Source organism: Marmota monax, unplaced genomic scaffold (assembly GCF_021218885.2).
Source record: "Marmota monax isolate L192 unplaced genomic scaffold, Marmota_monax_Labrador192_F-V1.1 WCK01_AAM20220418_F8-fsc00177, whole genome shotgun sequence".
NCBI lineage: Eukaryota > Metazoa > Chordata > Mammalia > Rodentia > Sciuridae > Marmota > Marmota monax.
Window position 1 is genome coordinate 121,079 of NW_026694922.1, and position 61,196 is coordinate 182,274.

General features: G+C 45.9%; 1 protein-coding gene across 3 annotated transcripts; it reads left to right on the top strand.

Moving 5' to 3' along the window:
- Nucleotides 1-1,214: 1,214 nt before the first annotated feature.
- Nucleotides 1,215-44,144, top strand: Ascc2 (activating signal cointegrator 1 complex subunit 2). Of its 3 annotated transcripts, XM_046427284.1 has the most exons (20): nucleotides 1,215-1,318; nucleotides 6,536-6,633; nucleotides 13,004-13,162; nucleotides 13,525-13,695; nucleotides 15,074-15,203; nucleotides 20,152-20,219; nucleotides 21,439-21,549; nucleotides 22,660-22,772; nucleotides 27,372-27,446; nucleotides 28,313-28,420; nucleotides 28,647-28,715; nucleotides 28,931-29,005; nucleotides 30,591-30,783; nucleotides 32,325-32,539; nucleotides 33,492-33,611; nucleotides 39,589-39,682; nucleotides 39,756-39,877; nucleotides 40,416-40,518; nucleotides 41,995-42,074; nucleotides 43,616-44,144. In XM_046427284.1, the coding sequence occupies exons 2-20, from the start codon at nucleotides 6,553-6,555 to the stop codon at nucleotides 43,785-43,787; spliced, it is 2,259 nt and encodes a 752-aa protein (XP_046283240.1). In that variant the 5' UTR covers nucleotides 1,215-1,318; nucleotides 6,536-6,552; the 3' UTR covers nucleotides 43,788-44,144. The 3 variants fall into 3 exon arrangements, with proteins under 3 accessions (XP_046283240.1, XP_046283241.1, XP_046283243.1); XM_046427285.1 differs by lacking the exon at nucleotides 13,004-13,162; XM_046427287.2 differs by lacking the exon at nucleotides 6,536-6,633 and having other exon boundaries at nucleotides 1,259-1,318.
- Nucleotides 44,145-61,196: the final 17,052 nt, after the last annotated feature.

Here is a 61,196-nt window from a genome sequence, read left to right on the forward strand (position 1 = left end):
ATCTGGCTCAGATCCATATTTAATTGAGTGTCCAGATAAGATTACAGTTCTGGCTTACACCCTGGTTGCAGCTTTATTGGAGACCTGGATGCAGAGGAACCAGTTAAGCCATATTCAGATTCCTGACCCACAGAAAATGTGAGCTAATAAGTATGTGTTGTTCTAAGCTGCAAAGGTTATGGACTTTATTGTGAAGCAATATATAATTATCAACCCCCCCTTTTTATAGCTCATATCCCCTACTTCCTTAGTGATCTCATTTATCACATTGTCTCAAAGCTATTGGTTTTCTTGCATTGTAAGCTCCTTGAGTACAGGCACTGGACTGAGCATTTCTTGGAGTCCTAGGAGAGACAGTGGGGGCTGGCACTAGGAGAGTATTGGGTAATATTTCACACTCCCTAACACTGGGTTTTGTGCTCCATTAGGGGCTTCCATAACATCCTAATGATAATGGAGATGATTGTTTTTGAACCACTACTGTGTGCAAGGCACTGAAATAAAGCCAGGGATGAGTATTTTTAACTAGCTTTTCTTGATAATTCTGATCAATATCTAGGCTTGGGCACCATTAACCCTACATATACCTCAGATATTCTATGGAAAAATTGCATTTGGCTCTTAAGAGGCGCTTCTGATTTAAAACCAAGCCAAACAAACTATTTTGTATTGCATACATACTGAAAGGTGCACAAATCTTAGTGTACAATTTGATGAATTTTCTAACCCGTCTATGCAACCAACACCAAGATGAAGATAGGGAACATCCCCGCCTTGCTTGTGGGCTGAGTTCACCAGCCTGAGGGGACAACCATAACCCCATCCCCACTCATTAGTTGTACCTGTTCTAGAACTTCCTATAAATAAAAGCGCAGTCTGTACTTAGGGCATGCCATTTTTCGCTGAACATCATGTTTATGCTTTTGACTTGTTTTAACTTCTCTTCTGCATTAAGTTTGTAAAACGGTGATGGAGGAGATGGAAAGCCCGGGGTTTTGAGAAGCCGTTAGGGATACCTTACTTGGATTTTCCAAGAGATGAATTCACGTAACCCGGCATCGGCTGACCAGAAGGGGGCAGGGGGCGTGGCTTCCACTAGGCCCCCCTCCTAGAAGAGGCGGAGTTTCAAGTACGAGGGCGAGGTCCCGGGCTTGGCCTCCCCGCGGCAGTTAGCGCCGGGGGCGGGGCCAGGCCAGGGCTTCCTGTCTGCGCCTGCGGAATAGCCGTTTGACCCCGGAAGTGCGGGAGCTCCGAGAGCTGTCACTGAGATCCGCGGCGGCGGCGGCGGCGGCACAACGCCGGTAGTGGAGCCGGCGAGGTGAGTTCCTGGCTGTGCCGTGCCGGATGCGGGGCCTGGGGCTCGGGAGGAACTGCAGCCGCACTTTGGCGGCTTTGGCATCCCCTGTCTTTGGCCTCCACCGCGGGGCCGAGGCTTCAGCCGCCCCAGGGAACGTGAGCCCCACCTGGGATCGTGAGCCGCCCGCTGAGGCTAGTCAGCTAGAGTCAGGAGCCCCGGGTTTGAGACTTGGCTCCAGAATGACCTTGGAGCCGTAGTTTCCACGTCCCGCGTTCGGGACTTTAGTTTCTTTGGAGTTCATTCATTCATACAGTAAATACTTGTTGAGCGCCTCCTAAGTGCCAGGCAAAGAGTAGGCAATCAGGACTTCTGCCCTCAATGGAGCTTGCAGTCTAGTAAGTAGAGACAGCCAATGACAAGTAAATACACAATATAATCAAAGATATAACAGTAACTGGGAGACTGACTACTTTAGATGAGCGATCTAAGAAGGTTTCTGAGAAGAGTAATGTTAAATTGAGACTAGAAGAGTGATGGCAGTGAGAGAAATTGAGGCAACAATATCCCTGTGTATGCCTGAATTCCATATTGGAATTCCCAGCTCCCTTCCTAAAGAAAGCCCTTTCCTAACTTTTTTGGCTTCCGTTGCCCTGCCTACATAAAGGATACAGTGATGGGCACAGACACAGTCATTATCATTGTCTCTTGTCCTTTGGGAAGTAAGTTTAATCTTTGCTTAGTTAATTTATACCCATACTTTAGATGAAAACTTAAATACTCCTTGACATCCTCCTTCCCTCAAGTCCATTTCTCCATATTAAATGCTTTTTGAGCCTTCTTTATATAGTATGCTATTAGTTTTTATTTGTATGGTTCTTGGATTTATATCCATCATTCCCATAAAGACTAAAGCTCTCTGAAGGGCAGAATCAGGGCTGTTGTTTGTGAACCTTAGTATTCTCTGGGTATTGGTGCCTACTTTATCGTAGATACTGAAAAGTCTCTGAATGGGTAAGATGAATAATACGTTAGTATTTGTTCTCAGGTAGTTCATAGGTCTTTCCTGCCAGCAGGTTATCATCATCTCTTTTGATTATGTCTCTTCCCTACTTAAGTGACTTCTCACTGCTTCACATAAAAGGCAAATTTTTAGCATGACATTCGAGACTCTTTTTAAACTGACTCTGTATTCCCTATCTGACTGTTCTCTCCTCACTTCTGTCATCTTCTCCTTGACCTTGCATTTTCAGCAACACCAGATGCCTCCCTCTTTCTTCAAAGCCATACTTTTTATGGCTCCGAGTTTTTGTTCATTTTTATTCTCTGTTTGGAATGCCCAACTTTTCTTCCTGACCTTCAACATCCAGGTTATAGATTACCTTCTCTGGGACTTTCTTTTTCTTTTGAGCTCCAGTTTTGGTGATTTCCTGTTATAGCTCCATCATTGAATGATAGTCATTTATAAGCCCAGAATACAGGATGCCTTCAGTCAGTGTTTGCTAAATAAATGAAGAAGCCCAAAGTGCTCTGTCTGTGGTTGGGACTTGAATGATAACAACAACTAAACTTGATGGGGTGCTTATTATGTACCAGGGATTGTATTGAACACTTAGCATTAATCATTTCTCACAGCAACCCTAAAAGATCAGCTCCTGTTATTATTCCAATATTATAGATGAGAAAATCAAGGGTTAGAGAAATTAAAAGAACTGTCTTGAAGTTACAACATATGTGAGAACACATGGAGCCAGGCTTGGACCCAGGTTCTAGGAATATAGAGCTGTTTTCAATTACCACCCCAGCCTTACCCTAAATTGCTCTTGGCAGATACTGGTTTGTAGGAGTGAATTTCTTTTGAAAGCAGGCGCTGTCTCTTCCTGTCTAGGCCTGGACACTGGGTCCTAGAATTTAAATGGTGGAGAGCTGCCTCCCATTATGACTCTTTCCCCACCTTCAGCCTCCACCCCTAACACTCCCACTACCCTCTCTGGTAGGTGAGCCTGGAAATAATTAGACTTGTGAATCATTTAGACTTTTGCACTGGTTTGAAACCATTAGAGTTTCCTCTTTTTTCTTTCTTTTTTTGTTTTTGCAGTATTGAGGATTGAACCCAAAGGCTCACACATGCTAGGCAAGTGTTCTACTATTGAACTATATCCCCACCCCACCCCCTTTTTTTTGAAACAGGGTATTGCTGAGTTTCCCAAGCAGGTCTTGAACTTCCTACCCTCCTGCTCAGCCTCCTGAGTGGCGGGGATCATAGGTGCGTACCACTGCATCTGGATCCCACTAGTTTTTCTAACTGCCCTTTCAGCATCACTAGAGGTTAGGAAAAAAGGATATATTTTGGCATGCTGGGTACAAGAACCCTAAATGCCAAGGCAAAAGAACTGGCATCAAATTCAACTTGGCCACTTATATATTTGCCTTGTGTAAATCAGGATGCTCTTTGGACATCTGAGCATAGTAATTCTTGTGATCCTTATTTGGGTTGTTACGAGAGGCTAGTAAGTTAGTAACTTGATTAGAAGTAGCATACATAGCTAGATACAGTGGCATGTCCTGGTAGTCCCAGCTACTCAGTAGGCTAAGGCAGGAAGATCACTGGAGCCTAGGAGTTTGGGGCCAGCCTGGGAAATACAGAAAGACCTTGTCTCTTAAAACAAATAAACAAAAAAACCAGACCAGAACTAAGGTTCCTGTGTACCTACCTGCTTACATCTCGTTCCCTGTTACGCTGTTTTTTCTGCATGCTTCTTCCCTGGCTAGTCTCCACTACTGACACTACTAAAGTTCTCCTGATTTTTTTTTTTTTTTGCAGTGATGGGGATGGGGGTCAAACCCAGAGCCTTTCTCATGTTAGGCAAGTGCTTTACCACTGAGCACCACCTATATTCCCTCTCCTGATTCTTTAGCCTTTCCTCTGGAAATGCTTTCCTGTCCCCCACCCCATCCCTAAGTTCCACTAGACACTACACAGCATAGTGTATACAGCATAGTATACCAAATGGTTAAGAGCTACCCTGCCTTACCACCTGCTCACTGTGAGACTATGAGTAGGTTTCTTATCTTCTCTGAGCCTCTATTTCTTCACTGATAAAAGGAGGATAATAATAGAGGCCATACAGTTCATAAAGTCTTTGAAGGTCAGAGTGGCTACCAGGCATGGAGGCACTTGCCTATAATCCTAGCAATCCCAGTGACTTGGAAGGCTGAGGAGGAGGATCACAAGCCAGCCTCAGCAACTTAGTGAGACCTGTTTCAAAATTAAAAATAAAAAGGACGGGGGATGTATCTCAGTTGTAAAATATACCCGGGTTCAATCCCTAGTACCAAACCAAAGTTTATACACACACACACACACACACACACCCCACACACGATATATATATATATATATATATATATATATATATATATGCACACATACACACACGTTTATATGTATAAAGATACATACGTGTTTATATTCATACACATAAAATAGAATTATCCTTGGAGTAGCAAACATTAATATATGTAAAGCATGGTAACATAAGTAAAGAAAAGCCCTTAGAAGAGCACTCATTATCTAAAAAACATATTGTTTGGGCTAAGGATGTGGCTCAAGCGGTAGCACGCTCACCTGGCATGCATGCAGCCCGGGTTCGATCCTCAGCACCACATACAAACAAAGATGTTGTGTCCACCGAAAACTAAAAAAATAAATAAATAAAATTTCTCTCTCTTTAAAAACAAACAAACAAACAAAAAAAAATGTTTATTTTTTAGTTGTAGTTGGACACAATACCTTTATTTTTTACTCTTTTATATGTGGTGCTAAGAATTGAACCCGGGCCTCGCATGTGTGAGGCAAGCGCTCTACCTATGAGCCACAACCCCAGCCCCCATATTGCTATTCTTATTAGTCTGTCTTTGTTATTACCAGCGCACGGCCTAACATCTGAGATATAGGACATCTGGTAAAATATGGCAGATCACACCCCTCAGTTTGTCTGAGGGCTCAAGCAGTGATGATTTCCTCCTCTCAACCTTGACTGATCTTTGTGTCTTTTTTTTTTTTTTTTTTTGATACTGGGGATTCAGCTACATCCCCAACCTTTTTAATTTTGTGACAGGGTCTCACTTAATTACTTACAGTCTCGCTAAATTGCTGAGGCTGGCCTTAAACTGGTGAGCCTTCTGACTCAGCGTTCTGAGCTGCTGGGATTATAGGTGTGCACCACCATGCCAGGCTCTTTGTGTCACTTGAGGCCCCAGGCTGGCCTTTTAATGCACATGTCTTTTGAGGGACCTTAGTCACTGCTATTCCATGATTTAGCCAACAAGTATGTCCCTCTTATGGGTCAGGCTAAGCTTATAGTAAAAAGAACATTGGATGGGAAGACAAGAGTCCTGGGATCTGACACTCCATGGATTCTTGTTTTGTTTTGTGCTGAGGGTTGCACCCAGGACCTTATATATGCTAAGCACATGTCCTACCACTGAGCTACACTCTCAGCTCCAGGTCCCTGGCTTTGAGGCCCCTTTAGGCCTCTGTGAAGAGAAACTTGTGATGACAGGTTTCTCTGAATTTTTTCTCCCTCCTTTATCCTTCTGTTCATCGTGACTTTCCCTGAAGCCTAGAGAGGTAAAATCTTAACACCCTGTACAAGCAAGAAAAGGCTCATGGTTCTTAAAAGAACTAAGATCTTAACTCTTAAAAGACTTATGATCCAGTGAGAGTTATACGAAGAGTGTCCTCATAGTTAATCATTCATCAAACATTTGATGAGGTTACATCTGTTCCAGGCCTGTTCTGGCCACAGGAAAGGTATCAAGAGAAGAGCTCCAGGCAGTGTCTTCACAGAGGTCATAGGCTACTGAGCAGAGCTGGAGCTATTAATACAGATAATCTAGGGGACTGGTGGTAGGTGGGTGGTAGTAGTGCTTGCCTAACATGCACAAGGTCCTGAGTTCAGTCCCCAGAAAGAAGGAAGGATGGTAATCTAGGTATTTTTAGCCAGTACTTCTCAAAGGGGGCAGGAGTCACCTGGGAAGTATTTGCCTTCACAGTTGGGAACTACTGCTTTAGACAGGGAAAAGGTCACTTTGTCTGGATCAGGAGGCCCTCATAGGAGCAACATAGAAGGCCAGGGGTGGATGCTTTTTGACTGGCTGTGGGATCAGCCCTGGAACAGGCCTTGTTCCCAGGAGTTTGTGTGTCTGCTCTCTTCTTCCCATCCATATTCCTTTCAGGAGGGTCACGCAGCACAATGCCAGCTTTGCCCCTGGACCAACTCCAGATCACTCACAAGGACCCGAAGACAGGAAAACCAAGGACTTCACCAGCGCTGGTGAGCCGGTGCCTTGAGGCCGTTCAGCCTGATACTATCAATCTTGCAATTTCAGAAGCAAAAAGTAAATTCCTTTCTTATCTGTTGCAAGAATGACCTGAGGGCCATGGTCAGTAATTCAGTAGTTAAGAAACTACTAGGCCCTTTCAGGCCCAGTGTAGAAGTTTCCTTCCAAGCAGCAGCCAGAATTTGAGTAGTAGTTTCCATGTCATCACCCCAATTCCTCCCTCCCACCCAAAGCATTTAATTTCCAATCAGTCCAATGGCAATTCTGACTCAGCCCAAGCTGGGCTAGAAATGGATCTGGCTCCAAGCCAGGTTTGGGGATTTGATCCTGTGGGAGTGGTTGGGTGTCAGGCTGGCCACATTTTGGTGGGAATGCTGATTTCAGTGGTTGGGCCAGTCTTTTATCTTACCTGGGATAAGAAGCACCACGTACAGAGACTCCAGAAGGGCTTGTGAGACTGAAAACTAAGGAGGCTGTGAACCTGTTGATTCCCAGCTGCAGAGAGAGATTAAAACTGCAGAGAGATGCCAGGCTACTGAAGAAGGAGATAGTCACAGGGACTGGAGTTCCTGTACTCACTTGTTGATTTCCCAAGCATATGAGCTTACTTAAATAAGGTGGGAGGAAGTATTTTCCAGGGACTTGCGTAAAGTTGTGGGAAACACAACTTAAGTGTTTTATTTCCTGCTGTCTGGATAGCTTCTTATTACTTCCTAAACAGTCTCTGATAGTAGTAGTTAACATTCATTGCATACTGCTCTGGGCCAAACCAATCCAAACACTTCACCTGGATTATCTCATTTAAGCCACATCACAGCCCTGTGAGTGGATATTTTGATAGTCCCCATTTTATAGATGAGGAAATTGAGAGTTCAGGATCACAAAACTAGAAAATTAGAAGAACCAGGATGGGAACCCAGCTTGGCTGGTCCCAGAACCCCATGCCCTTAATCTCTCTGTTATATGGTCTCTTGTTTCTTTTCCATGACCTTGTTATATAGGGAGTATATTTATCAGAAAAATCTAGAACTGTGCTGTTCAGAATGGTAGCCACTCAAGAGGAAGTTATCACCACCTGTAGTTATTGAACACTTGTAATGTTGCTATTGTTACAAATGTGGACTGAAGAACTGGAATTTTGGGGGGTGTGTAGGGGTGGGTACCAGGGATTAAACTCAGGAGCACTCAACCACTGAGCCACATCCCCAGCCCTGTTTGTATTTTATTTAGAGACAGTGTCACTGAGTTGCTTAGCTCTTCATTTTTTGCTTTGAATTGGCTTTGAACTCGCGATCATCCTGTCTCAGCCTCCGAGCTGCTGAGATTACAGGAGTGCACCATTGCACCCGGCAAGAACTGGATTTTTAATTAATAAGTTTAAATGGATATTTATTAAATTAAATTAATTTATTAATTTAATAAATTTAAGTGGCCTACTGCATAGGCCAGCCAGATATGAAGATTATGCAGTTCCAATGTCACAGAAAGTTCTGTTGGACTGTGTTGGTGGAGACTGGCTCCTTGGGTGGTTGGGTCTGATTTACTACCTCCATTCTTCCTATGTACTTAATGAATACTTAGGCTGTTACCTGAGGGATCCAGAGAGCAGGGGCCTGTTCCCTTTGCTCTACTCTTGGCTTCTCAGTGCTAGGTGCATATTAGGCTCTCAGAAAACAGTCAGTAAATGAAAGCCAGACCTAATGCCAGGTGCTGGAGCTACAAAGAGAAAGGATATAGTCCCTGCCCTTGTGGGGTGTATGGCCTAGGAGAGAAACAGACCAGTAGCTTTTTGACAGGGTGATCAGAGTTGTGATAGAAGGAAGGCCAGGCTGTGACATGAGTCAAAACCTACGGCTGTTTCTCTAGATCAGTGGGGTGGTGGTGGTGACAGAAGGTCTTAGGGTAACAGGAGGGCACATGCAGCCAGAGAAGACTTCCTGGAGGAAGGAATTTAGCACTGGTCATTGAAGGACAAATAAGCACTAGCTGGGCAGAGCAGTGGCAGAAGGGAGGACCTGGCTGGAGGACTCAAGTCTGCAATGCCAGAGTGCTGAGAGACCCTGACTCTTACACCAACCACTAGTCACTGTAAGTGGCAGCAGTACAGCAGAGCGAATGAGCACAGGCTTTGCATTAATCTCACACATATTTGGTATATTACTTAACCTCTCTAAGCCAGGATCCAAAAAGAGTAATAATAGGCCAAACTTTGTGGGGTGGCTATGAGAACTAATTGAAACATCTGTGAATTAGCACTGTACATGGAACCTGGCACACACAATAAATTGCAGTTATGGTGGTGATGACAATAGCAACATTGAATGGGGAGAAGAGGGATGAATAGAGAAGGACAGCTGCCTGGTTGAGGAAGGATCTCTTTGGTCATACTGAAGAATGTTATTCTACAGGCACAGGAAGCTACTAAAGAATTGTCTTGAGATATGTTCCTGCCCTATTTTGTCTCTTAAGTCTCAAGTTGGGAACAGAAGACCCCAAGCAGGATGGTAGGTAGAACCAGCATTTATTGAGTAGCTACCATTCGAATAGCAAATACTTGAAGACCCACAAGACATAGTCTGGGGCCAGAATGGGTGACTGGGCTCCTGAAGACAAGTCTCATACAATAAGAACATTTGGAAAACAGTGCAAAAGGGTTCCTTACAAGATACATGAAAGTCTGATGGGCAGCAGATTTTCTTATAGCTTCACAGAGCAGATAGGACCTAAGCCAGGCTCATTGAAAGGTGGGATGGACTTGGGTAGGAGAGGGCGCAACTGCTGCTCCCCTCTCTGAAATCTTCCTTCATTACCTACAAGGAAAAAAAAGAAGTCCCTGCTCTTGAGCTTGGTATTCAAGGACCTTCAAAGACTTTGGCAAGATCTGGTCATTTGTAACCTCCATTTATTCCTTTGCCCAACAAGAAAATGTATATAGAAAGTCCACTCATTAGCAGACACTGTTCTAGGAACTGGGGATGCTAAGGTGGGAAAAGCTCTTGACTGCCCCCAAGACCTATAGCTAGTGGGGGGTCACAGTTGAGAAGTTAGGCACTCCTTTTTATGTAATTTTATTGACGTATCATTGAAGGACAGTAAACTTTACATATTTAAATTATACAACTTGATTGAATTTGACATGGTATATACCCACAAAACCATCACCACAATCAAGGCAATGAACATTTCTACCTTCCCCAAAAGTCTCCTTTTGGGCTGGGGTTGTGGCTCAGTGGTAGAGTGCTTGCCTCACACGGATGAAGCACTGGGTTCAATCCTCAGCACCGCATATAAATACATAAATAAAATAAAGGTCCTGGGGCTGGGGTTGTGGCTCAGCGGTAGAGCACTCACTTCACACGTGTGGGTCCCTGGGTTCCATCCTCAACACCACATAAAAGTAAATAAAGTTATTGTGTCCAACTACAATTAAAATATTTGAAAAATAAAATAAAGGTTCACTAACAACTAAAAACAAAAGTCTCCTTGTGCCCTTCTCTAGTCTGTGTCTTCTTCTCTCCCTGTCCCCAACAAATGCTATTCTGAAAGCACTCGTGATGCTGTTCAACAAGTGTCACAGGTAAGCACAGAGTGCAGGTGTGGGGAATTGTAGGGAGCTCAGGTGAACTGTTCCAACCAGGGTGTGTGTCAGAGAGGCTTCCTGGAGAAGGTGAACTGGGGTCAGAAGGACAAGCAGTTAAACTTGGGTAGCACATGGGTTCCATAGATTGTTTAGTACATCTACAGCATAAGCTTTGTTTCAAATTCTGCCTCAATTGCCTCCTTAATCCAATGACCTTGGGAAAGTTCCTGAACCTTACTGGGTCTTTGTTTCCTCCTCTGTAAAATGGGGTGAATACCATCTCCCTTTTGACTGGTTGTAGATTAAAAGAAGTGGGCTATGGGACATGCCTACTCAGCAACCAGCACAGGATAGGTCCTCAGTATGGTGGCTTTCATTATTATGGTTCCAGCATTCTCCAAATTCATATCCCAACACCCAGTGCAATCTCTGCACTTTAAAAAATAATTTTATTTATTTTTATGTGGTGCTGAGGATTGAACCCACAGCCTCGCATGTGCCAGGCAAGCACTCTCCCACTGAACCACAACCCCAGCCCAATCTCTGCACTTTTTTTTTTAGGAGAGAATTTCTTAATATTTATTTTTTTAGTTTTCGGTGGACACAACATCTTTATTTTATTTTTATGTGGTACTGAGGATCGAACCCAGCAACTCGTGCTTGCCAGGTGAGTGCGCTACTGCTTGAGCCACATCCCCAGCCCCCCAATCTCTGCACTTTTTATGGCCCATTTTTCCAAATTTTTTTTTAGTTGTAGTTGGACATCATACCTTTTTTTTAGAATTTTTTTTAGTTGTTGATAGACCTTTATTTTATTTGTTTATATACTGTGCTGGGAATCGAACCCAGTGCCTCACATATGCAAGGCAAGTGCGCTACTGCCAAGCCACAGCTCCAGCCTGACACAGTACCTTTTTATTTTTTTTAAATTTGTTTTTATGTTGTGCTGAGGATTGAACCCAGCACCTCACACATGCAAGATAAGCGCTCTACCACTGAGCTACAACCCCAGCCCTTATGACCCATTTTTATGCCTCCATAAAAAAATGTAATTTCTTCCACCTAAAAGTCCTTTACCTCCTCTCATCTAAGGCTCAGCTCATATGTTACCTGCCTAGGAAGCCATCCCTTGTCCTCTAGGCACCATTAATTCCCTTCTGTGTTCCCTGTGTTCTCTGTCAGGTTTGAGCGGTCGCTTCCTCTGTTCAGTGCTCCCTTGGTAGCTTAGATATGCTTCTTTCCCAGTGTGGGCCCTATGAGCACCTGGATTCTTTTATTCACATGCGCCCTCACCTGGTCCAGTGGGAGCCCAGTAAATGTTAGTAGGATTGCAGGGAAGGTAGAATCGCAAGGGTGTGTGTGTGTGTGTGTGTGTGTTGGGGAAATGAGTAGCCTGGCCTGAGAGGTAAAGTGTCAATGAATATAGGAGGAGGGAAGCTTGGAAGCCAAGGAAACAAATTTAGGCTCCAGATAGTTGTTTTGAATGTGTTACCATCAATAGACTTCCCTTTTCAACAGATTTGTAGTTGGGACCCCAAAGACTTTCCCAAAGATTTCAGAGGAGTCTGATCCATTAGTCTCAATTGTTCCATACCCTCTGGACCAATAGCCACAGAGTGGGGGGGCTGTTATTGATAACAACTGAGGTGTTGCCTGGCCTGCCTTCTATTACCATTTCCCCTGGAGAAAGTCACCCTTATGTAGATGGGGTGAAAACTGAGCCTATCTTCTTTATGATGAACAAAGTGAGGTTTGTTCATGGCATGGTAAGGCCTGAAGGAGAGAACTTGTGACTCTAAGCTGAGACCTGCAGCTACTTGATTAGAATCTTTGCTTCAAAAAAAAAAAATAGTGAGATTTGTTTTTTCTGGTTATTAAAAAAAAAAAAAGTGCTATGTACAGTATGATGTTATTTGTTTCAGAAAGAAGAAACAGACCCAAACAGCATATGGCTGTATTTTAAAAATATATATTTATTTTTTAGTTGTAGTTGGATACAGTACCTTTATTTATCTATTTTTATGTGGTGCTGAGGATCCACGTGCTAGGAGAGCACTCTACCTCTGAGCCACAACTCCAGTCCTCATATGACTATATTTTAATGTAAACACCTAGAAAAGATCTGCCAAGACACCCAGTGAATGGTGTGACTCACCTTCTCTATAGCATTGTTTTGCTCCTTTTTTTTTTTTCTTTTTCAGTGCTGGGTTCATGCACACACTTTACCGCTGAGTTATACCCCAGGGCATGTTGTAATTTTTTGAAAGAAAAGACACTCTTGTTTCACTTGTATAATTAAAAATTAATTTATAAAATAATACAAGTTCATTGTTTAAAAATTGGAAAATATATTCAAGTCACAATCCCCTCTTTTCCAGCCTGGAGAGAGGCAAAGTGTCAATGTGGGTTACTGTATTAGCTTTGGGATTTCATTGCCCTAACTTTGTTTTTTAAACTCTGTACCAGTGTACAAACATGTGTACTTAAAATAACCCCCAAACTGATTATATTGAAGAGTTTTGTGTCCTGCTTTCTTTTCCCCTAACCTTTCCCCAGGCCCCATGGCATTAAATACTCTCCCAAAACATGGTTTTTAACAACCGTCTCGTGTTCCCTGGATACAACCATGCCCCCTTTGTTAGATACACTTGGTTCTTTATGCTTAAAAGCTCCTTGGAGGGTCACTGGTTGGAACAGCCAAGTGTTGTCATTGCTGTGGGTTGGCAAATGGGCCCTCGCTGACTAACCTCTGCCACGTTAACACGTGGTTTTTGGATCCGTAGCACCCCGAGCAGAAGGCAGACCGGTATTTTGTGTTATACAAACCGCCCCCTAAAGACAACATTCCTGCCCTAGTGGAGGAGTACCTGGAACGCGCCACCTTCGTAGCCAATGACCTCGACTGGCTCCTGGCCTTGCCTCACGATAAATTCTGGTGCCAGGTAACATTCTATCAAAATTAATGCTAAGACAAAGCCCATGACATGTCGTTGGTTGGTTGCTGTGGTTTTTCTTCCCCCAGGAGGTGCTTTTTTGTCTACTTCTTACACTGGATTCTTAACAGCAAATTGTGGTTTGGAGTGCTCATCTCGTATCACAATCTTAGTGATGTTTACACACCTTCCAGAGTGTCATTTTTAGAAACTTGTGTTTATCCCTCAGCTCATTCGTACCTCCTTGGTCCCCTGGGGTTGGAGTGTTTGCAGTAGGCAAGAGCTGATGGGCCATGAGCCCCAGCTCAGTCCACCTGTGAGCCCTTCAGCCTCAGGGATAAATCCTTTCTCTCCCCTGTCCCCTGATTTAGGTTATCTTTGATGAGACCCTGCAAAAGTGCCTGGACTCCTACCTGCGTTATGTCCCCAGAAAGTTTGATGAGTGGGTGGCCCCCACCCCTGAGGTTGCTGATATGCAGAAGCACCTACATCGAAGCGTTTTCCTCACCTTCCTTCGCATGTCCACTCACAAGGAATCCAAAGTAAGCCTCTGATCCCATGACAGGTCACCGTCCAACACCCGACACCTCTGTGTGGACTCTCTGCCCCTGAGAAGCAAGGCTCTTAGAAGCATCAAGTTTCCTCTTTGTCTTCCCTCTGCCTTTATTCTATGCCACCTCTATTATCCTCTTAATTCACCAGGCCATCTGCATTACACCAAGTGTTTTCATCAGTAGGACCCGAGGGCCCTTAGCCAGGTGACGTGTGCCTGCCTTTACTTGTGCGTCAGAGGGTAAAGTCATTAATTCTGACTTTTTAAAGGAACTTGTATGCCCTTTCAAAAGATCATTGCTGAAAAAAAAAGTCATTACTGGGTTGGGAACATGGTTCAATAGGAGAGCACTTGTCCAGCATGCACAAGGACCTGGGTTCCATCCTCAGCACTATGAAAAAAAAAAAAAAAAAGATCTTTCTTTGTTTTAAGAACTTTGTAGTATGGAAATTTTCAAATATATACATATATTTATATAAAATTTTCACATACAATGAATTCCATGTACTCCTCTCCTAGCTTTAACAATTTCTAACATTTTGTCCATCTTGTATTTTTTTTAACACCTTTATTTCACTTGTTTATTTTTGTATGTGATGCTGAGGATCGAACCCAGGGTCTCGCATGTGCAAGGCGAGCGCTCTACCGCTGAGCCACAACCCCAGCCCCCATCTTGTATTTTTTAAAATATTTATTTTTTAGTTGTAGGTGGACACACAATATCTTTATTTCATTTTTATGTGGTGCCGAGGATCAAACCCAGTACCTCACTTGTGCTAGGCGAGTGCTCTACCACTGAGCCACAACCTCCCCCCCTCCATCTTGTATTTTATCTCTCCAGAGTTTTCTTTTTTTTTTTCCCCTGGAATATTTTTATGAAATCTAAGATATCATGCTGGTTTACTAGTAAGTGTTCAGAACAAATCCTCCATGTCTGTTTCAGAGTATGTTGTGACTTCTTTCCCCTGACTTAGGTTATCCCCCAAACTGGGGATTGAACCCAGGGCTTCTCTACCACTGAGCTATATTCCCAGCCCTTTTTGCTTTTATTTTGAAGCAGGGTTTCACTAATTTGCTGAGGCTAGCCTTGAACTTATGATCTTCCTGTCTTAGCCTCCCCATTTACTGGGATTATAGGTGTGCTCTACCACGTGCAGCTGTGTTTGCTTCTTTTTACGTTAAAATGGAGGATGACTTGTGCTGGGTCTGCTCAGACATGGATGTCCATCCACCATGTGGGCAGATCATCATTGATTGGCCAGTCCCCAGCTGAAGGGCCTGAGGTTTTTTTCTCATGAGTTTGCTGTAACTGTACAATGTGTTAACATATAGTCTCCATTCTTTCTCTCTTTTATCCTTTCCCTTAGGATCACTTCTTTTCCCCCTCTGTGTTTGGAGAAATCCTCTATAACAACTTCCTCTTTGATATCCCAAAGATCCTGGACCTCTGTGTGCTCTTTGGAAAAGGCAACTCACTGTTGCTCCAGAAGATGATAGGTAAGTAGGATGCAGGGCCTGGGGGGATGCCCAGAGAAGGCCCCATGAGTCAAATCAGAGGTCACAAAGGTTGGTGCTTAGGTAGGACAAGGGATTTGAGACAGTAGGAATAGGTAGTACTGGAAAATACTTGACAGATATATTTGAGTGGTAACTCTGAAAGAAGTGGCTACGTGGTAGTGGTTAGATAGTAGAGACCAAAAAAAAAAAAAAAGTGTGTGCCAGACAGTTCCTCAGGGATCTGGGAGTCTTAGAGAAAGGCCAGGTGTCAAACAATCACAGGAATGGGGAAGTTTACTTTGGCAGTGAGAGTCAGAATAGCAGTGATAGCTAACCTTCATTTGCACATGGCCGGGCCGCTTGCATGCTGAGCACACCAGCAGCCTTCAGACCAGTGCTGTCATCTTCCCTGCTTACAGAAGAAACTGAAGTTAGACTGTAAGGAATTGCCTGAGAGCACAGAACTAATTAGTAGCCATGCTGGGACATGTGGCCATGGAGACCTGCCCCTCAAGTTCTTGTTCTTTCTGTTGCTTGCTTCAGGGATGATGGATGGGGCTACCTCAAAAATGGCACAATTTGCAATATTGCTGAGAGAAGATGGGGACAGAGTTCCCATCTTTTGGTTTGAAAAAGGAACAAATGTTAGCAGTTGGATTCTGTCAGGTGGCAGTGGGCTGAAGGTTCAATCAGAAATGGAAGCGTTGGTGGGATGACAGAGGGAGTGTCCCAGTGGATTCCTCTTTGATTGCAGCCTACGTACAGTGTTGGGCTTGGCACAGAGAAGTGTGCATCTGGACATCCCTGTCAGCCCTCCTCACCCTGAGATTGTAGGACACAGAACAATTTTCTAAATATCTTTTTACAAAATTGAGTTATCCCTTGTGATGGTCTCCCTCATTTCATTTTCCCACCCTCCCTCCTTTTCTCCTACTTCCTCCTTTCCTTTTTTTCTTTTCCTTCTAATAATTAAGGTATGTTAGTGTAGAAAATTTTGGAAGGAGATAAAGCATAAAAAAAAAAAAGGGAAACAGTTACCAAATTACTGCAAGACAACTATTTTTTTTCCTTCCAGTCTTGTTTTTTTTTTTTTTTTTTTTTTTGTAATACTGGGGATTGAACCCAGGGCCTTGTACACGCAAAGCAAGCACTCTCCCAACTGAGCTATATCCCCAGTTCTGACTCTCTATTTTTTCAGAAGACATATTATATCATTACATACATGAAATTTATATCCAGCCATTTCATTGGAATACCTTTGGTTTCTTAACTGATCATTAGTTATTCCCACCCCCCCCCCCGAAAGACCTGTAATAATTTTACTGTAGACTGAGAGGATGGGTGAGTGAACAACAGTAGGTGTGACTAGTTAGGAAAACAATTACTAGTTTGGTTAGAGTTAAGCGTTCCAGGAGAGTAATAGCAGGAGATAGGAGGGAGAAGCCAGCACCATTTGGCAGGGCTCCATGCCAAGCTTCAGCAATGGAAGAGCAGTATTGCTAAGTGACTAAGATGGCCCGCCCCAGAGTTGAACTGTTCAGTTCTCATCCCAGCTGTAGTCTTGGTTCGGTCCACTTAACCAAGTCAATGAGCCACTGGAAGCCTCAGTTTTCTCATCTGGAGAAAGGGAAAACTGATACCTTCCTCATAAAGTGGTCATGGAAATTAAATAGAAGGGTAAGTATGAGTCACATGTGTAGCACAGTGACTGGCAAGAACTTGGTGAGTGAGTTCTTATTGTGATGAGACCATGAAGCCTCCAGGAGCTTGGAGCAAGGCAAGGAGCCATCTGGTGACAAGATTAATCTGGGAGAATACAAGTGGGATGGGTGGAGACCGGGGGCCTCATAGGAGGCAGGTGCATCAGCTGATTGGCTACTGGAGCAGGAAAGCACCTCCGGGAGGCAGATTAAAGTAGGGCTCAGTGAGGTCACTGGAAAGAAAAGTCTTAACAGTTCTAGAGAAAAATATGTTGATTGCAGAAGAAGGACTTTTAAGAGGTGGTGGTGGGGGGCCTGGGTTATAAGTAGAAGCAAAGTCATCGTAGGGGTAAGATGGCTGTGAATCTAGGGGGAGATGTCATGGTGGGGGTGAATCAAGAAAGTTCTGCCTGCTGCTGGGATCACCAGTCTTTCAATTGTTTTTGTTTGTTTGTTTGTTTGTTTTTGATACTGGGGATTGCACTCAGGGGCACTCAACCAGTGAGCCATATCTCTAGCCCTATTTTTGTATTTTATTTAGAAACAGGGTTTCACTGAGTTGCTTAGCAACTCACTTTTGCTGAGGCTGGCTTTGAACTTGTGATTCGGCTGGCTTTGAACTCGTGATTCTCCTGCCTCAGCCTCCTGAGCTGCTGGAATTATAGGCGTGTGCCACTGTACCTGGCCAGTCTTTCAGATTTTGTAGAATTTTTTTGGTACTGGGGGATTGATCCCAGGGTCCCTCTACCATTGATCTGTATCCCCAACCCTATTTTGTATTTTATGTATAGACAGAGTCTCACTGAGTTGCTTAGCACTTCTCTGCTGCTGAGGCGGGCTTTGAACCCACAATCCTCCTCTTTCAGCCTCCCGAGCTGCTGGGAATACAGGCGTGAACCACCACATCTGGTTCTCACACTCTTTCTTGCACACGTATGCACACACGTGGCAGCTGTCTTTTCAACCTTTGAACAGAAGGCACAAGAAGCAGCCTCCAGTTTTAGTACCACAGAAATTCTTGAGCAAGGCAATTACTCCTAAGAGGATTGATAAGGGAGAGAAGGCAAGAGAATGGGAACTTGATGATTATCATAAGGGCACAAACCCAGTCCTTACCCTGCCCCCCCCCTTTTTTTTTAACTTTGAGGCTGGCATTGTGAAACAGCAAGTGTAATTTTGAACACAGGGCCTTTCAGTTAGTCTCTTGAGGCTGCTTTGTACACCAGGAGTTAACTGGGTCTTGGCCCTTTCATGGACTGCACTGATCTGCTTGGCAGAATCTCTCATTCCCCCTGGGTTTCTGAACTGCTTTCACCTGAGAAGAGGCAGTTCAAAGCCTGTCATTGCAGACCCCTACCTTTTTATTATTTCTTTAAGAGATCAAAAATGAGAGAGATTTTCACTGTCATCGGAATCAGATAAAGGAGTGGAAAGGGACTCAGATGCTGCAAGAAAATTTGAGTGAATTTTCTTTTTTTGGTGTTGGAGATTTAACACAGAGGCACTTTACCACTAAGCTACATCTCTCGTCCTTCTTAAAAATTTTTAAAAATTTCAGACACAATCTCACTGATTTGCTGAGGCTAACCTTGAACTTGTGATCCTCCCATCTTAGCCTCCTGAGTTGCTGGGATTACAAGTGTGTGCCACCACTTTAGGTAATTTGAGTGATCTTAATGCTTGAAAAACATCACTGTTTCTCAGGCTTTAGCACTGGCAGGCTTATGAGAGAGTGTCTTCCCCGCGCCAGGTGGTCAGAATGCCATGGAGAACACTGTGTGGCCCTAGGGGTTGTGGGAGGAGACTTTTCCTGTTGCCTGTCTCTTGTTGTGTCAGGAGGCAATGCCTGGAGGTGAGGACACCTGCTTTATAGTAGAATTAGTTCTGAAGGGCATTCCAGGGAAAGGGAGGGGACAGAGCTTGTTGTCTGAGTGGGGATGGAGTGTGGGAAGGCTGCAATGCAGGGCATGGAGAGAGGATGGCCCAGGATGCCAGCAGGGTGCCAGAGCTCACAGGGTCTTTTATGCCATGGTCAGGAGTTCAAACTTGACCTTGACCATCAGAACAGGAGCATTTTCAAGGAAGATCAGAGGTTGTTGGGTGTTAGCTCAGGTATTTCTTACCTGTCTGGAGGAGGAGGGCAGGTATAGATGGTCTAGGGGCACCTTCAGAGGTTGAGGGATCGGCGCCCATCTGAAGGTGGGAGGCTCTGAGCAAGCCCAGGCTGGTAAAACTCAACATTTTTGAATCAAAGAACAATGTAGCATCCAGGAAAGTGTTGTCAGAAAGTCCAGCTACCTAGTGACTTCCTTAATCATCCAGCCCCATCTGGCCTTTGATCTTTTTCATTTTTGGATACTCTGAGATCAAGGTTATCAATAAGGAAACCATGGACAGACCTGCCCAGAGACAGAACATCTGACCACAGCCTTAAATGTGAGGCTTACAGTGAGATGAAGAACCCTGGCCTCTTAAGGGCATTGGCATTTCTTATCATCTTGTCCTCATCTATCTGTCTTCTCCTCCCTTTCTCCCTCCTTCACCATTTGGGCAGTGGAACACTCGGTTTCTGTTCCAGTGGCCATATGCTCTAACCTACGCATGCACAGCAGCAGCAGTTGGAGAATAGTAAACACTTGGAGATGAGCTCCATCTTACAGGAACAACCACAAATGTGCACTAAGTCCACCTCCAGGTCCTTCCCAGGCCTCTTGCTTTGGAGTAGGATGGATTGGGATGGTAGAATATTCAAAAGCAAAAGGTAAGAGAATTTCCAGAGAAATTTCTCCCTGCAGTCTGCTCACATTTTGCAGGTGTGGCCTGGCAAGAACTGGATTGTTGCATTCAGGTTTTTTGAGCAAGGAGATCATATTTCCTAATTTTCCTGGATGACTGCCCACTTCCAAAGCCCATGCTGTCATATGCAGCATGGTGCCTAAGTATGATCACTCCCTGGGGATAGCAGGGTGAGCTGGTTTGATCAGAGCAGCTCTTTTAAAAACATAATTCGCTAGACAGTGGTACTTAAAGGGTTAAATTATACTGATCAACGTCTCTCTCCAAACTTGGGGAAGTCACTAGTCTGAGCCAAACCTCAGTGTAGCAGGGCTTGAGGCCAGGACTCATCTTAGGTCATAGCCACAGAGAGGCTTAGGAAAAGGGAGAAAGGTCACAGAACATGCTTGCAACATAGCCTCTCCATTCCTTCCTACCTTTCCCCACTCCTTACCTTTCTCTTTTCTTTCCAGGAAACATCTTTACTCAGCAGCCAAGTTATTATAATGACCTGGATGAAACCATGCCCACTATCCTTCAGGTACCAGCTCTCAGTCCTAGCTAGGGGAAGTGAATTGAGGAGACAGACCCCCTCCCTACTCGATGGTGTTCTTTGGCTTTTTTGGAAGAGCCAGGGAAAAATGTTTATTCCCAGCATCCCTCTCTAGACCCATCTCCCCAGATGGTCTCTTTGTCTTACCCCTGACCACACCCCTTCAAATTCTCCCTTTCCCTTTCTTTTTTTTTTTTTATATTTATTTTTTAGTTGTAGTTGGACACAATACCTTTATTTTATTTGTTTATATATGGTACTGAGGATCGAACCCAGGGCCTCGCATGTGCTAGGCGAGTGCTCTACCACTGAGCCACAACCCCAGCCCCCTTTCCTCTTCTTAACAGGACTGATATCTAAGAGCTGTCTGATCCTCATATAAAACGAGCTTGGTTTGCATTCTGTGTTGTTTGCCAACAGCCATATGACTCTAAGGATATCCCTCTAAGCGACCTATGCTTCTCAAACAAGAGCTTTAAAGTTACAAAATCATTTCATGAAAAAATAGTGCTCTTTATAGAAAATGTGGGATATGTTAAAAATCAGAAATAAGAATATTACTATTCCCCATAATTCTACAACCAAGAAATGCCTGCCATTCTCAATAACCCTGAGAATAGTCACATGCTAACCTGTTAAAGCCAGCATTGTCACTTCAATATTTGCCTGATTTTACAGTGGTCTCTGTTTTCCCCCTCACTATTGATTTGTATTTTATTTCAAAATGGCTCTCATAAATATCCATCTTCAAGGGATCCAAAAATCCATTATTTATTGCTGACGGTATATCAAAAATTCCTTATCATATACTTGCCCAGCCTATCCAGTCACATCATATCTGCAGAATTGTCAGGGCTTCACATACCATGTTGGTTGGTTGTTTGTTTTGTGTGCTGGGGGTCAAACCCAGGGCCTCACTCATGCTAGGCAAGCACTCTACCACTGAGCCACATCCCAGCCCCACATGTAATAGTTTTAATCCTCTCCAGTCCTGTAAGAAGGATGGTTTCATCGTTCCCTTCTTAGTTTACTCTAACCCATTCTCTGAGAAAGTCATGCCTCAGTTGGTATCCTGGGAACATGATATATTTCCTAGATTCAAGGCAGTTTTCAGATCACTTGTCCCTGGCTGTGAGTATGGGGTGGGGGTGGGGGATCTCAGATGATGGTTCAACACGATGTGAGAGTCCCTTCTTGCCTTTCACAGGTCTTCAGCAATATCCTCCAGCACTGTGGTTTGCAAGGGGAAGGGGCCAGCACCACACCACAGAAGCTTGAGGAGAAGAGCCGGTTGACCCCCAGTGACATGCCACTCCTGGTAAGATTGTCTTCCAGCCCATCCTCTTTCAGTTGAGTCCTTCTTGCCACAGCCTAACTGCTCCAAGATAAGGAAGATTGCCATGATAGAGGTCCCAGTGGCTTCTTCCCTTGCTCACAACTTCTATAACCCAGCAAACAGCTGGTTCTTCCCCTCACACAGGTGAATAATGTTTTCAGCAGGCTTGCATTTTTCTGGAAGCTTTATTTATAGGGTACTGGCAAGAACAGGAAACTAGAATTCAAAGGAGAGGGAGTAGTCCTCACTTAGTTCAACTCAGTAGGCTCATTCATGCTTTATTCCTTGAGCCAGTCATTTATTCAGTGAGTTTATTTTGAGGAGCACTCAGCTTGGGCCAGGCCCTGGAGGTAAAGCAGTAAGCAAAAGCAGACACAGCACCTGCTATGGCAGAACTAAGGAGTCTAATGAGGATGACAGACAGAAGGCAGACATTTAAGGAACCTGGGACATGTTTCAGGCATTGTGCTAAGCACTGGAGACAGAGCAGCAAGGCAGCCATAGACAGCACTCCTGGAGCTTGCAATCTGGTGGGGAAAGAGCCATTAAGCAAGTGTTTCAGAAGGGCACGTGCCAGGTGCTATGGGAACAAATCATTTTACCTTTTTCTGAGGCTCAGTTTCCTTAGCTCTAAAGTGGAGATCCTAACAGCTGCTCAGCCTACTTCTTAGAGTAATTGTAAGAATCAGTGAATGAGCAAGCATCCCGTGTCCTGTGAGGAAAGCTGGTCTTGATATTCTTGTCCTCATTAGGATATGCCTTCTCTTTGTGGGACCAGAGGTGTCGTGAGGAGATTAGAAGAGAGACTCTTATCTTAAAATAAAAGTAACCCTAGCCATCACCAGGTGGAGACCTACTGTGACTGTAGTAGCAAGACCCCTGAATTGGGAGACTAGCTGGCTCTCCCACATTGGCACTCTTAAGAGATGAATTAGCCAGGCTGTGCTTGGGGCCTCTACTGTTCTCTTTCCCTTCCCCCTTAGCAATTTTCTGCCTGCTGGGAATCCTGACTTTGTCAGCTGTGCCTTGTGTCCTCTGCAGAGCTGTCTATGAGGTGGAGAAGAATAATGCAGTGTTTTCTTTTGGCAACAGGAATTAAAGGACATTGTTCTCTACCTTTGTGATACCTGCACTACACTCTGGGCCTTTCTGGATATCTTCCCTTTGGCTTGCCCGACCTTCCAGAAACACGACTTCTGTTACAGGTACAGCAGGAATTTTGGCTGTTGAAATAGAGTCTCTGGTCCTAGGTACTCATACAACACATGTACTAGTTTCTTAGAATGTGCCAGTCCTGCTTCCAGCTTGGGGATGCCACAGTGAGGAAGACAGATGCGGCTTTTTGTTCATGTGGAGTCTATATTTTAGAAGCACTGCCAGTTTTATCTAAGAACAGTATAAGGAAGGAGGAAAACATAATCAAGAAGAGGGCAGTTTCAATTCTGCTTTGTTTCAAAGCCCCTCTGATGGGCAAACTCAGGGAGTGACAGTCAAGACAAAGTGGTCTAGCTCAGGGGAGAACACACAAGAAGACAACAGAGGTGCTCCTGACTGGAATCCCAAAATGACCCTTAAAAGAGATCTTGAAGAATGAATAGGGAGCCGTTCACTGTGGCGCATGCCTATAATCCCAGTGTCTCAGAGGCTAAGGAAACGGAGCCTCAGAAAGGTAAAATTATTTGCTCCTACAGCACCTGGTATGTGCCCTTCTGAAATACTTGCTTAATGGCTCTTTTCCCATAAGGAGGATCTTGAATTCAAAGCCAGCCTCACAAAAGTGAGGCACTCAGCAACCCAGTGAGACCTGTCTCTAAATAAAATACAAAATAGGGATGGGAATGTGGTTCAGTTATTGAGTGCTCCTGAATTCAATCCCTGGTACCCAGAAAAAAAGAATGAACAGGGAACCAGATGCGTACCTGTAATACCTGCTACTCAGTAGGCTGATGTAGGAGGATTGCTGGAGCCCAGGAGTTTGAGGCCAGCCTAGGCAACATAGCAAGATCTTTTTTTTGTTTGTTTTTTAAAAAAAGTAAAAAAAAAAATATATATATATATATATATATATATACACACACACACACACACATACATACATATGTTTGTATGTAAAATATATAAAAATTTATATGCACACGAAGTCATTTTCAAATAAATATAATTATACTAATAATAAAAATGAACAACTATTAGCAGCTCTTTGGGGTACATCTATACCTGGCTTCTCACCTTGGCCACCTCACATCCACCCCTTCCCAACTCAAATTCAAACTCCCCATTCCAGCTACACAGTCCCTCACCATCCTCCTAAAGATCAGCACTCCCAAAGCCCTCTCTTTCTTTCTCTCAGGCTAACCCTAGTCATGGCTCTCCTTTTCCTCTGTTTCTCTACCTATCTTTCTTTCTCTCTCTCCTTCCACTCCTCCTTGCCATGTAGTATTCCAGGTCCACCTCCTCCCTGTGTGCTTCCTGGTCATGCTCACACATGGGATTCCTTCTTCCTAGAACCAGATGTGCTACACATAGAATACGCTGCTCTGGTAATTGAAAATGCAATTGCCTCTTTTATATATATATATATTTCTTTTTAGTTGTAGATGGACATGATACCTTTATTTTACTTGTTTATTTATATGTGATTCCGGGGATCGAACCCAATGCCTCATGCATGCTAGGCAAGCACTCTACCACTGAGCTACAACCCCAGCCCAACAACTGCCTCTTTTCTGTGATGTAATTCTTCCACCAAATGTCTTAAGCTTCCCAAAGCCTGAACTGAAGCTTAAGTGCGTCAGTCAGTGCTGAATTTTTAGCAGGTATTCTGCAACCACTTGTCTATCCTTTGACTGCTTTCTGGTAATCTATCTTATTTCAGTACCATACGTACCATAAGATAACTAAGCCAAAAGAGGCAGGCCCTACTAAGCCTGGCACCAGAAGAGGACAAAGAGGGCAGTTTGGCCCCGGCAGGTTGAGTTGTTGCCAGGATACATTGCTGGTGGGAGGGTAAATTGGAACATCCCCTATGTAGGGTGATTTGGCATGATCTCTGAGTGTTAAAAGATTCACATACCATCTGCCCCTACTTCTAGAAATTATTACTCAGATATATCTGCAAAGGTGCAAAGTTATTCTGGGCAGCATTCTTGTAATAGCAAACAATTGAAAAAACCTAAAGATCCATCTGTGGGGTCTGGTATCCAAATGTGTACAGTGAAATTCTACCCATCCATATTGAGGGTGTTTTACGCACTGCCACAGCCCTGCCATTAAATAAAACAGTAAAAGGCAAATAGCATGTATAGTACTCATAATATGCCAGTATTCAATTTTTTAAAAGCTGGGAGAGGGTTGGGGGTGTAACTCAGTGGTAGAACACTTGTTGGCATGCTCAGACCCTGGGTTTGATCCCCAGCAGTTAAAAAGGCGGTGATATATAATGTGAATATTTGTTTATATATGCATGTATAAATGCATCTTTAGAAAATTCCACAAAAGGACTAGTGGCAGTAGCTGTGTATAGGGAACAGAATTGGGAAAGGGAGACTTTTCATAGTATATGTTATACTTTTTGAGTTTTGAACCATGTGAATATATTATTTATTCACAAAGTTAAAAGGCAGAAAGAGATATAACAGGGATACATTGGGTAGATGTGAGAAGGAAGAGGAGGAAGGTGAAAGAGGGAGGAGCGATAGAGCTGCATGGGTGACTCCAGTCCTTTCCAGAAAGCAGTCAGAGGTCACTGCATTTGCCAGCAGCCGTTCTTGGCCTTTAGCACAGCTGGAACAGGCTGAGCCAGCCACAGGCTATTTGTGGGTCAAAGGCAGAGTTACTGTCGGTCAAAGTGTTTCTTTTTCTTCCCCCTCACCAAGATGGGTGGTGGCTCTTCCCTACCTCCACAGCTCCTCACCAAAAAAAAAAATCTACCCTTCTAAAACTTACCTCCGTCTCCAAAGACCCTCAAAAGACATCTGTACCCCATTTGAGGAGATGTTTTAACAAAATGGGAAAATCTTCTGATAAGTGAAAACACACAGGGCACAAAATTCCAAGAATAGTAAAATCCTCTTGGTGATTTTAATTTTCTACTTTGTGTATTTTCCAAATTTCCTATCAGCATGTGTTGCTTTTATCATGAGGAAAAAATACCTTTTTTTTTTTTCCCAAGTGGACAGCTACAGACCTACCCCCTTTTTGAGGGGGAAATGCTGATCAGCACTTTATTCTATCTGGGAGGCTGATCAATCCTAGTGTCTCATTTTTCACAAATAGAGGAGACCAAGGAGGGCAGAACACCAGCTGCCATCTCTGGCACGTGTCAGCACTAGATAAATGTTTTGTTGAATGGGTAAGTAAATGACATAATAGATGAATATATGGATGGGTAGGTGGAGTTGAGCAGATCCCAGAAGCTGCTGAGAATAGTAGAAAGAGACGCCCAGCAAGAGTGACAACCAGAGGCTACTGAGAATAGGCCAGTGTCTGGCAACATGCAGGTTGCCAGCCCCTTCACACTATCCTGGGAATGCCCGTGCCTGTGCCCCCTTTCTTACTTCACAAGGAAGATACTCATGGTGCCAAGTGGGCAAAGTGGTCTCCCTCCCTGCCCTATATTCTCCTCCATGTTTTTCTTCACCCCAGCAGGATCCTTTGGATAAAGCCTCCCATGGCTTCGACTGTCCCACCCCTGCCAGCACTTCACAGCTCCTCGCAATCTTCCTTCTACTGACTGGAATCATCTCTCATGGTTACCAGCTCCTCTTCCTGCTGTCCTGCTTCATTCCCCGACACTCCCCAGGCTCCAGGCCTCTACATGCTTCACTTTGCCTATCTAAAACATCCTTCCTGCCACTGCAACCTTTTTCTCTGTCTGAAAGATTCCTGTTTATTTCCCCTTTCCCTCAAGATAGGGTCTCGCCTGTTACCCAGGCTGGTCTTGAACTCCTGGGCTCAAGTGATCCTTCCTCTTTCTCCTTAATTGCTGGGACTACAGGCGTACACCAACTGAGTTTACATATATAATTTTTATTTTATTTTATAAGAATTACAGAAATCATTCTAACTGAATTAACTTATAAACCAGTGGAGACATTTAAATCATGAGCACATTTAGTCTGTTTTGAACAAATACAAATATCGGGTTGACATTTTCATATTAAAACAGTTTTTAAAGATTGCAAATCATGGGGCTGGGGTTGTGGCTCAGCGGTAGAGAGCTTGCCTTGCAAGTATGAGGCACTGGGTTCCATCCTCAGCACCACATAAATAAATAAAATAAAGGCTGTGTTATGTACAACTAAAAAAAAATTTAAAAAAAAAAGATTGCAAACCATGGGCTGGGGATATAGCTCAGTTAGTAGATTGCTTGCTTCTCACATGCACAAGGCCCTGGGTTCAATCCCCAGCACCACAAAAAAGATAAAAAGTAAAAATAAAGATTGCAAATCATGCACAAACTAAAGCTTTTTCTTTATATCCCATAGCATGATAAGAAAGGTTTATAGAGAGCAAGAAAAAAGGACAATCATGTATGTTTCTCAAACCTTAGAGAGTCCTGGACGTCCCTCTGGGTGCTCTGATAGAATGGACAGCTATAGGCCAATTCCCATGAGGTTGTTGGTGGGATCAGCATCGTGAGTCAGTCTGGGTTGGACTCGGGGAAGCACCAGCATGGTCCCAAGAGAAACTGGTTGTGGGAGCAACAAAAGGGCCTCTCCCCTCCCTTGAATTGGCTTTGGTTTTTTAACAAAGTGTGGTATTTATGAACTAATCCGGTGTTTTGCCCATATGTGCTTCCACAGACTAGCTTCCTTTTATGAAGTGGCAATTCCTGAAATGGAGTCTGCAATTAAGAAGAGGAGGCTTGAAGATTGCAAGTGAGCGGGGATAAAACTAAGAACATTGTGTGGGAAAGGGAGGCCTGAGCACAGGGCCTGCCTTCCCCAGCTGCATCATGCCCTCCACTAATGCAAGGGGGCAGGATCAAGAGCTGTGTAGCTTCAAGCTCATGCATCCCTACCTAGCAGCTTCTTGGCCTCTACATTTTTTGTTTTCCATTTCTTAATCTACCACTGAGCTACTTCTTTACCTATTAAGACTATGTTTTTTATTATATATGGCAGCAGAATGCATTGCAATTCTTATTACACATATAGAGCACAATTTTTCATATCTCTGGTTGTATACAAAGTATCTTCACACCAATTCCTATTTTCATATATGTACTTTGGATAATAATGATCATCACATTTCACCATCAGTTATAACCCCATGCCCCCTCCCTTCCCCTCCAACCCCTCTGCCCTATCAAGAGTTCGTCTATTCCTCCCATGCTCCCTCTCCCTATCCCACTATGAATCAGCCTCCTTATATCAAAGAAAACATTCGGCATTTGGTTTTGGGGGGGGGGTTGGCTAACTTCACTTAGCATTATCTTCTCTAACTCCTATTTTGAAGTAAATGCTGTAAGGAATTGTGTGAGGACCTGAGAAGAAAGATTTCAACAAGTAGAAAGTTAAGTGCACAAAGGTTCTAAAGTTCTGCTTGGCCACTAAGTCCATTAACCCAATGTCCCCAAATACTGGCAGTCAATAGGATGGGTTGCCCCTGTGATTAAGTCCCTGTTCCTGAGAAACAGCCTTGGAGCTAGCTCCCTAGGAAGGACCCAAAACTGCTGGGAAGGGGCTCCTTTAGTGCCTTTTTCTTTCCTAATCTGTTTCTGTTTTTCTCTTTGCTGTCAAAGGCTTCTAAGTGACCTGTGGCAGAGGCTCTCCCATTCCAAGAAGAAGCTAATGGAAGTTTTTCACATCATCCTAAATCAGATCTGCCTCCTTCCCATTCTAGAAAGCAGGTAACCCCTGGACTAAGACCCCCTCCCCAAACATAGCAGGAGCATTCCCATTATTCTATCTTGGCTTCTTTCCCTGCTCTGGGGTTCACTGAGCAGATAGAAAACCCAGAAAAATTTCTCTTTCCTCCAATTGGCCAGAGCCTTGCAGAGGACCAGGGTGGGTATGGAAGGGACCTGTAGATCATCTTGCACTGCATGGGCTCTTTTCCCTGGTGTCTCATTTCAGCTGTGACAATGTTCAGGGCTTCATTGAAGAGTTCCTTCAGGTCTTCAGCTCCTTACTGCAGGAGAAAAGGTAAGTGTGGCTAAGCTTGGACCAGTAGTGGCCTGGTTCTCCCACCAATCCCCACAGGGCCTTACAGAGGGGAGCCTTTGCCATATGCTCACCATAGCGCTAAGTTTCTGACACTTGTTGGTTGGGTAATATACATAAATGGGGAGTAGCCCTGCAGTAGAACAATGTCCCTGTGGTCCCATCCCTGTCCCTACTATCTGCTCTCTGCCCCTCAGGTTCCTCCGGGACTATGACGCACTCTTCCCTGTGGCTGAAGACATCAGCTTGCTGCAGCAGGCCTCATCAGTCTTGTATCCTTCTTCCACAGCCCTCTGGGATGGGGTCTGGCCTGATCAGGTCAGACACAACCTCCTGGGAGCCAGAGAGGCAGAGAGAGGGTTAGTCCCAGAACTCATGGATCAGCCAGCTAACTTTAAAGGCCTACCAAGGACTCAGCCCTGCTTTTTCTAGAAGAGATGACTACTCTAATGCTTGATGCAGGGAAGGTACAGCCCTGCTTTTTCTAGGTGTCTCTTGAGTATCTGGGCCTGTGTGACCAAGTTGAACTTGTGCTTATCCTCATTGTCCTTATTGTAGGAGGGACAGACTAGTAAACAGGCAGTTAGAGAATATCACGTAAAAGAAATTCATCCAGACATGGTGGCACATGCCTGATATTCCAGCAACTTGGGAGGCTGAGACAAGAAGATGGAAAGTTTGAGACCAGCTTCAGCAACTTGGTGAGGTCTTAGGCAACTTAGCAAGACCCTGTCTCAAAATAAGAAATAAAAAGGGCTGGGGATGTGGCTTAGTGATAAAATGCCTCCAGTACAAAAAAAAAAAAGAAAAAAAAGAAAAGAATTCAGATGGCATCTCACCTAGCAGAGGTCAGGGTGAGGGTGTCTGATGGAAGTGATGCCCAAGCTGAGAACAGAAGGAATAAGAGATGATCAAATCAATAGCTATGGCAAGAGCAGGTATTCCCAAGGGTTAAAGGGCAAAGAGAACTGGCTTCTTTGAGGAACCCACTGATGTCATGTGTGGATTACATGGTGCAGCTGTGTGTTAAAGGGTCTTTACAGGAGGGTATTGGAAATGTGGCACATGATCTAGGGGCCAGCTGAACTGCACAGCCGTGGGATGACCTTTGTTGAGAAGTTTGGTTTCTATTCTACAATACTGGGGAGCATGGAAGGCTGTAGCTGTAAAGCAGGTAACATGGTCAGGTATACACTTTAGAAAAGCTCCATCCAGCATAGGAAGAACATACTACACTGGTCTGGGACCACAGGAAGTCCAGGGGCCAGCGAGGAGGCTGCTGCAGCATCCAGGGATGGATGATGGAGTTTGCACTAAAAGTGGAGTGAGGGTACTGGAGGTGACTCTTGGGTTTCTGGTTTGACAGTACCTTGGGTGGTAGAAAGGGAGAAAGGACAGGAAGCCTGTTGGCCATTTGGGTATCTGGAATAGGTTGTTCATTTTTGCTTCAGGGACCTCTCTGGGTTCCCAGCCTTTGCAGAATGCCCTGCAAAGTTGAACAGGAGGCCCAATGGCAGTGGCTCCATTGGCTGTCCTCCTGGAGGTCAGTGCAGAAGAATTGCTGTTGGTTCATCCAAACACCTGACACTGATGGTGGCCCCTGATCGTCTGCCCAGAGCTGCTTTCTTTTGAGTGGCAGGTACTGGGCTGTAAGGCCAGCATGACTGTGGTCTGTCTGACCCACTGCCGACACAGCCCAGGTACCAGTGACATCCACTGGCTCAGCCCCAAAAGCCCCTGGCAAGAGCTACATGGTTGAATCCTGGGGAGAGACTGAGAAATCTGCCTGCCTCAGAGTTGGGAAAGCTGAGAAGGACATGGGACCCAAGAAACAGAGCCCTTAACACAGCCTTACAGGGATGAGACACGGACTGCCTACATCCTCCAGGCAGTGGAGAGCGCTTGGGAAGGGGTGGACAGAAGGAAAGCAATGAACACTAAAGACCCATCAGTGGCCGAAGATCCTAACGGGGATTCTAATGGGGTCACGGTAACAGCAGAAGCAATCAGTCAAACACCATCACATCCAGAGAACTCAGAGGAAGTGGAGGTATATGTCTTGGGGAGGTGCTATACACTGCTTCCTGGCCCCCCTTGGTCTTTCTGAGGGTAGGGCATGGGCCAACCTCCTTCTTTATTCCTGCACTCAGGGAAAAGGTTTCTTTTGGGATTGATAGCCTCTAGTTTGCTGTCAGTTCTGTTCTGCCTTTAGGGAGTCCAAAGCTGAGACTAGGCTAGAGTGAGTATGAAGAGACAGCAAGTCACTTAAGCCAGTGAAGTCTCGATTTCCCCTCTATAAAATGAAGAGATGAAGCTTTATCCATGTGAAATGCTTTCCCAAGCTCTCCCTCATACAGGTAAAAGTAGAGCTCCTTTGCTGCCTGGTCCCACCCATGGTATCCTTGAAAGCTCCTCCATGGGACCACAGGGCTCTACTGAACAAGTTTGGAGGCTTTAGATCTAGTGTTTCCTCTCCAGGCTTTTCCAAAACTCTCCCCCCTACGTTGTCTGCAACATAGCATGATGTAGGGATGGAGACCATATAAACTCAGGTCAGGTTGCTCAGATTGTAACCTATTCTGCCACTCACCAGATGAGTAGCTTTGGGCCTGTCACTCCTGTTGAGCCTCAGTTCCTCATCTGTAAGGTGGGGATAGATGCAGTGCCCACATCTGAGCCCAATTGGACATTGGTGCCCATTAATAACTAAGGCTCTTCTTCCTGTGAGGCCCCACGCTCCATGATTCTCCCAGAGCCTTGGAGAATCGCAGCCCCCTCTACCTTTTCCCATCCTTTTCCCCATTTGTCTTTTTATCTGAGTCATGGAGGATCTATATTATTATTTATTTATTTTTGTGGTGCTGGAGATTAGACTCAGGGCCTTACACATGCTAGCCAAGTGCTAACTACTGAGCCACACTATAAAAAGACTTTTTTCCACATTGAATAGTATATAAAATGAATCCCCCTTATTGTAAAGAACATAATTAAAAAGGAAAACTCCACAAACCTTGCCTGGTGGTTGCTATTTCCTTGCAACATCATCCATCTTGTTAAGAATTGGTAAAGAACCAGGCACAGTGGCACATGCCTATAATCGCAGTGGCTCAGGAGGCACAAGGTACTAAGCAACTTAGTGAGACCCTGTCTCTAAATAAGATAAAAGACAGGGCTGGGGGTGTGGCTCAGTGGTTGAGTGCCCCTGAGTTCAATCCCCAGTACCCCGCCACCAAAAAAAAAGAATTGGTAAAAGACCTTTAGTAGAACACGTTTATGGAATCCCTTGTCTACACCAGGTTTATGAGCATTATCTCTTTGAACCATTTGAAACAACCCCATGAGGTGAGTCGTAGTATGTTGCTTTATAAAGAGGAAACAGGTTCAAAGAAGGAAGTACCTACCCAAATCCACACAGCTAGAAATAGCTCAGCCAGTAAATCTTAAGAGTCCCACTTTCATCGAGGAGGAAATGGAAGCTCAGAGACTTGAGTCACTCAGTTAAGATCAAGATCCCACAGTGCTGTTTGGGGTCTGTCGCGCTGTCACCCTTGGGCTTCACCTTCCCCTCCCTCACTCTGGCTCTTACTACAGTGCATGGGTGCAGCCGCTGCCCCGGGCCCTGCCGTGTGTGGTGTGGAGCTGGACTCACTCATCTCTCAAGTGAAGGACCTGCTGCCAGACCTTGGGGAAGGCTTCATCCTGGCCTGCCTAGAACATTACTCCTATGACCCAGAGCAGGTGATCAACAACATCCTGGAGGAGCGGCTGGCCCCTGCCCTCAGCCAACTGGACCGTAGCCTAGACAGGTAGGAGAGACAGGTGGGAGGAGGCCCCAGGGCCTACCTGCCTCAGGGCTGGGGCCTTTTTCTCTGCCTCCTACTCTTTCTTCCCTGGTGCCCCAGGACTCATCTTGTTCTCTCTTCCCCACAGCAGAGTTTCCCAACAATTTAATTAATGTTAAATTATCCTCTTTGGGGAAACATAAAACCCAAGGCCCCCAGAAAGTTCTCAGTGCACACTTGGATGTCCCTGCTGTGTGTTGTGGGAAGACAGATTACAGACACGAGATGTAACAGAAGGGTGGCCAAGCCCTTTAGAGTTCCTAAGTTCCTAACCTATCCTGTCCTTACCACCTTCCCGGTAGATTTCCAAAAGAAGATGGCCAAAGCTCTTCTCATATCCATCACCCCTACCCTTTCGGACTTTCGCCCACTGTTAAGAGCATCACTGAGTGGTTCTTCCATGAACAAATAATGTTTACTGAATGAAAGAGTGAAGTTAGCTCTGTGCCTTTAGTCAAGTTTCTCAGATTCCTTGGCCCCCATTTTACAGATGAGGGTGCTGAGGCACAAAGAGCTAGGGTATAACTCGGTGGCAGAGCATGTGCTTAGCATGCATAGAACCCTGGGTTCAATCTCTAGTACCAAAAAAGAAAAAAAAAGAGGTTGACCAATCTATGACTCCCTATCTCATAGGGCCATTGTGAGCATTCAATGAGGGTGGAGCTTTTTTAAGAGATAAAATGAAAATCATTGTGGGTGGTCCCTTAGGACTGAGGGGGAGCTTCATTTGCAGGGTGGCTGTGTTCTCAGGCAGGCCCAGATGGGGCAGGGCCTTGACTCCCCGATAAAGGTTTTCAGCTTGTTTCCTAGGTGTGGCTATTGAAGGGAGTGAAAAATCTGATGGATAGAATGGCAATGGGGAATAGGACACAGGTACACAGGATCCCCTAAATGGGTTTCTGTCCTATACCCCCAGACAGGTGAATCCAGACCCCACTCCCCTGCTGACATCTCGTCACAACATCTTCCAGAACGATGAGTTTGATGTGTTCAGCAGAGACTCAGTGGACCTGAGCCGAGTGCACAAGGGCAGGAGGTGAGTGCCTTGGGTCCTAGGGAAGCTGGAGAAACAAAAGAGCCCATCTTTACAGAACTGGCCTCTGGGGTGTAAGCTCAGGGGTCCCTTTAAAGCCTGGCCCTGGGCACTCCCAGCAGGCAGGAACGGGTTCTCTAATGACTGTGCTTCAGGTTCTGGCTGTGCAGAAAGATTGTTGGTGAATCCTTGTTAATAGCAAAAGGACAGATGGGCCAAATCTGTCACTCTCTTCCCTTCTTATTGTATCTTTTGATGTATTGACCATTGACATTCTGGGTGGTAGAATTGGACAGTGCTTCCCAGAAGCTACTCTTTGACCTGATATTCCCCAGGCTGTGACAAAATGAGAAAATCAAGGATTTGCACTGAATGAGCTTTTCCGAGGTGAACATATTCCATTTTAAGACCTTTTCTATTTATTTTTAGTATATGCCCATCCTACTTTTTCAGCACTGAAAAGTCCATTCATGCCTATTGATTCATTTAACAAATATTTGCTGGGTACTTACAGCATTCTAGGCCCTGGATTAATTAGTTTCTGGAACTGTAGTGGGGAGCGAAACAGATATGGCCCATGCCCACATGGAGTTTGCATTAATCAGCTTGTCAAACAAGAAATGTCACATTGCAGATAGAACAAGGGCTATCAGGTAGATGTGCACAAACTTCTGTGCTTTTAGTGGGGGCTTCAACCTGGACAGGAAGAGTTGAGAAAATGACATGGGACAGAAAGCTAAAAGACCTGAGGGTTGAGTTCTGCGAAGGACGGAAGGAGAAGCTCTCCAAGCAGACTGAACAACAGGGACAGTGGCCCCAGGGCTATTGTGAGCATGGTGAGGCTCCCATCCACTGATGTGTTTTATGCTTTGAAAAGATCACCTGTCTTTGGAATGGTGACCCACTGGAGGAAACCGGAATCAGTGGTGATGGTGGGGAGTACACAGCCAAGTTGAGAATGGCAAAGTGAGACATTGCAACACTATGCTATTCCCTGAGAGTTCTGAAGTGGTGTTGTTGGTCCATGGAACTCAGAAATCTGGAAACCTCTGGACAAATGCTGCCTGCCTTTTCCCCTGTCATAATAATGGGATGGAGATGGTTCAGAAAGGAAGGAGATTGGCTGTGTTCTTGAGGCTGTTGATTTGGTTAGAATCCTGTGCTGTGCCCCCTTCCTTGGGCTGTCCAATGCTGGAAGCTTGGCTGGCCAAAGGTTTAGGGAGCAGGCTCAGGGCATCTTTAAGCCATCTGGCTGGCTGGACAGGAAGCACTTGCAAACTGCTTAGTCACACACGTTGCAACATCCCCAGATCCCCACCAGAGATGTCTCACTGGCCACTGTGCCAAGCCAGCATGACCCTCAGCAGCTCCTGCTATGGGAGAGTAGCAGACAGGTGTCCCCCAAACTGATGGAAGGCTAGCCCCTAGTCCAACCCAGGGAACCTGATTGGTAGGACCCCCACAGAACTTAGGCATCTCTGGACCTGGCCTTTTCCCTTGTATTTGATCTGTGGGTTTTCCCAGAATCAACCTACCTCACCACACCTAGGTTGTAGATCACCCACAAGCATTTGCCAAGGGGTTGGTTCCAGCTGTCAGGGTTACCAGAAGGGCTGGTGCTGAGGCAGTCAGGTGTCTGAAGGTCTCTGCCTCTGATCCTGAGGCACTCAAGGCTGTCAGGCAGAGACTGGGTGGCCTGTGTTCACTGAACCCACTGTGCTAGATAATCCAGGGGCTGTGGATTGCAAAGAGGCAAAGCCTCCATTCATGTAGTCATTATTTATTTATTCATTCAGCAAATATTTATTAAGCGATTTACTAGCACCAGATTCTGTGCTAAACACAAGAGAAACAAGGTGAGCCAGCCTCCTGGGCCTTGCTCTTAAAGGGCAGAAATCGTGGGAAAAACAGACCATTAAACAAGCAGGTGCGAGTGGGAAGGGCCTGGGATGGGGTACACTGGAAGTTCAGCAGGGACACCTGTGTTAATCAGGGCAGGGCAGCTGGCTCATGGCCCCACCCTCCAGAGCCCTTGAAAAATTAAGTAGCACACGGCAGATCACACTCAGGTGTGTTGTTGGATCCCGTAGGGTGCACTCAAAGGCTTAGGTAGTAAGGAGACCCATTCCCTTGCATGACAAGGAGCTGCAAAACAGGACCATGTGGGCGTGGTTCACCTGTGCTGTGGGAGCATGGTCCAGGACACATCAGTTCTGTGTTTTGAGGCTTCCTTTTGGTGGTTACATTGGTCTCTTGAGGCTGCAGTGGGGCTGCAGCTATTTCACTGAGGCTTCCTGAAATGTTAATGCTAAGAGGAACTCCAGACCAGTGTGTTTCTATCTCTCTTAGAAAACAGAAAACCTTGGGGCTCGGGATGTGGCTCAAGTGGTAGCGCGCTAGCCTGGCATGAGTGAGGCACTGGGTTCGATCCTCAGCACCACATTAAAAAATAAATAAAATACAGATATTGTGTCCACCTAGAACTAAAAAATAAATATTTAAAAAAAAAGAAAATAGAAAACCTTGCCTAGAAATTTCTCTCTCATCAGGAGAACTGAATCATAGGGCTCTAACATGGTATGCCATGGTGGAAAGGCCTAAACAAAATGAGGGTCTATGGGGGTGTGACTAAGGTGGAGGGTGGCTGCTGGGTAGACACAAAGCAACTGTGTTGCAGGTGTATCAAAGCCAATGAAGGAAGGAAGCCAACTAACTAATTCCCTTGGAGTGTTCCACGGTGCCCTAGAAGATAACAAGTCTTTTCCCTCATTTTTGGTTCTGTGGTCAAAAATGTATGTTCTCTCTACCTCTGGGAGAATCATAGAGCAGGTTAACATTTAAAGGCCCTGATATACCCTGTAGTAAAGAAGCAGGGTTCACTTTGTTCACTTCTGTACGTCATCTTATTTCAACTCTGGGAAGTGGGTGCTGGAGACAGAACTGAGGTTTAGTGAGGTAGGAGACTTGAGCTTGGTCATGCAGCTCAGGAAGTAGCAGAGCAGACCTTAGTCAGGAGACCTGTGTCAGCCCTGTGCTATTAGAATTTGGGGGGTGGGTACCAGGGATTGAACTCAGGGGCACTCAACCACTGAGCCCCGTCCCCAGCCCTATTTTGTATTTTGTACAGAGACAGAGTCTCACTGAATTGCTTAGTGCCTTGCTTTTGCTAAAGCTGGCTTTCAAAATCCTCCTGCCTCACCCTCCTGAGCCGCTGGGGTTATAAGTGTGCCCTAAGCCCTGTGCTGTTAGAAGCTGTGTGACCTTGGAAAGGTTGTTCTGCCTCTCTGGATCCCCTAGCACCTCAACTGAAAAATGAGGGATTTTTTGTCTCTTTAGGTCCCTAAGGAACAATTTGAGATGGGCCTTGAAGAACAAGGGTGAGGAGATGAGGGACAAGGTCTTAACTGGGTTTCAGGGGAGCCAGGGTTCCTGCACTCACTGTGATCTTGCAGCAGGCCAACTGGGTAACTTGCTCCAGAGCCACTGCTGCCTGTATTTCTAGACTAATCTTTTCTCAGATTTTTATTTTTCTTTATTTTATTTTTCTTTTCCTTCCTATCTCCAAATGAGTTCATGGGGCCAAAGCCCCACTTCCTCAGACAGGCTACTCAGGTACCACTGCCCTTACCTGTGTTCTTTTCCAGGGCCCAGCAGGTTGTCAGGCTTCTTTCTGGTCCTGTCAGGCAGCCATGTCACCAGAGGCCACCCAGTGCAAAAGAATGGCCCCACTGCCCAGAACCAGGGGTGGATGGACCAACCAGAGTGTGGCAGAAATGACAGTGACCTTTGCCTTCATTTTGGTCCCTGGCCCAGCAGAAATCCTGGCAGCTTGGCAGTCCCTGAGGAAGCATGTGCTGAATTCATGGATGTGTTCTCTTTTTTTTAGAGAATTTTTTTAATATTTATTTTTTAGTTTTTGGTGGACAGAACATCTTTATTTTATTTTTATGTGGTGCTGAGGATCGAACCAAGCACCCTGCGCATGCCAGGCGAGCACGCTATCGCTTGAGCCACATCCCCAGCCCCATGGATATGTTCTTGCCAGTGGCACTAGCCGCCTGGACAAGCTGGGGCCCCTTTCACTTCCTCTCTGTTTTCCAGCTTGGTGAAGAGAGCCAGACAGAAGGCTAGAGCCACGGACACAGACCCTGTTCCTTGGTGACTGTGAAAGATTTCTATGAACCAAGATCTCTCCCTGATCCAAATCAAATGCACTGTTTTTTCCACCATACCCTGGGGCTCCTGGTCCAATCTACCTTTCCTACCACAGAGCCTCATTACCTCTTCCCCCAGACCCATTAAGCCTCCAAGCTAGAGTTCATTTCTCCTGTTTCCATTCCATTCTGTGTCATTCAGCACATATTGTGTTGGTTGTTCTTTGCCCGTCACCCCCACTGTAGTGTGAGGGCAGCAGCTCCATCTTACACATTTCTGAATCTCTTCCCCATTCAGCCTCAGTACCTTGCCTGACATGTAGTAAGGCCTTAGTAAAGACTTGCAGAGAAGCAAAGCTTAGCCTGCCACACTGGGACCACAATACTGACCTGCCCCAGGCCCTTGTCCTAGGCAGATAGCCCCACAGACTCAGGTGCCAGCTCCTCCCGGCCCCAAAAGCCAGTTAAGATTTTTGTGGAAGCAGCATATAACTTTGTGTCTCTTCCCTTTTTTCTCCCATTACCCTTGATACATTCCAGAGTCCCGATTTCATAGCTAAGCTGGATTTTCTTGCCTGACATCTCGTATTGATTTTCCCCTGCAGGGCTAGAAACTACATTCCACAGGCCTGGATATGTGTCTGACAAGCCAAGTTTTTCTACAGGTTTGCAAAACTGTGGTCAAGAGACTTGAGTCCCCTCTAAAGGCTGCACTACAGCTCACTGTGACCCCAAGAACACCCCTTCTTCCTCCACTTCACCCAAGTTTCCTTGCCTGTGATATGATGGAATTTGGACTTCCAGAATTTTTTTTCCAGTGAATTCTTTTTTTTTTTCTTTTCTTTTGTGATAGTGGGGATTGACTGCAGGGACATTCTACTAATAAGCTGCACCCCAGGCCTTTTTATGTTTTGTTTTGAGGGTCTCCCTAAGTTGCCAAAGCTGACTTGAACTTGCGATCCTCCTGTCTTAGCCTTCTGAGTAGCTGGAATTACAGGTGTATGCCACCAGGCCTGGCTTCTAGTGAATTCTCCTATAGAAGCTGGACCTGTGGAACAGGAACATAGAAGACTTGCTCTAGTGAAGCAGGGGTGAGAGGAGGAGACCAGGATGCCTCTTCTCTCCACACCCCAAACGTTCTTAGGGCTCCTGTACGTTCACCAAGAAAGCCCTATGTAGCCTTAATTCTTTCTTGCTTATTTTAAAAGTTCAAAGACTCCAAGCCATCCTAGGGTCACCATTTGCTACCGTGACTCCTGGCCCTCTGCATTCACATACATCAACATATACCCACAGAAACGAAATGGGGTACCTTTGCTTTTGGGATCATTCTGGGTGTGTTTTTCTATAATTTGCTTTTTTCCTTGGCAATAAATCTTTCCCCATCACGACAAGTAAATCCACGTCATTCTTGAGAAGTACACGTGGCCAATCTATAAACAGATGAGACAGTTCATTTGGTCGTTTCACTCATGATAGATATTAGTCTCTTTCCGTTTCTTAATGTTACCAGCCAATGCTATAAAGAAAACTCCTGACATGCAGCCAGTGTTACTCTAGGGTAGACAGCTTGAAAGGGAATTTCCTGGTTGAACTGTGTACATGTATTAAATTTAATAGTTCGTGAGGTGTCCTGAAGAGGGGCTGGGCCCCTTCATGCAGGTATCTGCAGGTACCAGCACCTCCTGGTACAGGACAGTACAAGCCTCATTGTGGGCCAATCTGATGGGTGGAGAAGTGATCCCCAGTCTCTCTGGACCCATTGAACCCAAAGCTTAGAAGCCTGATGTTTTTAATCCTTTCTCCCTGCCATTTCCTTGGCCCAGGAAGGAGGGGAACACACGGAGCCTGCTGAACGACAAGCGGGAGGTGGTGGCCCAACGGCAGCGCTACGAGCAATACAGTGTGGTGGTGGAAGAGGTGGGTGCCTGAGCCAGGCCTCTACTGGGCACGGGAGGTCCAGCCAGCCCCTGAGCTGTATCTGCCATTGCAGGTGCCACTACAGCCAGGTGACTACCATGGTGATGACTATGAGGACGAGTACGATGACACCTATGATGGCAACCAGGTGGGCGCCAATGACGTAGACTCAGATGATGAGCTCATCAGCCGCAGGTGAGGTCACAAGGTGGTGGCATTCCAGGGGAAGAAAGGCTTTCTGGCCTTGGGGGGTAACGGGGGCTCTGAGCCTTCTGTTTACACAGATGAGGACAACAAGGCCTGGGCATGTGAGCGAGTCAGGGCAGAGCCGGGCCCACACCCAGGCTTCCGGACTCCTATTCCAGCGCTTCTTCACCCCAGTGGGGCAGCGTTTATTTGGGCTCAGGAAGTAGTTTTGCATTTTTCTTTTTAAAGAACAGAAAACATTTCCCAGTGGAATCTTGCAGACTTTCCTCAATACAGATCAAAGCAGAGCTTCCCTGGACAGCCCCAGGCCCCAGCTCAGTCTCCCCCTAATCCCTGGTGTCAAACCTGGTACCTCAAAGAATTTGGGACTGGTGCAAAAGCTAACTCGAAAAGCCCTCTGGGATTTCCCAGCCTCCTGAGCTGATCCTCTCCCAGTGGCTCCTTCGCCCCAGCCAGATCCCCTCTCGCGGAGCCCTCCCTCCAGGTTAATCTAGTCTTTGATCTTGCTTTCTCTCCACACCCTCAGGCCCTTCACCATCCCTCAGGTACTGAGGACTAAAGTGTCTGGAGAAGGGCAGGAGGAAGAGGAGGATGAAGAGGAGGAGGAAGCTGAAGAAGAGGCTCCCAAGGTACCTCCTTGGCAGGTGGCAGGGGTGGGTGGTGGATGAAGAGGAGGGTGCAGTTCTGAAGAATGAATCAGGAGCTCTGTGTCCCTCCCGGCTCCCTGCATTTGGCCCTGAGGCAGCCACAGCATCATAGGGAGGGGGGTCCTTTGAGCCCAGGCTGTCTGCTTAGAGAGCTGCTGGCTTAGAGCTTGCCTCTTAGAATTTGCCAGTTAGGGCCCAGGGGACAGATTAGAGGCTGGGCCTTTGAGCTGCCGGGGGTCATTAGGCCCACAAGCCTGGGGGCTAGGAGAAGAGATGCTGTCAGCCACTGTGCCTGGGGTGGCAATTCTTAAGCTTTGAGAAGCGTTAGAGCCCAGGGACCCTTGGAGATCATCTGGACCAGTGGGTTTCAAAGCCCTGTTTTCTAGCAGCTAAACTTTTCTTCAATCTAATCTTAGCTAGAACTTCAGCATATAAAACAGATAAAAGTAGCTCTGCTCAGGTTGAATGGGGCATCAGCCAGGGACCTTGGAGCCCTTATTACCCTCCCAGCAAGATGACAAATTCAGATGCTTCTGTGGCCAGGTTACCAGTGTCATTGAGTAGGGGGGCCTGGCAAGAATAGCACTGAGTGGTGAAAAGTACATGCTCCACCCAGGGGGGTTCCTTCATGGCCTGGAGTTTCCCCACATTTCCCTTCTTCCCAGCCCAGGGGTCAGCCCAGATTTTTATGAAAAATCTCCCAGTTTTTATACTACTAATTCTACTTGTTTGGGTTTGGATTTAAAAAAGAAAACAAAACTCTGGCCACCAAAGTCTGCCTGTGGTCCTATGGTCCTTAGGTCACATTTTCCCCTGCACTGGTCCCAGGCTTCTTGTTCTCCTAGAAGTTCTAGAGAATTCAGGAGTGTGTGGCACACCCCTGTAATCACGGCAACTTGGAAGGCTGAGGTAGGAGGATTGCAAGTTCAAGGCCAGCCTCAGCAACTTAGTGAGACTCTGTCTCAAACTAAAAAATTAAAGGGGCTGGGGATGTGAGTCAATGGTAAAGCACCCCTGTGTCAAATCCCCAGTACCAAAACCAAAAGAAGTCCTGGGGAGCAGGCTCTTGCACAGCACCCTGCTGCTGGCACTCAAGTGAGGCCAGACCTCCAGCTCCCAGGACAAGCTGGTCACCCACCAGAAGTCTTGGCTTCCATGCCCCTGCATGGCCTTGCCTCCTTGCTCCCATTTGTCACTGTCATTCTCTTAGCTATGGTTAGTCCACCCCACCAGCCTGTCCAGAGAGCTTCAGTTCCTTCAGCTGTCCCCTCCCTGGGGAGGAAGGAGGACAGTGGGGTCCCAGTGAGGCGCTAGACAGCAGCAAGTCCAGCTCCATTCCAGGGCATCCCCATGCCTGGCACACACTCATCAACAAGATTTATTCAAGCACCTCCCAGCACAGTTTAGGGAAATGGGACAGTTCATGATTCCAGATTTTGTTTCTTCTCCCTTCCGCAGCCTGACCATTTTGTGCAGGACCCTGCAGTGCTGAGGGAGAAGGCAGAAGCCAGGCGCATGGCCTTCCTTGCCAGGAAAGGGTAAGCATTCAAGAACCTAATTCTGATGAGAGGGAACCCATCTGAGGAAGGCCCAGCTGACCACCCAGGAAACCCACATATCAACCCAAAGTACTGCTTGTGTATTAATTTAATTCTCATAAGAACCCTAGGAAGTAGCTACTGTTATCAAGGCCAGAGATGTTAAATAACCTGCCAAAGATCACACAGCTAGTAGGAGTCAGATCAAAGATCAAAGATCAATATGGATGGGGCTGGGGTTGTGGCTTAGTGGTAGAGTGTGTGCCTTCCATATGTGAGGCACTGGGTTTGATCTTCAGCACCATATAAAAATAATAGAGGCATGTGTCCATCTACAACTAAAAAAATATTTTAAAAAAAGATCAATATTGAAGCAATGGTGTACATCTATAGTCCCACCTACTTGGGAGGAGGCTGAAGCAGGAGGATCATTTGAATCCAGGAGTCAGGGTTGGCAACCTTGTCAACAGTGAGACCCTGTCTCTTAAAAAAGAAAGAAAAAGGAAAAAAAAAAAAAAAGAGCTCAAATGGCTCACTTTGGGGTTCAAACTCATGACCATTACTTGACAGATATTGCAAGGTGTATCACCAGCATGGGAACCCAGTGTGTCCAGGGCTAGCTAGTGCTGGGCAGAGTATAAAGTGCAAGAATGCCTAGACAGACAGACACACATTCTTTATGGCTGAGACACATGACAGGGACATAGGAGCACTTGAACTGGACCCTGAAGAGTGGAAAGGGTACAGAGAAGTTTGTCGTGAAGGTAAAAGCGCAAGGCACAGGTATGGTCAGGACGAGGGTGTTCAGCAGGCAGCCCAAGTTCCTCTGTCTAGCCCCCTCTTTTTCTCAGTAAGGAAACTATCCAGAAGGGACAAGCATCTGCCTCCAAAGCAGGGATAGAGTCCCAGTCCCCTCATCCTGGAGCTCATACAGCACTGCCCTCTGGATACAGGAGGCCTCACAGGAGGGAAGACTTTGATCTTGTTCTGAAGGCAGTGGGAGCCACAGAAGGTTCTTGAGTAGGAAACAAAGCCACTCTGATTTCACACCCATCCCAACCCCCAGGCATGAAGCTCTGGGCAAATCCCAGCAGTTGAGACAGGCCACAAAGATCCCAGGTCATGTCTGTGAGCACATTTGGTTTTTGGATGCCACCAAGCAAGGCCCTGGGGTGTAGAACAGGAGGATTGTCTCATTTGCAGCAGGTGGCCCTAGATGCAAAAGGGAGGGGACACACTCCAAGCCCTCCTCCTCTCCTGCGGGCTTCAGTCAGTCTACTGGCTGTTCCTTCCCCCAGCTTAGCTGTATGGGCCCATCTGGAAACAAGGCTTGGAGAAGAGGAAATCCCAGATGTGGTGCTGGCCACAGGCCCCAGAGCCTTGCCTCTTGGGGCTCCATTTTCCCTCCCATCCAAAGTTGGGACCATGGGTGGCCTGGCCTAGAGGTGTGTCCTTTCCTGGTGACTTCTGAGGTAGGCTGTGGGTTCTTCCAGCAGACTTCTGACTGATGGGTTCTCCTGGGATGGGTTGTGCCCCCTCAGGTATCGGCATGACAGCTCCACAGTAGTGGCTGGCGGCCCCCGGGGTCACGGGCAGAGCCGCGAGACAACCCAGGAGCGTAGGAAGAAGGAAGCCAACAAGGCGACGAGAGCCAACCACAACCGGAGGACCATGGCCGACCGCAAGAGAAGCAAGGGCATGATCCCATCCTGAGGCCACCACGCCAGAGCCAGCAGGGCTTCCTCACCCAGTTGTCTCCTTGCCGGGTTACCAAGTTCAACTCCACCCCTCAACAGCCTCAGCTTTGCAGCCCCTGAGAAGGCCACCTCATTGTCATCTACCAGCCAGCCGTGAGCGCCTTCCTAAGGAACACACAGTGCCTTACCCCTCAGTGGAGGAACCTGTGGGGCCAGCGAGCAGTCTCCTTCCCCAGCTGCACTGGTGGGAAAGGGATAGGGACAGAGCCCCAGGCAAGCTCCCCAGACCTTGTGTGGCAAGTTTCCACTTCCCTGAAGTCTGTATCTTCAGAAACAACAAAAGGCCTGCCAATAAAGTTTCTGACCCTTCCAAGCAGTGATCCATGACGTGCCTATGAGCAACTCCCCGTGTCTCATTCTTCAGTGACAGCCGCCAACTGAAGGGCAAGAGGGCAGATGCCCCATGCTCCCTCCGTAGACCTTTTGTGCTTGCTCTCAGTTTAACTCCTCCCAGTGTTGCTTGTCTTGCTGTGTGACCCTTCCGAGCCCCCAGTCCCTGCCTGTTTGAAGAAAAAGCTGGAGCGCATGGAGTTCTGGGGTCCTTTCTGCTATCTCATTCAGTCCAGTGACCTCTGCCCTAGGAGGTAGGTACAGATGAGGAAAGTGAGAAATGGTAGGACACAGATGTCCAGTCTGATCCCTGTCCTTTATGCATCCTAGACCCCTATAGATGATGTCATATCCATCTCACAGCTGGTCCAAAGACACTTGGACCAGAACTCAGTGCCTCATGTTTGACCCCTAAAACTGAGAGGTTGGAATCAATTGAGGATGTCATTGCCAGGCCGAGTAGATCTTGGGCCTGGTTCCTTAAAGCCCCCTCTCAGGTATGACCAGCCAGTTCCTAGTGTGGCAATAGCTGCCAGGCCTCCGAGAATGTCACTGATGAATGGCAAATCAACAGGGGCTGTTTGCTAGTGAGGTGTTTGATCCTAGCCCAGTCTGGCCTGGAGCCCATCGGCTGAACCCAAGGCCCAGCCGGACCTTGATGAATCACCCTGGATGCTAGTACAATTTATTTGCACGTGGTTAGGACGAGTGTGTGAGGCAGAGGCAGACAGGCCCTTGATGGATTAGTTTTGTTAGGTCAGCCCGCACAAGTGAAAATCAATAGCAATTCCTCCACGTCTCGCAATTCTCTTGGCGTGTTTGAGATGCAGGGCAGATGTGGGGGTGGTGTCCTCCCTGCGAGCTACTGAATTAACTGAGATCAGGCTCAGAGTTAGCCATCCTGACAGTCTACGGGAAGGCTGTTTCCTCCTGGAGGCATTTGCCTGTGACCTGCCTAATGACAGAGCCATTTTTCTTCCCCACTGAGCTCAGGAGACCCAACTTGCATCCCTGGAGGGAGGTGAGATGGGCTGGGGAGCTGCTGGCTTTACCTGCCTTACCTATTGCTGTTCGTATAGCCCCTCACACCTTCAGTTGGTCATGTGTGCCGCCCAGCCACCTGTTAGTGTTCAGGTTTCCCATGAGCCTCCTGACTTAAAGAATTTGAGCAAGCCACTTCTCATGTTTTTCAGAATGATTTAGAGTCAGGTCTCCTAAGAGGAACTGTTGCTTTCCCCTTTCAGATCTTGAGGGGACCCACTCAAGGAAAACAGCTCAGGAGACATCCAGAATGGTGCTTGGAGGCATGCCGCCCCGCTTAGGGACTCAGTTTAACCATTAGACCAGATGAATGGTTTCCACATTGGTGCCAATAAAATCCTTGGCACAGTGGCGAACGCCTGTCATCCCAGCAACTCCAGAGGCTGAGACAAGAGGATTGCAAGTTCAAAGCCAGCCTCAGCAACTTAGTGATGCTCTAAGCAACTTAGTGAGAACCTGTCTCAAAATAAAAAGGGCCAGGGATGTGGCTCAGTGGCTAAGCATGTGAGTTCGATCCCTGGTACCAAAGAAAGAAAAAAGCAAGCAAAAGAAAAAAAAGAGATCCTCAGAGGAGATCCCCAGGTTTAAGATTGGCAACTACAAAAGTGTTATGAGTGGGGTGAGAGCCCCGCCACTCCCTGCTCAGTCACTGGACCCCCACCATCACCACTACTTGCTTCTGTGTAGGTGTTTGCTAAGTGACTTTTCTGTGTGCTGGCTCCTGAGTCCCTTTTTATAAACTAAGATTGGTTCTGGCCCCCCACTTCACAGGAGATCAGAAACTGTTTCAACGCTCATGGCTAGAAATTGACACTGGGGTCCCAAGTCCTCTTGGAGGTACAAAGCTTCCCAGAAAACATCTATGATAACCTTATTCTGTCAGGGCACAGAGAAGACAGGGCAGCAAAGCCCACAGTAAGTTAGCAGCAGAGCCTGGATACACGTCCTTTCTGAATTGTCCTCTGAAAGAGCAGATGCAACCTGGGGGAGGAAATGGTGGGCCAAAACCTGCATGTCACTCCCACTCCAGGAGCTTGGCTTTAATAGTATAAGAAGGGAAAGGAAAAACAAAGGCCAATCCACAGAAAATGAGCTGGGGATCTAGCTCAGTTGGTAGAGTGCTTGCATCGCATGTACCAGGCCCTGGGTTCAATCCCCAGCACCACACACACACAAAAAAAAAAGAAAGAAAGAAAATGCAGAGGGTATTAAAATGACATCAACAGAAACTTGAAAGCAACCTGGGAAAGTATTCAAAAATTTTTTAAAAATTAAAAGTAGAGTACACGGCCAGTAGCAGTGGTACATACCTGTAATTCCAGTGACACCAGAGGCTGAAGCGGGAGGATCCCAAGTTTGAGGGAAGCCTTGACAAATTAATGAGACCCTATCCCTAAATGAAAAATAGAAAGGGCTGAGGATGCAGCTCGGAGGTAGAGTCCCCCTGGGTTCAATCCCAGCACATACACACAAAAAAGTAGAATACCTGACAGTGTGATACACCATGATTTTAATTTTTTTTTTTTTTTTGCATACAGACCAAGAAAGGGAAATACAAGTGACTATATTCAGTGCACATTGGTGAGACCTGCTAGGTGGCAGGAGTGTGCACAGAGGAAATAGTGTGGATGACTGTGGTGCTGAGATTATGATATTTGTAATAAGAATAGAAGTACTTATTGAGCAGCTGCCATGGCCAGAGTTTCTGCTGGGTTCTTTCCTTGCATTCTGTTGTCCAATCCCACAAGGTAGGTTCAAATGAGGAAATCAAGGTACAGAAAGGTTAGATGACCTGCTCAAGGCCACTCAGCAAGTTACCCCAGTCCCACGGTTGTCTCCTAAAATCCCACTCTTAACCCCTACGCTCTCGACCTCCGTTCCACTCTCCCCGACTACACATCCTTATTACTGGACCCTTCCTTCTAGTGAAAGAATAAAACCCAGTGAAATGGGTGCAGAACAAGAGGGTGAAGTCCCCTCTCATTAGGCCACGTCAGACTCTATGACAGTGCCCCACAGAGCTAGGCTACTCCAATTTGTTCACTTTGTTCTGTTTTCATATTCATTTCTGCTTTCTTCTGTTTGTCTAGTCTGCTATTAAACCCATTGAATAATTCATTTTTTTAACCTAATCCCTCTCCAGGGAGAAGGTTTGGGCATCCTCAGCTGAGATGATAATAGCAGAGCCTAAAGACCCCGAGACCTAGAAGGGGGCCTCAGAGTTAAAGCCACAGGGCAAACCAGGCCAGACGCCAGCATTGGCCCAGAGCAGCTGCTGTCCATGCCTACTGCCTGCTGTCAGGGATCGGGGCCTGGGCAGCCGGCCCCCTGGAGGGCCAGGAAAGAGGAGGAGAGTGACTATATTCAGGGCACATTGGTGAGACCTGCTAGGTGGCAGGCATGTGTGGAAAAGACCTGACCTCTGTCCCTTCTTGGAGTTCATAGTACAAGGGCTCATAGACATGAAAATAAAACATAATTTTGGAAAAACAATTTGTTATAACTTGCTTATTCCAATGAATGAATGAAGAAATGAGTAGTAGGGAAAACACAAGGTCAACACAAAGAGACCAAGATGAAAGAGACATTTCCAGAAGCAGGGGGAGGCTGCAGCATCAGGCAGAAGGGAAGAGGTCACCCAGGCAAAGGCAATGGGCCTCACTGGGCTCTGTCCCCGGCTTTGTCAGAGAGGCTCAGGGGGAGTGTTGGTACCCACAGCCTGTTTGTGGGATGCCTAGAAGGAGCTGGAGCTCAGGCACACCCAGTAAGTGGGAAAGGTGGGCAGGACCCTTTCAGAAGCTGCCCCAGCCAGCTCTGATCTTTTCTAGAGCCCTGCGTCCTTGGGAAGCAAGGGAGAAGCCTTGACTATGGCCAGAGGTTATTGTTGAAATCCTGCATCTTGAATCAAGGTTTAAAAAAAAAAATCATCCTGAACTGAGCATAGGGACCATGTCTTCCATTCCAGCTGCTGAGGAGGCTGAGGCAGGAAGATCGCAAGTTGTAGGCCAACCTGTACAACTTGGTGAGTTTCAAAAAATTAAAAGGGCTGGGGATGTAGCTCATTGGTAGAGTGCTTGCCTGGCATGTAAGGTCCTGGGTTCAATCCCCAGCACTGAAAAAAAAAATAATTTTTTCATCCTGTCTGAAGTTTGCCATCTGCACCCCTAAGTGTATATGGGGTACAGGCAGCTGGGGAGGGTGGGGCAGGGAGGGCGGTCTGGGTCTGGGGGCAGCGAGAGATGGTCCTTAAAATGGCATGAAATTCTGACTTCACATCATACAGAAAATAGTCTTCCAACAATCAATAATCATTCAGAGAATTTGACACAGACTGACAGGCCTCAGAGAACCTGAAAGGGCAGTTAGTGCGGGTTTTCTAAGCCTATTTAAACCCTCCACAGTCCCCATCTCAGGCCCTGGCATTTCAGACATTCTGTCCTCCCCTGGGGACAGGGAGCTTTGCCCTGCTTTAGAATTCATTGGGCTTCTGTGTCTCTCTCCCAGCCACAGAGACTTGGTCCAGCTATTCCAGCTATATTTGCTGTGGTCTGAATGACCAAAAAAAAAAAAAAAAAAACTATAGGTACAAAATTCTAGTTTTCCAAATAAGAAATTCTGATACCCAGTCTGCTTTTTCTAGCTGCAGGAGTCCGCCCTGCACACTGTGACATGTCCCTTAAGTGTTCTGCTGTCCCAAGGAGGTAATTATGGTTTTCTCCTCCGGAAAGTGGTTTTCACAGAGGAGCCAGGCAGAGAAGGAGCCCCCAGTGGGTTAAGCACCAATTATTCCTGTAAATTTAGGAATGTTCTCTGCAATGTTTCCACAGAGGCTCCCACACTATCTCCCATCTCACACCCTGATCTACTTACTCAGCATTCTTTCACACAGATTCCCAGGCCTCATCATATTCATTTTTTTATTGCTAATTTGCTCATAAAAGTGGCTGGGCCCTAGGGAAAAGAACACCAGATTGAAAGTCAAGAGGCTAGAGACCATGCCCTAGATTTCAACAAGTTGTGTGACCTTGGATCTATCACTGGGCCTCTCTGGGTCTCCATTTCTTATGAGAAATAAGAATGAGCCAGGGATGGTGGTGCACACCTGTAATTCTAATGAGTCAGGAGGCTGAGACAGGAGGATCACAAGTTGGAGACCAGCCTCAGCAACTTAGTGAGGCCCTCTCTCGAAATAAAAAATAAATAAATAAAAAGGTCTGAGGATGTAGCTCAGTGGTAAAGCACCCCTGGGTTCAATCCCTGGTAGGAGAGAGAAAGAGAAGAGAAGAGAAGGGCATTCTCCCCTGCCCTGTTGCTTCATGAGCATAGGCAATTGTGAAGGTCAGATGACATTATTATGAAGGTCAAAGAAGACTCTGAAAGTAGTGAATCCTGTTCAAATAGAAGAGATGAAAACTATAATGGGCAGCCTATCTACCCTGCACTTGTGAGAGTTCTCACCTCTCCCTCTTTTATATTATTATTTTTATTTTTATTTATTTATTTTTTAGTTGTAGTTGGACACATTACCCTTATTTTACTTATTTGTTTTTATGTAGTGCTGAGGATCGAACCCAGGGCCTCGCACGTGTTAGGCGAGTGCTCTACCGCTGAGCCACAACCCCAGTCCTGTTATTGTTGTTATTATTATTATTATTATTATTATTATTACTACTACTACTATTACTATTTTGTAGTACTGGGGGTTGAGCCTGAGGTCTTGTGCATGGTATGCAAAACACTCTCAATCCCCAGCCTTTATTATTATTATTATTTTGAGGCTGGGTCTCACTGGTTGCCCAGGCTGACTCAAACTTGTGATCCTCCCACCTCAGTCTCCCAAGTAGCTGGGATTGCAGGCTGCCCCTCCGTGCCCAGCTATCCTCTCTTTTAACCACCCTGCCAGAAATCTCTTTGCAAAACCACCTGCTGTTCCTGGGAGCACATTCTCAAACAGAATCCTGGAGTCCCAGGGCTACAAATGGGCAGTTTTAGAGCAGCCTCTATCTGGGTTTTGGCCAGGGATTCTTCATCTGCGGATGGCCGAACCTCCAAGGCCTTTGGCTCCCTGGACAAATTGTGTCATGAAACAGCCTTTCCCAGGCTCCCCCGTGGGGAAGCTGAGGACTCTCTCACTGAGATGCTCTTGGATGGGAGTTTGTTTAGAAGTAGGTGAAACTTCTGCCCTTTAATGGACTCCCCAGGTGCCACATGACACATCCAGTGGGCACAGCATGGCCTCCAGAGCCAGATGGTCTCTATCACAGGACAGCAGCAATAGATGAGAGCCAACTGTATGGGCTGTCACACCTGGAAAGCCACATGCCCCCTCACAGGGGGAGTCTGTGCAGAAAGGCAGCCCTATCTCCTCCATAGACACTGAGAGAGAGATGCAAAGACCCTGCTCATTCTATTGGGCTTTGCAATGGCTGGGGCTGGGGTCAGAATGGAGTTGGGCTCAGCCGCTCCCTGGCTATGGGAGATTGAGCAAGGTGGTCTCACCTTGCTAAGCCACAATGTCTTACCTGTACGTGGAGATGCAGTCAGGTTGGCTGGGATATGTAGGCTTGGTATTTAGCCGGCCATGACGCAAGTTAGTGAACGTGCAGGGTTTACCCTTGGGGATCCGGGAGGGGGTATTAGGTACCTCCTGCCAACCCTCCGGTTGGCTTTCTGTGCACGCTCTTGGCATGACTTCCCTGACTCCTTCAGGGTTATCCTCCCAGAAGCCTCCAGGCTCCAGATGGACCGGACACATAGGGTTAGGACAAGAAGATACAGGGCCCATCTGGTCAATGTGTGATGGGTACCCCAGGAACCTAGAAAGATGCCCCATGTAGCCTTGTAGGACTGGAAATTACTTCACTGAATCCTCAGAACAAGGCCTGGTGACAAATGGGACAATAGCCTTGTTTAAAAGTTCAATTGCTTGCTGTGGCTGCAAAGTGTTCAAGGCAGAATCAAACCCAGGTTTTCCAATCAGCCTCCAAAGTACCTGCTCTCAAGTCCCTCAGGTTTCCTGCTTCTCTATAGCTTGGCACTTGAACTAGAAGACACAATACTCCACATGTGGTCGGCTTAGACCAGAAAAGAGGGCTTATCATCTCCTTCATTCTAAACACCATATCTCTGCAGATACGACCTATAATTCAAGTCACTCCATGGACAAGGAGCAGAGAAAAGTAAGAAGCTTTTATATGTAATAAGCATAATATATTTCCCTAATTTCCACTTTGCCATAGCCTCTCTTATCAGTGGGGGGGAAGGAATGCCCCTCAGAGGGCTCAGTTTGAAGGTGTTCATTAGGAAAGCTTAATGAGATAAGGACGTTAAGCATCATGTGCAATTGCAGTCTAAGGGCAGGAGGTGGCCCTCACTGTTGGAGGCCTGTACAAGAGGGAGTCAGAAATCTGCTCAGACATCGGGGACGGAGGGAAGCAAAGAGGACTCAGTTACACAGCGAAAGGTGTGGGGAAAAGATAAGGGTCGCCTGAGGGGGACACGAAGCTGCTGGAGTTTAAAACAGTGTTAGAGACGCTGAACATGACACTGCCAAGGGACACAAAGGAGAACACGGGAATGGGATCAGGCCTCGGAGGGCTGGAAAGGATGCCAGGGACACGGTTTTAAAGCAGCTGGGACAATGAGGGGGAGGCACTTGGATGATTCAGCTGCACAGTCATCCCCAAAGTGCTCTGCCTGCATTCTGTGGATCAAGTATGCTAATTAGGCACTGGTCCCTGAAGACTGTGCAGGGGGCCCCCCCGGTTAATTCCTTCACTGAACTAACATAATAAAACCGCCCCAATAGACTTGCTCTAAGATATTGCAAGCCCTATTATATACCTTCCCGGCCACCCAGAGAAGCGTTGTTATTGTTATGGTTCATTTTCCAGACAAGGAAACCGAGGCTTCAAGAGGGGGAAGCAACCTGCCCAAGATCCCCCAACTGGAGACTAGCAGGACCAGGATTCTAACTCAGGCATTCACTGCCTCGGTCCAAAAGGACAGAGCCCAGGGAGGCACAGCAAGGACCCTATTTGGCAGGTTTGAAAAGTGAGTTTTGAAGAAGCCTCTGCCTGTCCAGACTAAGGAATTTGAACTTGATCTTATAAGTAGTGGGGAGCCACAGAAGGTATGTGAGCAGGGTCGTTGGCCTGGCAGCCTTACAGAGGTGCCATGGAAAGGAAGGGTCCAGAGCATCAGAGATGATTCTGTGCAGGAATTTGGAAAGGAGGATGGGACAGGGAGCAGCAGGAAGGCTGTCAGCATGGACTGTCCACTGATGGCTTCCAGCCAACATTTCCCCTACATTCCATCATTGCCTTGTCCTTGGTGCTGGCTGGAGTCTGCCCTTGGCAGTTCAGTCTGTATCTAAATTCAAGCCTCTCAGGCCAAGGCCCCACTGAAAAGAGAAATATGATTTTTACCTGGTATGGAACAGTAGTAGCCTATCAACCAACTGTCCTGCATTTGGCTCTCCGCTAGCTGTGTTACTGTGGGCAAGACACCTAACCTCTCTGAGCCTCATTTTCCACCTATAAAATAAAAGGAAGAGCAGCGCCCACCAGAAATGCAGATCCAGAGACACAGAGTACATTTACAGCACCTGGCTCAGGCCTGGGCCTGGGTGAGTGCCCAGAGAAGGCAGCTATTTTTGTGTGTGTGATCTTCAGTGTGTGCTGGTTGCTTGCCCTGGTACAGAGTGTTCGTCCTTCTCTATCCCTCAAGCAGCTTCCGTCACCTCCATCTTGCCCAAGGAATTTGTATTCCTTCCAGCTACGCGCATCTCTCAGACATTTAAAATTCATTGATTTCTGTCCCTTCCTCGGGAAGACTTCAAACTCATTTGTAGGACAGTCCTTGCCCCTTGTTTTTGGAAGGGCTGACTGAGTAATGGGATGGAATATATTTCTCTTTAATAACTTACATTGCTTTTGCCTCTTATTACAAAAGCAGTAACATGCTGGGTATGGTTCCTACAAATAAGCAAAGAAAAAAAAAAAACACTGATAATCCCACCATATAGAAATAGTCACTGTTAGCATTAGAGTGCTTATCTTTCCAGCACTGTTTGGAAAAAAAAAAAAAGGAATATACACATTGGTGTTCTGCAAAAATGGGATCACACTACACATGCAATTATCATCATTTATTCAGTTAATCAGACTGGGGACATTTTTCCCAGTTCTCCTCTACATCTTGTTAATGACTTGCCCGCTTTCTATTGTACCATGCTGTAAGTGTTGTACATTTAGGTTGTTTCTAATTATTTGCTATAAGACAACAATGAAGAGCCTCCCGGCTACGTATTTGGCCACATCCATGATTATATTTTCTCAGGATAAATTTAAATTCTTAGAAATAGAATTGTGGGGTCAATTTTTTTTTTCCTGTGGCGGTGCTGCGGATGGAAGCCAGGGCCTCACACATGCCAGACAAAGGCTCTACCATTGAGTTCCATCCCGGCCCTTATTTATTTAGAGACTGGATCTCACTAAGTTGCTCCAGATGCCCTTGAACTTGTGATCCTCCTGCTTCAGCCTTCCTAGAAACTGGAATTACAGGCCTGTACCACTAAAAAATTACAGGGCTAAATTTTTTTTTCCCCCAGAGGCATAGACAGGTTTATTCAGGAAGGTAGATACATATTCAAGGGAGAATGTGGGCCACCTCCAGAGGGAGAGATTGCCAATGTTGAATGGGTTTTCCAGTGCCAGAGATTTGAGACAATCTCCCATATCTTTGCTCACATGGGTATTATACTCATTAAAAAAACAAAATAAGTCAGCAGTGGTGGTGCACATCTGTCATCCCAGCAGCTCGGGAGGCTGAGGCTGAGTTCAAAACCAGCCTCAGCAAAAGTGAGGCCCTAAGCAACTCAGTGAGACCCTGTACCCTGTCTCTAAATAAAACACAAAATAGGACCAGGGATGGGGCTCAGTGGTCGAGTTCAAACCCTGGTACCCCAACAAAACAAACAAACAAACAAAAACATTGGGGAATTTAATAAGTCAAAATATATCTTGTTGCCTTTATTTCCCACATTTTGTGTAACCGGAGTTTAAATTGAATCTAGATTCTTCTCTTCTGCTGGCGGGTGGGATCTGCATAAGCTTCAGGACTCTGCAGCAGAGAAAGCCTGTTGTAGTTTAGTTGCTCAACAAGGCAGGGAATGCCTGCCATTGTCGGCTCCAAGAGTTGCAGCCAGATTCTTCTCCACTACTATAGAGGCACATGTCACAACTCTGAATGGCAGGGGTGCAGCAGACCCCAGAAGCTCACACCATCTTCCTTCCAGCTTCTTGTCTTGCAAAAAAAAAAAAAAATCATGGACCTGAAAGACTGAGTACAAAAGAGTGGGATTTATTCATGTGGGAAGAAAGGAGACAGAACTCTCGAAAGGTCAGGGGGCACCTGATGGGGTTGCTGCTAGAATGGGCTAGTCTACGGGTTTATATAGCAACTGGGTCAACGCTATTGGTCCAAATTTATGCTAAATAGGGCTTGGAAAAGAACTGATGCTATTGGTTAACTGTTGAGTCTGAACTTCCATTCAGGTCTGTCTCACTTCAGTTTTCTTTTTCTTTCTTTTTTAAAAAATTTTTAATAGTCTTTTTAGTTGTTGATGAAACTTTATTTCATTCATTTATTTCTATGTGGTACTGAGAATCGAACCCAGCGCCTCACATGTGCTGGGCAAATGCTCTACCACTGAGCCCCAGCCCCAGCCAGCTGTTTTGCTGCTGGCCTGCAATCCCAGCTCCCCAGGAGGTTGAGGTCCCATAGATGGTGGATGTTTGGAGGTTCAGGGCTGCAGGGCTGTGTGGAATAGGTGTCCCACACTGTCCCAGCTGCAATGCCACGGGGTGACATGTCGGGCACCCTGGATTGCCTCGATGCTGGTTCCGTGCACCTCAGGCCCGCCCCTGGCATGGTGGGCTCCCCGCAGGGCCACAGCCCATGCTTACTGCCGACGCTCCAGTCAGTCCAGTCTGCTGCTCCTCCTCTCCAGGACAAGGACAGGCTTCACTCAGAAATGCTCAGAAAGCAGATGCAGGTTGACGCATGATGTGAGCCTAAGAAAGATGTGGAGGGAGTGAGGAGGTGTGGCAGATGGTCAGATCTGTTGCCCATGCTCCCTTGGGATGAAGGATTTATCACCCCAATGCTGGAGGTGGAGCCTGCAGGCTGGCCTCAGCCCCCTTAGGGACTGGCCGAGCTGCCCTGGTCCGCTGGCTTCTTGGACGGCAGCCTCCAGTGAGACCTCCCGTGGGGACTTTAAAGACTTTCAGGGTCTCCTGAGGCCTCTGTCTGACACTGCCCTCTGCCTCTCCCTCTCTCCCTTCCCTTACACAATGTAAGAGCGCTGCCTACCAAGCTTACTGCACACCGACCCCGAGCTCAGAATCCATCTCCCAGGAGCCCAGGCTGTGAATAGGGAGCATCCTGTGTCTCCCCAGGACAATCTCAAGATGTGAGCGGTGTACAAGCCTAAAAATGTTCCAAGGCCTGGGCCTGCCTGCCTTCTTTCTTTGATCTGCCAGGATAACCCAAGAGCCAAAAAGTTTTGGGTCTTGACAGGCATCCCCAAAATTCCAGAAGTTTCCAGGGTAACCTCTGACTGGATTACTTAAGCAGGTATCTGGGTGGAAACTTACTGTACAGAGTTTACCTACTCCCTTTGATACCCCTCCCAGATGACAGAAATAACAAGGGTCTCCAGAAATAACAAGCATCATAGCTGCCATTGTGCACTATCACTTTTTTTACAGATAAGGAAACAGGCTCAGAGAGGGTAAGCCACCTGCCTGTGTTCACACAGCCAGTGAATTTTGAGGATTCTAACTCAGGACTGTCCATTCTAAAATCAGTGCTCTTTACACTACAATATTCAGTGGGATGAATAATATGATCTTTTGAATTATTGTTCAAACTAAATGAGAGGTAAAGTGCAAAGCACTTGTACAATGACTGAACTCGTATGTTAGTTGTTGGGGGAAAAAAAAAAAAAAACCAAACCCTCCAAGGGCTGTCCTTTCTACTTCTCTTTTATATATATATATTTTTAGTTATCAATGAGCCTATATTTTATTTATTTATTTATTTATGTGTGGTGCTGAGAATTGAACCCAGTGCCTCACACATGCCAAGCAAGTGCTCTACCACTGAGCCACAACCCTAGCCCGAGGGCCTGCCCATTTTCCTTAAAATAAAATCCAAACTCTTTTAGCTTGACCTACAAGACTGCACAATTCCTGAACCTCTTTATGACTCCTTTGTTTCTTTTGGTTCAGGGACTACAAGCTCATGCCCACCTCAGGTCCTTGGCACATTCTGTTCTTTTTTCTCAGAATGTGCCTATTCTTTTTTTTTTCATATTTATTTTCTAGGTATAGATGGACACAACACAATGCCTTTATTTTTATGTGGTGCTGAGGATTGAACCCGGGTTCCGCCTGTTCGAGGTGAGCGCTCTACCGCTGAGCCACAATCCCAGCCCAGAATGTGCCTATTCTTCATCTTCTGCCCAGTGGAGATTTCTATTCAAATCTCATCTCTATGGAGAACTCGTTCCTGACTACCATCTAATGTTGCTTTTCAAACCTGATCCCTCCTTACATTACTCAGTTTTATTTTCTTCATAGCTCTGACATTTACTAAAATTCTTATTTTCTTGTCTCCCCTACCAGAATGTAAGCTCTAAGAGAGCAGAAACCTAGAACAGTGCCAGGTAGAATAGGCGTTCAATAAAGATGTACCAGCTGAATTAATGTATGAATGAATGGCTTTTACAAACTTTTTTTTGGGTGCAGTGCTAGGGATTGAACCCAGGGCCTTGTGCATGCAAGCCAAGCACTCTATCAACAGAGCTATATCCCCAGCCCGGTTTTCACAAATTTGAAGAGAGTTCTGTTGTTGTTTTGCAGCACTGGGAATGGAACCAGGGCCTCGCACATGCTAGACAAGCACTCTATCACTGTGTGACAGTCTCAGTTTGGAGAGGTATTTTGTAAGACTCTTTTTTTTTTTTTAGAGAGAATTTTTTTTTTTTTTTTGTAGATGGACACAACACAATGCCTTTTTAATTTTTTTAATGTGGTGCTGAGAATCGAACCGGGTTGCACTCGTGCTGGGCGAGCGCTCTACCGCTAAGCCACAATCCTAGCCCCTGGAGAGGTATTTTGGAACATGAGTAAAGTTGGGGACTGAGACATGAGCGGGTGATCCTGCTTACACAGAGCTCTACAGGAGGCCAATTCCTCAGAAGAGGATTTCAGAGACCTTCTGGAACTTGCTTTTCACGGTATCCACGTGTTTATATAATGCCCCTACCCTGGGGAGCAGGTAGGAGGTGCTGGGGACATTATAACTTCAAAGACTGTCCCAGCTTTTGGCTCCAGGAAATGACTCAGGCTGAGCCTGGGAGACAGATCTTTTTTCTAGTAATGAACAGCTTCCTGGTGCCAGTCTGAGGAGGAGGGTGTTAATCCTTGCTTCCCTACCTGCATGGCAGACCTGTCCAGGGAGCTCTGGGGAGGCCTAGCTCACATTGGAGGTGCCACCCAAGGACATCACTGGATCTCAGGAAGGGGAACCCTGAGCCAGGCAGCTGGGGTTCCAGGCCTGGAGCCAGGGTTGGGGCTCACATTTCACAGTTCTGTGTTTGCTCTTTCTCGGGGCAGCTCCCTTTTAACTTATTTACTCAGCACTACAAAAACAATACATGCTTGATGCAGAAAACCTAGAAATTGAAGAAATACAATGGAAAAGAAAGCTGACTTGCCCAAAGCTAACTACTGTTAACAATCTGGTGTAAGCATTTCAAATTTTTTTCTTTTTTCTTTTTTTGTACTAGGGATTGAACTCAGCAGTAGTTTACCATTGAGCTACATAAATCCCCAGGCCTTTTTGTAAACTGTAGATGGACACAATAATTTAATTTATTTTTTTTAATGTGGTGCTGATGATCAAACCCAGTGCCTCACACGTGCTAGACAAGTGCTCTACCACTGAGCCACCACCCCAGCCCCACCACCCCCTTTTTCCTGGTACTGGGCATTGAACCCAGGGGTGTTTAACCACTGAACCACATCACCAGTCCTCCCCAGGCCTTTGTTATTTTGTATTTTAAGGTAGAGTCTTGCTAAATTGCTTAGGGCCTTGTAATCCTCCTGCCTCAGCTTCCAGAGCAGCTGGAATTACAGGCATGTGCCACCACACCTGGCTTGGTTTTTTTTTTTTTCCTTTTGAGGCAGCATTTTTTTTTTTCCCCTACTTAACCATATCTCTTGAGTATTCTGTGAACATTTGACTAATTTTTTTTTTGGTACCAGGGATTGAACTCAGGGGCACTAGACCACTGAACTCACACCCCAGCCCTATTTTATATTTTATTTAGAGACAGGATCTCACTGAGTTGCTTAGTGCCTCGCTTTTGCTGAGGCTGGCTTTGAACTTGCGATCCTCCTGCCTCAGCCTCCTGAGCTGCTGGGATTGATGAAATCATTTTTTACTTATCTGTTTTCATTTTTATAAAATATTTTCTAATTAGAAGATCAATATCTGCTTGTCACAGGAAAAATATCTTGCCAGACATATTGGCATACATCTATAATCCCAGCACTTCAGGAGGCTGAAGTGGGAGGGTCATAAATTCGAGGCCACCTCAGCAACTTAGAGACCCTGATTCAAAATAAAAAATAAAAAGGGCTGGGGATGTAACTCAGTGGTTCAGCACCCTTGGGTTCAACCCCCAGTACAAAGAAACAAAGAAAGAAAGAGAAAGGGAGGGGGGAGGAAAAGAAAAGAAAGAAATCTGTTGTATGAAGTGAAAGTCCCTTGAAATCCTGAGAGCTAACCACTGTGAAGTTTGGTGCATATCACAGAATTTTTTGTGTGCACCTATCACTGTGTATGGATTTACACAAATGGGACTAAACAACTAAACACTCCATTTTACAGTTTGATTTCCTCCCACTTAATCGTTTTTTACCATCACCTCAATTTTTTTAATGTCTATATAGATTTCTATGGTGTGAATCTACTTTTTAGTTAGCCACTTCATTATTTTTTCTTTTAATTACAAACAATGCCCCCGTGACTCTTTGTGTGTGTATGTGTGTGTGCGCGCGCACGTGCTCGAGCATGTACATATGTGATTCTGAGGATAGTTTTCCAGAAGTGAAATTTCAGAGTCAAAAAGAAAGAATATATTGCAAACTGGGACGTAGCTCAGTCATAGAGTATTTTCCTAGCAGGTGTGAGGCCTTAGGTTTGATCCCCACCACCGTAAAAAATAAAAATAAAATTGTGGAAGTCCCTTCCCCAAACCATTGTTCTAGTGTCCGTGGGCAGTGCTTTCACCAAAAACTGGGGTTGATCATCTTTTTCATCTTTGTCAATCTGATGGGCAAAAAAATGTGCTTTATTTTTGGCTGTACAGGGCCTCATGCATGCTATCACAGAGTTACATCCCCATCCCTTTTTATAAAAAATTTAATTTTGAGACAGGATCTTGCTATGTTGCTCAGGCCAGCCTTGAACCTGTGATCCTCCTGCCTTGGCCTCCTGAGTAGCTGTAGTTACAGGCCTGCGCCAATAAAAATATAGTATTTCATTTTGTGTGTGTGTGTGTGTGTGTGTGTGTGTGTGTGTGTTTAGTAAAACTGGGCATCTTTTCATGTTTGTGGTCATTTGTAGTTCCTGTCTTGATTGACTATCTATTCATTTCTTTATTCATTTGGCCTAGTTTCTATTGAGTTAGTCATGCTTTCTCTTCTTTTTACAGTCCTGGGGATCAAACCCAAGGCTTCATGAATGCTATACAAGCATTCTAATATCCAGCTCACCCTCAGCCCTAATCGTGTTTTTCTTCCTGATGTGGAAGACTGTTTCTTTGGTTAGTTAGGTTGATGCTATAATCTGAATCCCCCAAATTCATATATTGAAACCTAATCCACAATGTGGTACAATCAGGAGGTGGGGCCCTTGGAAAATGATTAGATCAAGAGGGCAGAGCCCTCCTGAATATGATTAGTGCTCCTACAAGCCCTGGGGAGCTGTCTTGTCCCTTCTACCATATAGACACAATGAGAAGATGCAATAAGACTTTGGCCCTTCTCAGACATTGAATCTGCTAGTGCCTTGATCTTGAACTTCCAGCCTCTGGAACTATAAGAAATAAATTTCTGTTGTTTATAAGCAACCCAGCATATGGTATTTTGTTATAGTAGCCGGAAGGGAATAAGATAGTTGGTATTTTACTATATTTGTTGACTTTTTCTCCCATGTTTTAAATGGCTGTCATTTGGAATAATGGTATAGCATTTCCCCTCAACACTATGATGAACAGCTGGGGATATGCACTTTGTGTGTGTTGAGGGAAATTTGCCAGAAGTGGAATTTTAGGGTTAAAGATATGTGTATTAAGGTTAATATGTACAGGGGCTGTGGTTGTAGCCCAGTGGTAGAGCACTAGCATGTGAGACACTGGGTTCGATTCTCAGCACCACATAAAAATAAATTTAATATGTATGGTTGAGCCGGGTGGTGAACGCCTGTAATCCTAGCAGCTTGGGAGGCAGGAGGATCATGAGTTCAAGGGCAGGGCTGGGGATGTGGCTCAAGCGGTAGTGTGCTCGCCTGGCATGCGTGCCGCCCGGGTTCGATCCTCAGCATCACATACAAAGATGTTGTGTCTGCCGAAAACTAAAAAAAAAATAAATAAATAAAATAAATATTAAAAATTCTCTCTCTCTCTTTAAAAAAAAAAAGAGTTCAAGGGCAGCCTCAGCAATTTAGTGAGGCCCTATCTCTAAATAAAATATTAAAATAGAAAAGGGTGGTGCTGGGGATGTGGCTCGGTGGTTCAATCCCTGATAGAAAGGAAGGAAAAAAGGAAGGAAAAAGATTAATATGTATGAATAAAATACCCTCCAGCAAGATGGTACTTGTCATACACTCCTGCTAGTGGTACGTAAGTGCTATTTGTTCA

Coding starts and splice junctions, on each gene's coding strand:
- Ascc2 (XM_046427284.1), top strand. CDS start 6,553: ATGCCAGCTTTGCCCCTGGACCAACTCCAGATCACTCACAAGGACCCG. Junction 15,204..20,151: donor GTTGCTCCAGAAGATGATAG/GTAAGTAGGATG, acceptor TTTTCTTTCCAG/GAAACATCTTTACTCAGCAG. Junction 39,878..40,415: donor GATGAGCTCATCAGCCGCAG/GTGAGGTCACAA, acceptor CCACACCCTCAG/GCCCTTCACCATCCCTCAGG.